Genomic DNA, 67,167 nt, shown 5'->3' on the forward strand with positions numbered 1-67,167 from the left:
CTTCAGAAAAAAGGGAGACAGAAGTTAGATTTGTTTCATATGTCTGCCATTTCCTTAGCAACACTGGATGATAAGTGGATTTCTTTCATTGTGGATGTTATTCGTAACTGAGTGGAATTAAGTCCTGAGCAGGGAGGGAATTGTGTTTGCAGTTGCCTCCTCCAACTGGCAAACAGCTGCCAATCTTGAGACCTTTCTGAAATCCTTGAGTTTGGTCCTTGCAACACTTAAATAGGGACTGCAGATGGGTTGATCTGACAAGCACAAGGTGGATTTATGTGCTCAGAACAGTTGAAAAGCATGGAGAGACAGCATGCCTTCTCCTTCAACTTCCATTTAAACTCTAACGTTGACCTGTGCTTTATGACGCTTGATCGGTAATTTCCACATGTATCCGAAAACCTGTAGCATATTCTACAGTATATACCAGCAGTTACTAATAAATGTATTAAAGTCCTTCTATTTTTCAGTCTTTGCCTAGTTTGCAAAAGCACTAGAGTCTAGGAATGTAATTTTTGTCCCTAGCCTCCATTCTTCCACCCGTGAAGTTTGTGGGGCTGATACTTTGTCCAGCTTCCCTTCCACGTTCAGCATCTCCCATACCTGTTGACAACTTGTTAACGGTAGCTTTGTGCACTGCTGGGTCAGTGAAAGCATACTTGTATTCTTTGTTACTTAATGTGTCCCTGAGGAGCCTGGGCCTGTGCAGTATTAATGGAGTAAATTCATTATGGAAGGAAGCTCAACAGTTCTACGTAGGCATAAAATGACTTATTGAAGAAACTTCCCTGGATAACCTTTTTGTTCTCATGCTGCAGTTAGATAACTCAGTAAATGCTGTGTTGGGCTTTTTGACTCGGGGGGGGGGGGGGGGCTGTACAACACCAGGTATTGATGCAGTGTGAGCCCAGGTTACCAGGTAAAACCTCTTAAATGTTTGAGGGATCAGCTTTGTCTTGGCAGGCTTCCTTCTGCGTTGGGTGTAATCTAACCGTTAGCCTTAACCTTAAGACTGACTGTGTAGAGTTCATCTCCTGAAGCAGACAAGAATTTAGCATAGGCTCCATATTGTGTCCTGTGTTGTGCTGTGAAGAATATCCCCATAGAAAGAAGACAGAGTGCAAGAATCGCAGTGCAGCGTGTTGGTTCTGTAACACTATTCCTAATTGAAAAAGTAAGGAAGGTGAATCACATGTCAATATTGAATTTCATAACTTCTTCTAGTGTTGAAGTCTCCCAAAAATGCACATTTGAATACTTTTATTAATCAATGCGATACAGGGGGAAGATCTGTCAGCTTTCTCTCTGTCCACTGGCATTATTTATACACTGCCATGCTTTCTTAATTTGTAAGCTATAAATTGTTTTATTGGCTGAGCTATTTGGTTTTTAGGTGTACAAAAAGTTAAGCCCAAACTGTTCTCCACTTCGGCTCACTAGAGCAATAAGGAGGGATGTTTTCTAGTGACCTCACAGTCTCAGTCTTACTGATTGGAATTAGCATTTTCTCATCCAGGAGTTATCTTGGCAGTTAATGCTAGTGTCATGCTGTCTTGGTTAATAATAGCTGAAAACAGTGAGTGAGTTTGATTAGTCACTGTTAAATGATATACTTCTGGAAAACACAAGGTTAGCCTTGCCTTTTAATGTCTAATAGTTAAATCCTGTTAGATTTCATGCTCCAAGTTACAGGTGATGATTTTTCCTTGCGTACTTTTATAAGATAATGCTGTGAACATAGTTCTTCAAAAAGAAGGGTTCTCCTACCAGTACTTTGCAGTTAGAGGCAAATCTTGAATCTGTCTTTTTTTTTTTTTTTTTTTTTTTTTTTGCTGTAGAACTCAAAACACTTGAGTGTGCAAGTACAGGCTGCATGTGCTGGACAGCCTGACATTTTCACTTTACAAGAAATAAAATAAGCTAGTAGAATGTTTTTTCATAGACAGGCCCAGCTAATTCGGTTGCTCAGAAACTGGTAGCTGCTTTGTTAAAACAAAAAAAAACTAGGAAAATACTGCTCACTTAACTTGAAAAAATGTGGCTCTCATTAAGTGCTGGAGATGAATATCTTGTAGCTACAGCAAAATTCTGCCCTGGAAAATAGTCCAATTAATTGACAGCTGCAAATCCACAAAAACAAAGGGGCAGGGAATAAACTGACAGCTCAAATACTTACAGTTTTAAAATGGCTGGATTGTACCAGTGGGGGAATTGGAAGGTCTCTGCCAGAAGTCATTAGTTTTCTTTTGGGTTGTATTCTAAGAAAGTGTAATTCTCTTCCAGTGTCCACTCCAATAGTATGATACCAAAATTGAAAATGAAGCTGTAGGAAGCCAGTAAATAAGGAGGACTTGTGTAAGGACATTTGGGGGCAAATTTATGATTATTCAGTTTTTCTATGACCTTTTTTTTCCTCTTTAAATGAGGCCAGGGTCAGTAGCTGGCTGAAAGTAGCCTGTTTTCAAGGAGATAGGCAAGATGGGAATTAGGGAACAGAATGAGGCTCTGCTGGGGGGGAGCAGTCCCAGGTGGGATTCTTTTTGACCTTTGTTTTAGGAGGAAGCTTTGTGCTGACTCAACAGAGAGCTTGGTTAGGCAACTTCCCTGTGTTTACTTGTATGGGGTTGTATTAAGTGCTTCTGTGTAAAAAAGTATCCAGTCATTTCTATAGATCAGGACGTGCTTTGTATTCTTTTGGATAGCGAAGATTTAGTTAATTCAGTGCTGGGGAGATGCAGATGACTAGCAAGCTCCCGGTGTGCTGTGGTAGTAATGAGAAATGCTGAGGAAGGAGCTCAGCACAGAGTCTGGGGAAGGTGTTGTCTGGCAGCTATTTTACAAGGTTCAGACCCTGTAACAGTGCACAGCATGGCAAGTAGGAAGGCTTGCTCTGAACACAGCTGTCCTCCTTCTCTCTCAAAGCTTGTATTACTGTGCAGAAAACTGTCCCTAGAGAGACTAGGCTGTTTGTATAGAAGATGAAACAATGAGCGAAGATGAAGTTGTTTCATTTTTGCTTCTAATACTTAATGGAATTGTGTCCGGATTTATACAATGAAAGCTTCTTGACCATTGCTCTGAAATTCTACATATGTGCAACTCATAACAGGTAATCGGATTTATGGAGGTAAAACAGCACACCTTAGCTTTTTATGTTCATTCTGTAAGTATTTTGGATGCTTGACTCTGGCGGAATGGAAAGAAAAAAAAATACTCTTTTTGGTTTTTGTTTTGTTTTTGGTGGGTTTTTTTGAGTCTGTTCCTTTGACTGAGAAATATAGCAATGGCAAGACTACAAACTTTGCTGTCATCTGGCTAAAATAACTAGTTGTCCATACACATTAGTTAAACAGATCCAGAGTAAAGACGTGTGAAACACAATCATTTAATCTCTGCACAAATGTCACTATTCTTCTCACAAAGGAAAATGATACCAGGCTTTCTAGGAGTTTTGAGGATATTCTTCATTAGGAAGGGAAGCCAATGAAGAATACTGGGATTAAAACTGTAACAAGGAGAATGATGAATATTAAAACAAGAAGGAGAATGAACAGAATAATCATAATTCTGGACTATCTCCTCCACATCTTCCTGGAAATTCTTGTGGTTTTAGGAAAGTCTTAGCCAGAAAACAAATGTTGAAAATACAGTATTACTTTTTCAGGGACTAGCCTATGAAGCATTTTTGCACCTAAACCCATGTCCTAAACTGCTTCATAAGAAATATTTAGCTCCCTCAGCAGACTTGGGTTAATTGTGACTTTTTTCAGAGACGTACTCCAAAGGTAACTGTGCAAAACAGTAAGCCTACTGGCTTTTTTTTTCCCACACAGTGTAACTGGAGCAAGTGATAAACTGAAATGATTTGGGTTTTTAGTTTTTCAGGATTAAATTTCATCTACGTTTTGTAGTGGTCTCAGGATGGCATTTTAACCTTTTAAACGTACCCTGTAAAAGTGAAGGCATGACAGGCCTCCTAATGCATCTCATTTCCTTTGTCAAAAATGTTTGTATGAACAACTTCCATAACGTGCCCTCTCTACACAAGCTTATTTTATAGTTGGGCAAATAAGGTCCTGTCTTCAGGATCTGAGCAATAACTAGTAAGAGATCATCTTGATGATGCAACATTTTTTGGCTGTGAGCCCACAGTGGATGCCTGATAATCTGTAAGGTCCCAGGAGTACAGAGTTTGCCAAAGATTTCACTACATGCAGTCAAGTTAAATTCTTTTTTTTTAACCTCCTTACTTGTGTTGGTACCACCTTCCTAGACCTCTTAGGATGATTCTTATATGATTGCAAACAACCTGAAAAGATCCACTCTTACCTCTGACACCAGTAGTATGCTGTTGTTTAAGCATAACTACGAGTACAAAGATGTCTCAATAAAGTATTCTCACTGGATAGTTGATTCTGGGCAAAGGATGGACTGATCTACACTTGGAACTAGAAAGGCAATTGGAATTTAGACAAGTAGCTAAATCATGTGGGCAGTTAGGCAAAAAGCTATATGAATACACAGTGTAATAGAGAACAGAGACAAAAAACCCATGAGCTGAGAGAGAGCATCAGTACCACAGTTCGGAGGTTATCTAGGGCATCAAGCAGTTCACTGGGGTTTTCTTCTTTCCAAACTGTCATTTATGTGGGGGGTAAAACTGAATCCCCTCAATCAGAGCTTACAGGCTAGCAACTGTAGTATCATTTGGCTCCTTGTACTCACCTGCACAGGAGAAGAGAGCAAGTATTTTCCTAATAGCTACTGCTTCATCAGTTGCCTTTGAACTGCTGGCATGGGAGAGGGGTGCAGAAGCACAATACAAGCTCCCATAGTGAAGCTATACCAGCACTATATGTTCTTAAGACTGGGAGGGCTTAGCCCATGGTTTTGAAAAAAGATTCAGTACTTGTAGGCCATGTGTCCTTTGTCCCTTATCCTTAGCGTATTTAGGTGTCTAATGGATACCTGCGAAGGAGAAAAACAATCTGTGTACGTTTGTGATGCGGCTTTGATGCATTTAAAAGCAAAGACAACTCTTCCAGCTTGTGTATGTGGGGAGAAAGAAGGGGCAAACTCAAAAGGACAATCTAATAGTGTGACACAAAGCAGTGCTCATATCAGGCTTCTCCTTCGCCAAGACGCCTTGGAGCCCCCGCGGGTCTCCACAGGGGCCCCCCGGGGCCTCTCCTGCCCCAAAGAGGTGAGAGCTTGTGCCACCGCTCGGTGGCGCCCCGGAAACACTAGCGTCGTTATGGGAGCGGCGTCCCGGCAGCGCCTCCGGGGAAAGTCTCCCCTTGCGGAGCCTCCAAAAGGCGAAACTCTCCCTTTTGGCGCCTGCAACAGAGCCGCTTTTCCCCACTGCGCCCTGCCGGCGCCGGCGGAGCGGGGGGAAGGCGGTGGTCGATGGTGACCGGCCGCGCGCCGCCGCCCCTCCCCCCGCCCTCCGACTAACGGCCGTTTTCGACCGTTGGGGCGGCTCGCGCGGGCCGTTGGCGCCGAGCCGCTGACTGGGCTGTGGGGAAAGGGGTGCGTGTGTGGTCGTGGCCCCTTGTAGCGGCGTTCAGCACCACGGCACCGGGGCGGCAGCCGAGGCGGGAGCGCGGCGGCGAGGGCTGGCAGGCGGCGCTTGGCGGGGCCGCCGGAGCACCTGCATCGTAGGTCGGTGGCCTCGCCCCGAAGGCAAACGTTTGCGTTTAGCGCGTTTTTCTGATTTCCCCATTTGTTCTACAAAGGGTACAAAAGGGCGAGGAGTATCTTTTCCTTTTCTTCTCTCCCATTCCGCTAAATACGTTGTTTTCTACGTTATGAATGGAAGGGAGAGGAATCGGTTTGTATGGAGGTATTTTGTTAATTTAAGAGCCCTGCGGGCCTCTCTCTGCCTTTAGTGAGGACAAACTAGCGTCTGGTCCGCTCCCAGCCCTGGATATGGCTTTCCCCAGCGCCCAGGGGGAGTGGGAATGCAGGGCCGTTTTCCTTGTCAGCCTCTTCAGCATAACTCAGCTGTTAAGTCACCCGTGGAGTGATTTTGGTTTTAACAGATGGTAAGGGAATGGCCTTACTGTTTCGTTAAGGGCTGAGGCGATCATATCCCATTCCTGTTACTCTCGTTCCCTCAGTGCAAAGGATTGTCGCTGCAAAAGTGGGTTTTACAGGTGGGTGCAACTGGAGGGCTGGTAACTTGTGCGTGCGAAACTTGGTACCTGGGAGGCAGGAATATATGAATGGGAGAAACAACCAGGATCTCCCCGATGGTGACTGCGGAAAACCAGCTTTCCCTCTTGGTGACAAATCTGGTTCAGGAAGTTCCTGTGCACTCCCAATCAGTGTTTCTGCTTCTCCTTCGGGAAACGTTCGCTCCCAAATGCCAAAGCAATTATATGTGGAGCTACAATATAAACTAAGGAGTAGATGGAGAAGAGAAATTGTTTGGTTTTCCACTTTGGTTTTAAATTTTGGTTACTATTTGTGCTTGCAGTGCAAACTCCCAACGAGCTCCAGTCTTCTTAGGAATAAAAATGTTCCGCTAGTGCTGGGAGAATCTGTACATGGCTTTGCATTTTTTGGTAAAACTCAGGAAAAATAGGGCCTGTTGAGTCTCTTAATTTCTTAGGAATAGACTTACTGAAAATCAAAAGGTTTTAAACACTGCTAAATAGAACACAGGCAAACAAAAGAAAAAAGATATGTAAACTGAATATACTAATTACATAACAACTCTGGTCCTAGCTTAGTAGTACTGAAGGATATGATCTTTGAGTTTATTTTAAATCTTCATTTTTTTTTCTGTCTATTTGCAAAGTGGTGAATTCTGCAGAGCATTTCTTGAGCCAGCAAATCTGCCCCTGACATCTGTACTTAAATTTTCCAAGTTGGAAAGTGCTAGCTGTATTATGGAAAAAAGAATTACTGTGTTTCACTGCGCCTAGCAAACACTTTTGGTATTGGTACTCTGAGCTGCTTGGAGCAGAAGGTAGTAACTTTTTCTCTAAACCAAGTCAGATGTATTTATTTTGTTTTGAGTTGGATTTCTCTTTTGTATCCACTTAAACTTAGTACGTTGCTCTTCCTGTTGTAATAATTAAACAGACTGGTGTGAAGTCCCCCAGGGACTCAGGAACTCTTTTTTTTTTTTTTTTTTTGGAAACTTCTTTTTAATCAGACTTTTAGTTTCCTGTATCTTTCTGTCATTCCTGCTCCTGGAAATCTGTTGGTGAGGCAAACTGTTTCTGAATGACAGAATTGGTGGAACAGTTTAGAACCTGTTTATTGCAGCTGCTGTAGCTATATTGTCCAAGTTTTATTTTTATCCTTTTTGTTGAATTTTAAATTGTACTTTATATTCCTTGCTCCTCTTTAAAGTGTCTAAACATGCATTTCCAGCTGAAGCAAAGAGGCATATTTGTCTTTAATAGAGAGACCAGTGTATGGCATTGGATCATACCATACCATGCCTGTCTCTACCAGGGATTGATGAAATCTTGGCTTCATTCAAATGACTAGTAAAACTCTGATTGACAAGAGCAGTTGTTTTTTTTTTCTCAGTCTTTTCCATTTTTTTTCCCCCCATGTAAAGAGAATGGGGCCAGACCCTGGTCAGTGGTGTCCAGGGGCAGGATGAGAGGCAACAGGCACAAACTGAAACCCAGGAAGGTCCGTCTGAACATGAGAAAAAACTTCTTTACTGTGAGGGTGACTTGAGCACTGGGGCAGGTTACTCAGAGAGGTTGTGAAGTCTCCATCCTTGGAGATATTCAAAAACCATCTGGACACGGTCCTGGGCAATGTGCTCTAGGTGACCCTGCTTGAGCAAGGGGGGTTGGACTAGATGATCTCCAGAGGTCCCTTCCAACCTCAACCATTCTGTCATTCTGTGAAATGAAGGTCAAAAGATCTTATTGGTGAGTGTTAATGGTGGGGAAGGTAGGGCAAAGACCTATAAGATTCTCTTCTTCCCCCCCTTTCCAAGCTTTAATATGCCTATGCCTCATTTCTATTGGTAAATTATTGCAGAATGGTAATTTTTCTATTATGTCTTTATTGCTGCAAGCATGGGTCACTGTTTTTTAAATATATCACCTAAGTAATTATGGATTTTTTTTTCAATCATATAAATAGAAGTTTCACTATTCTTAGCCAATAACCATCCTGAGAGATGGAGGGTACTGTTAGATCTGATTAAGTTTGCTGGAAGTAGGAGGTGAAGAGACTCCTTGCTGCTGAGGATTTGATTCTAATGGCTGCGCTCTCCTCTCTGAGTCTGTTCCTCTCTGAGTCTGTACTGATCAGATGCTTCGATTTCTTCCTGGCAAGGGATGCGCTTCTTAGATTGGGGTCCTGATGGGAGCTGTCCAGAAAGGAACATGTTTGGTCCTAGAGAAATCTCAGCATTATGTTTTTGTTCCTGGTTGGACTAAAACTAGTTTCTGTACTGATTAAATTCCCCACTCTTCATCCTGGGTAAATTCCAAGAAATTTTGTTCAGAAAGCATACCTAAACATGGTGTTCCCGAGGCTTCAGAGACTGTTCCACCACACACACTCATGGTGGATATTTTGGGGCAGGCAGTCCCAGGTTAATTGTGGGGAGTTTGGAAAGGCTCAGAGCCTTTGCTCCAGCCGGTGTTGGAAAGTTTTCTAGGTTTTCTCAAGCAGAGGCTATCCCACACTAGTGAGAGCAGTGCGTAGAACAGCTGTCCTTGAATTCCTGGCAGACTTTTCCAGGACTTGGGGCTCCCTGAGATTGCACAGGAACTCCTGTTTCTGGTACGATAAAATGTATCAAACCCCAAGTGCTTCCAGTGAAACATTTGGAGTTTATTGCTAAAAGCTTAAAAGTCTTGTTTGTCAGAAAGTATCTATCCAAATATGCTGGCCTTTAGCATTCATCCAAGCAGGAACTTGCAAAACAGCTGATTTCCTATCTCTTATTTTCAAATAACGGGGTAATGTTGGCTTGTATGTTACTACCGTTGCTGTATTTGTCCTGGATCACCTGGGACAAGGAACCAGTGAAGAAGGGAAAGGTCTGCCTTGTGTGAGTGGCGAGCTGCATCATATGTGGAAATAAACAGGATGAAGGACTCGAGCTTGTGGATTTTGCTATTTTTCACTAGGGGGCAGCATTTATTTTCCTTTAAATTCCTTTTTTTAATGTTCTTAGTACACGTGTAATGGAGAACTTTTTTTAAATAGTTACACTTTGTATAGATGAATGTTCTGTTATTTTTTCATCTGCATTTTTAGCGTCATTAGAGCCAGATGCACCACAGATGTCACTTAATTGGCAGAGTTATCTTGCTTTGCTGGTTTCTGTTGAAAGAAAATTTTCATTTGGAAGTGCCGTAAGCTTGGAGAGAAATTCTGAAACTGGGATATTGTGTACCCTTGGTGTAGTTTTCAGGACATTTCTTTATTTTTCTTTAAGTATGCGTATGCACATAAAAGGCCATTAACTACTCCATTTCTTGTTTGATGCACTATTTTCTATGTAAATGTTAGGAATGTTTAAAGGACACTGGAATAGAGGGGATTTTCCTAGTCATTGAATCCAAATGTGTTTGGTATGAAAGCTACTATAATAATGATGATTTAATAATTTTATTCTATCGACATAGATGAGCCCATGAAATTCATCTCCTTGCTTAGGATTGCATTGAGTTCTGTCTTAGCTTTGTGATTCTGTAACTGGCTGCAGAGCACTTTTTGGAGGTTTGTTCCTTTTCTTAACCTCTCTGCATATTTACAGAGGTAGCATAGGCTTGTGGAAAGAGCATTTTTAGCTGGATAACCTTAGAAAAATCACTTTCCTTTGTAACTCAGTCTAATTTTATAATAAGGAAAAATTAGCCCTTCTTTTGTCTACTAGTGAGAAATTATACAGGAATCTGATGCACTTGTTTTATGTTTTAAACAGATCTGCATATGATTTTTTTTCTTGACATTATATTCAAAAGCATTTACAGTAGACCTAAAACTGTTCCTACTTAAGCCAGTGGAGGAGAAGTCTAACTTCACTAGTAATTGAGTTAACCAAGTACTGAAAAAAACCCTACCCTTAGGCTCTCAGAAGCAGACAATATGGCTGAGATTCAATTATTAAATGTGTCTAATAATTTTCTGGTGTCGTTTTAGTTTTTTAGGACATCCCACTTAGCCCTTAACTGCTGCCCAAGAAGGGCTTGGGTTTCCTGTAAATCCTGTGTCATATGTGCCAGTACCCTGCAACTATTTTGGATACGTGTGAAGTTGCAAATGTCACGAGATGGGCAGCTGAACTGAGCTCTGTCTCTTCATCTCTGTTTGAAGAGCATCTGTCAAAGCAAGGCTTGGATCCTGTCGCAAGCTTTAGGGCTGCTGCATGGTAACTGTCTACATGCATAATCTTGCCTTCTGGTAAACATGAAGAAATTCAAGGTAGTTTGTTTTCCTCTGTGAAAGAAGGAAAATCTGTTTTGCATTGACTTTGAAATCAGAGCTTTTCTGGGGATAGTTTTTATGGAGTAGCTGCTATGCTGTAAATATATGCCTGTGCTCGCTCTGTGTTACACCACAGTGTGCATTGCTTCCCTAAGCCTAAGCAAGGAGACATAAATACAGCTAGAATACATGAAGTAAAAATGAAGTGATTGTGAATGGTGAAGTCAGTGATTAAGTTTATCCAGTCAGTAGTAGAGGGAAATATGCAATTGGTATCAATTCCTTTATCTGGAAGTTTTGACTTTTAATTATATTTAAAGTTTAAGACTTGACTACATATCACATATTGAACAATCACTGAAGAGCGAGGTAACACTCAGGTATAGTCAAGTAGGAGAAGAGAGTAAGCAAGTTCCCTGCCTGGATCAGCTGAGGTAAAGATTTTGTAAGCTCTAGGCATAAAAGTGTGTGAACTCTTAGAAACACCTGTTGTTATCTGGTCCAGCCCAAAACAGGAAGATGAATTGCATGTTCTGGAGACTTTCTCTGCTCCTGTGTAGGGGAAGAAAGCAAACTCTGTTTCTCAGTGTTCTGGGCTAATACAACCCTTAAAAGAAAGAGGTTTTAAGAAAAAAAGGATTGGTTCTGAATTCTGAAAGAAAAGGGTGTAACTGGAACAGGGCACTTCACAGCCTTTTCCCAAACAGGTCACCACTGCAGCCCCTGGCTGCCTGAACCCTGCAGTTTTTAACCAACACAGCATTCGTGTGTGTACTAAATAGATGCTCATGCATGAACTGATTGGGCATATGTAAAACGACTGGTGCCCATGCATAAATTAATCGGGTGCTCATGCATGAGGTGTTTGGCCACTCAAACATAAATTAGCTGGACACTGATGTGTGAGCTATTTAGGCGCTCGTGCTTAAATTTATTTGGGTCTCGTGTGAAATAATTGGATGCTCCTGCATAATTTGATTGGGTGCTCATGGATGAAATAATTGGGTGCTCGTGCATGAAGTAATTGGGTGCTCATGCGTAAATTGGTTGGGCACACATGCATGAACTGGCTGCATGTTTGTGTGTGAATGCAGTTAACCCAGCCCAGCATAGGAAGTCACACTGTTACGCAGATCACTGCTTTCTGCTAGCTGCCAGTTTGGGACACACAAGTGTCTCCATTCACACGTCTCCTGTCTCGAGTTATGGCTGGCAAGCAAGGACAGAGCAGTATTTCCTGAAAGAATTGGCCCAGAGCAAATCCAGGAGAGTTCAGCTGTTTTCATGGACCAGCTTGAGCTTCTGGCTAGTCAGAGCCTGGTGGTGAGGCTGCTCTGCTGTGAACAGGGGCCTCACTGTAATGCGAGAGGGAGCTGGCCCTGGTCTCCAGCTTTGCTTGCCTGGACTGAAGGATCAGTCACCCTCCCTCCTCATTGCTTCTGGCAAAATTCTTTGGGCAAAGACTGCAGCCCTCCCTGACTGCCTCAGGCTCTCCCTCATCTCCCAGGAGCTACCGCCCCGGGTGGCTCCTTTGTGCCTGGAGCTGTGATGCCCTCATGACCATGTTCCTGTGAAGATGACCCGTTCCTGAGAAACGCATCCCCTGTTGTCAGTTCCCAAACAGCACCATCCACAGCCTTGGTATTGCTGAGTGCTTGAGGAGCTGCTGCTCGCTGTGCACATCCACTGCTTGTCTCCTACTGAGTACAGAGCCTGCAGTCACCATTGCACAGGGACCGTCTCTTTGTTTTGCATTTGTTCAGCAGCAAGCACAGTGATACCCTGTTCTGTTGGAAGAGCCCCCAGACTATAGAAATGTAACTAATAAGAGTATGATGATGTTGCGTAGCATCCGACACTAGATTTTATTCTGCTACATCAGAATGAATCAGTGCTACTACATTTGAAAAGATGTTGATGTTCTTGGCTGGCTGTAGAAATAGAGTAAAAATTTGCAGCCGGTGTTAAGTAAAAGCCTATGACTGGATCCAGTTAGGCCATGTCAGCATGGATTTTATAGTCAGCTAAATAAATTGACTATTTGCATTAGTGACTATATGCCCATACCCTAATAATTTCTAATTTGCAGGGTCTGTTTTCTGTTGAAATTTTCCCCTGTCCAGTAAAGGGGAGCTTAAATTTTCCTTTAAAATATGAACTGATATGAACTTTCCTTTAAGATATGAACTGTCTCTCTCCTTCACCTGACGACCTGTTCTTATGGCATGTTTAAGACTGTAACAGGTTTGAGGTATCCAATTTTTAGTTCAACTTTGTTCTCCTTGGAGAAGGGATGCAAAACTTCATGGAGGAAGCAGAGGGAATGACACAGACAAGCATGGACACAGGTGACAAGCCTGCAGAAGCCTCCTTTTTGGAGAAAGTCAGGCGAAAAGGCAGAGGAAAGAAAAGGCCAAACCAGCCCCCTTGAGAGCAGGTCGCCTCTGGCTCTGGGGTCAGGACCCAGACCTGGGAGGGGCTGGGAGCCGCTGCTCAGGCCAAGTCGGTGACCAGACCCCTTCAAGAAAACTCAGGAGATTGGAGTGATTGAGGGAAATGGGGAAATCTGGCTTTGGGGCACTTTGGAGTCCTTTGCCTGCTGCCCTACCCGGTCCCCTGCCCTGAGTGGGCGTGGCCCTGGAGCACAGCCCTTATTGGCTGGCAGGTCTTTGTGACGTGCACGGGCGGGTCCCAGGGCGAGCCTTAATTGGCCAGCAGCCTTCTGTGATGCGCAGGGGCGTGTCCCCAAACAGGCCCTCATTGGCTGGAAGCCCTCTGTGATGCAGGCGGGCGTGTCTGGGGCAGGCCCTCATTGGCCGCAGCGCTCTGCGGCGGTGAAGGTGGCGCGTATGAGCGGGTCCCCACGGTCCCGCTCTGTTCTCACGCAGGGCTGGCGCAGCAGCGCTGTCCCTGGCCCAGCGCCATGCGGAGACTCCGGGCACTCCGAGGTGAGGGGCTGGGGCCGGGGCCAGGGCCGGGGCTGGGGCCGGGCCAGGGCCAGGCTGCAGGAGATCCCGAGCACGAACCCTCAGCACCACTGAGCAGGGCTGGCCATTTCTGATGCTGCGGGAACTCCCCTGGACCCTACAAGTGCACCGGCTCCTCAGGAGAAAACCTCCTCCTCGCTCCCATGCAGCTCCCTCCAGGCCCTCGTTTCATGCACTTTCCACCCAAGGAGCTAATGTGCCCCGACCGTGAGGGAGATGGCAAATGGAGCAAACCGTGGAGAGCTGTTGGTCTGCTTTGCACTTCCACACAGCAGTGCAGGGGACTTAGAGGCTGCCTCATGAGGAGTCAGGCCTGATGGGCTTGGTGGCTCTGATAACATCCACCTTGTTTCGGTAGCAGAGGCCCCCTGCTTCCAAACCCAGCAGGCTCTGGGCGTTATGCTCGCACGATAACCAAGGGGGGATGGGATGTCTGTGCACTGGAGTCTAACCTGCCGCTCAAAGCAGGACCCACAGGGCCTTGTCCGGTCACGCTGTGAATATCTCTGAGGATGGAGATCCCACAGCCTCCCTGGGTGCCTGTTCCAGTGTTTGACCACCTTCACAGAATCACAGAACAGTTGAGGTTGGAAGGGACCTCTGCAGATCATCTAGTCCAACCCTGCTGCTCAAGCAGGGTCACCTAGAGCACATGGCCCAGCATTGTTTCCAGACTGCTTTGGAATATCTCCAAGGCTGGAGGCTCCATAACCTCGCTGGGCAACCTGTTGCAGTGCTCTGTTACCCTTGCAGTGAAAAAGGTCTCCTTATGTTCAGATGGACCTTCCTGTGTTTCAGTTGGTGCCCGTCACCTCTCATCCTGTCCCTGGGCACCACTGAGAAGAGGCTGGCCCCAGCCTCTTGACACCTTCCCTTCAGATACTTATACACATTGAGAAGATCCCCCCTCAGGCATCTCTTCTCCAGGCCAAACAGGCCCAGCTCTCAGCCTTTCCTCATAGGAGAGATGCTCCAGTCCCTTCGGCATCTTAGTAACCCTCTGCTGGACTTGCTGGAGTAGCTCTTCTTTTGGGGAGCCCAGAACTGGACACAGTCCCCCAGATACAGCCTCACCAGGGCTGAGCAGAGGGGGAGGATCATCTCCCTCGACCTGCTGGCAATGCTCTGCCTAATGCAGCCCAGGATACCATTGGCCTTCTTGGCCACAAGGGCACGTTGCTGCCTCATGGTCAACTTGTCCACCAGGACCCTCAGGTCCTTCTCCGCAGAGCTGCTTTCCAGCAGCTCAGCCCCAAACCTTCATGGGAAATAGTTTTTGTCTAATATTTCATCAGAATTGCTCATGTTCCAACTTGTTCCTGTTGCCTCTCATCCTGTCCAGGTACATTTCTGAGAAGAGTTTTGCCCCATCTTCTCTGTATCCCCCGTTAGGTAGTTGCAGGCAGCAATACACTGTTCTCCCTTCCCCTTCTCCAGGCTGACCAAAGCCAGCTCTCTCAGCCTGCCCTCGCATATCATGTGCTCCAGCCCCCAGCCACCTTGAGGACTCTGTTCTGGGCCCACTCCATTAGATCATACCATTATATCATCTCTATCTTTTAGTAAGGAGCCTGGACTGCACCAGTAGCCAGGGTGGTCTCACTGGTGCTGAAGAGAGGGGAGGAATCCCTCCCCTGGCCCTGCCGGCTGCCTGCCTGCTGATACAGCCCTGGCTGCAGAGTTAGCGCTGAGGGAAAGGATTTCTCTCCAGGCTGGGGAGCCGTTTGCCCCGAAACAGTGCAGGCAGCTGAGGCCAGCAGAGCTGACGCTCATCCTCTCCTCCTCTCTTTTCAGAGAGTCTCTTCTCTTGCGGAGGTTGCTGGTCCCGACCTCCCGTTCCCGAGGATGGAGGCAGGGCGACAGAGTCCGTCCCTGCAGCCGTGCCCACCTTGGCTGACCGGGTGACTTCTCTGTCAAACCGCCTGCAAGACGAGGAGGTGAGGCGGGGGCGTTGTGCTGTGCTGCGCGTGGGTTTGCAGGGGCCCAGCAGGGTCCCCGGTTTCCCAAGGGCGCCGCTGCCCTCCTGCGAACCGCACGTGCTGCGGATGTTGCCGCTGGCGGGGCCCGTGTCCCCAGCTCTGGGGCTCCCTGGCGATAAGGAGAAGCAAGGCCAAGCTCTTCCCTTCTGGGCTGTGTCCCCAGGGTGACAGAGTGGAGACGTACCGAGAGCTGGAGAGAGTCTTGCAGGGCGACGACGGCCGCTTGCAGAGCGCTGTCCTGAGCAGGGTGATCGCAGCGGCTTCGAAGGACATGAGAGCGGCCCAGGTGAGCTGCTCCTCTCCGAAGGCAGCCAGGGGCGGCTGGCTAGAGCGCGGTTTTGTAAACTGTAGGAGGGCTCTGAGGACCTGTGTCTAGCACTGAGACCCGTCAGAGGGTCCCAGACGCCCTGTGACAGCTCCTTCCCCGTGGATGCGGCTGCGCGCGAGAAAAGGCCGTATCCAGCCCCGCTGCAGAGGGCCCCGGCGCATTCAGCCTGTCCGGCTGCCTCGGCCTTTCTCCCGCTGAGGGGGGATTCGTTGCTATCGCCAGGGGGTGACGGAGGACGTGCGGACGGCTGCCAGCGACGTCCTGGTGGCCCTGGCCCGCTCCCACTTCGACAGCGTCATGTACGAGCTGCAGCGCCACATGCGGGCCCTGGGAGAGATCTCGGAGGACTTTGTGTTTGTCACCCTGGGCAAGCTGGCCAGCAGCTACGGTAGGGCCCTCGGCCTCCGGCTCGGGGCTATGCTCTGTGGTAACCGGCAGAAGGGATCCTGCCCGCTCCTCCCAAAATGCTCCGTGCTCAGCCGGAGGCTGCAAGGTTTCGGTGCCCCTTGCTGGCTGCCGGGGCCGGCCGGGGCCCGGCCATAGCCCCCATCCCAGTGAGCTACGGACGGCAGCAGCAGGAGAGCCAACGCGGCGGGCTCTGCCCCCGCCGCCCTCCCAGGCCCCCGAAGGGCTGCCCCGCTGCCCACTTGGGGCAGGCACCAGCACCCCGTCAAGCCCCCTCCCACGAGCCCTCCCCACGCCAGCGCCTGCCCCAGCCCCTCGGGCAGCTCTGGCGCCCCCCGACCTCGCCGCGCGTCCCCGGGGTGTCCCCGCACGCTGCCCCGGCTCCCTCTGACGGCGGCCGCGCTCTGTGCCTCTGCCCTGCCCTCTCTGCAGCCCTGCGGTGCGTCCCCTTCGTGGGAATGACGCTCTTCGCCCTGCAGACGATGCTGAGCCAGGTGGGGAGCAGGCGGACCCTGCGCGCTGTCTGCGGTGGTGAGTGTCGGACCCGCGGGGAGGGGAAGGGCCGGGGCGGCAGAGCGAGGTCTCCTCCCCGCCGCAGGCTCCTGACCCTCCTTCGCTCCTCTCGCTGCAGTGCTGGAGCAGTGGGCGAAGGCCGCAAACACCTACCTGCGCCACTGGGAGAAATGCCCCTTCCCGCGCATGAGGGAGGCACAGTTCTGCAGCAGCGTTTCCCCGCTCTTCTGCCACGTGGTCGGTAGCTGGCTGGGCTGCGAGGAGGAGGAGGAGGAGGTGAGAACGGCTGCCATCCCAGCCCCGCGGCGGCAGCAGCGCTGTCGCGGTCTGTCCGTCTTTCCGTGTGAGGGCCGTGTGGGAGGAGAGGCGCCCGGGGAGGGTGCAGGGTGTCTGATGCAGCGCCCAAAGCCAGACCCTGCCGATGCGGTGGCAGTGTGGACGGTGGCAGGCGACAGGCAGCGTGCGGGACTGCAGCTTCAGGCGCTGCCCGTGCCCAGGAGCAGGGGGCCGGGGCCTCCCTGCCGGGAACCAGGTGAATCCGGGGGCCGTTGGGCAGGGCCGGGGGGCCAGGGCTGGGGACGTGCCCTGTGCTCAGGAGCAAGCCCTTCTCCTGCAGGGGAAGCAGGGAAATGCCTCTCTGTGGGGGGGCAGACCGTGTCGGGGTGGCAGGACCTTGGGCCCCGATGAAGAGCGTCTCGCTGCCCTCCCTGCAGGTCAAGCAGGCCGTCCTGGGGGCGATGGCTGCCATGATGGGCCTCCTCCTGCATGAGGAGAAGCACCGCGGGCGCGTGTGGGAGCAGCTGCCCTGGCTCCTGGGCCAGTATCAGCAGGTCCAGGACACTTCCCGGGTGACCAAGGTGAGGCGTTATGTGGGGCACGGTGGGGCCGTGGGGTGTGTGCACGTGCTGCGAGGTGTCGGGGGGCTGTGGGGTGCCTGGAGGAGCCGGGACCCCTTGAGAAGAAAGGGAGAGAGCAGGGGAGGCTTGAGGCCTCCTGGGCTTCTCGGGCAGCACCAGAGCAGCCCAGGTGGGGCCGAGAGGGAGCTGAGCGTCCCCGAGGCCCGACCTCCTCGGGAAGGGAGGCCTCGAGCCCCGTCCCTGGGGCATCGTGCGCGCGAGAGGCTCTGCTCTAACGCCCGGGCGCCGTCCAGCCCCGTCTGGCGGGGAGGGGAGGTGTGAGGGGTGTGAAGTGCCGGGAAAGGTCATCAGACGGGCTCCGTCCAGAGGAGAGGCCCTCTAAGGCTGCTGCTGGGAGGGAAGGACACCCGAGAAGCCCCGTGCAGGAGGGCTGGGTTTTTTTCCTGGGGGCTGGAGTTAAGGACTTCCTCACAGAAATGCTGGGTTTCCTTTCTTAAGACGTTGCTTTAGGTGACAGCCCCACTCTTCTTCCCCCGTTCCCTTGCAGGGTCTCAGTTATTTTCTTGAGATTCTGGGGGAAGTGAAGATCCCCATCGGCAAGGAGAAGGTTCAGGCCATCAGCACCGCTGTGCACAGCCAGGTAAGGGCAGCGTGACCCTGCACCGCTTGCGCTGGGTGCCGCAGACCTGATTCACGCTGAGGGGAAAGTCCTGCTGGGCATGCGGGCAGAGCGTCCTTCCAGCGGGACCTGCCTTAAGGGCAGGTCTCTGCAGATACTTGGAGTCCTCTCCCATTCTGGGGTCTCGGGGCTGTTGTAGAGCTGATTGTGGCTGCTGTGCGCAGGCTCAGGGGAGAGCCCAGCTCAGCCAGCAACGTCCCTTTCAGCCACGTTGCAGCACTCTGGAGCCCAGAGACCCCGAGCGCAGCCTTTGAACCTGCTCAGCTCGCAGCCCCTGGGCAGCGCGGCCGCCCCAAACCTCTGGAGGTGGCCAGCACCTCAGTGGGGTGGGGTGGGTTTTGGCTGTGGGTCCCATCCCAGGGCTCGGACTGCCTAGGGAGAGATGGAGGGGGAAGGCTAAACACTAGGCACCTAGTTGTAAAGCGCGCCTTGTTCCCACAGCTCAGTGATGAAAGCAAGCAGCCCAGCGAGGAGCACCGGTCAGAGCTGTCCTACTGCGTGCTGCTGCTGGGTGAGGGCAGGAGACTGCGCGGGACACCGCTGCGCCCTTGCTGCTCTCTCCCAAACCTCTGAAGTGGGGGAAGACCTGGGCGGCTAACGCAGAGCACGACTTTTCCCTCGCAGCCCGAGTTTGCCCTGAGCACACGGTGGCATTTCTGCACTCGCAGCTGGGGAGCAGGAGCGAGGCCGCTCGCGTGGTGTCCCTGGATCTGCTCAGAGCCCTGGTGCGCTCTGCAGGTCAGTGGTGCGGGGCGCAGCGAGGCTGGCCAGGGGTTTGGGCTGCCGGGCTGGGGACAGACACGACTGCAAGTGATGTACAAACACCCGAAACAAGCTGCCAAGCACCTGTTCCCCAGCCGAGCTGCTATGTGGCTGTGGGGACAGGGATGTGAGGGGGCAGCTGTAAACGGCGATGCTCCAGTGACGGTGCTCAGCGCTCAGTGACAGGGCAGGGACCCATCGCATTTCTGCAGTGCTCTGTGTTGTTATAACAGACGGTCCCGTCACACAGCTGTGTCTGTAAACGGAGTCACTGGGGGACTCTGCTGCTTCCTCGGCCGTCACAGTCTTGTGCCCGGTTTTCTGGGCCGCTCGTGTGTGGACGAGCTGGGAGCTTTGGCAGGTCCCTGCGGAAGCGAGGGCTCTGCCTCAGCGCACGCCTCTGCCCATCTTCTCCAGCAGCGGAGGGAGGCCAGAGCCTGCCGCTGCTTGCGCAGGCGGTGCGGACTGTGCTGCGAGACCCCAGCAGGAAGGTGAGCTGGCTGGCGAGGGGCGGCAGCGCGGTGGGCGTCAGAGAAACCTGTGGCTCGGGGCAGAGCCTGGCCAGCCCCCAGCGGGGCTGCTGCTGGGGGTCGAGCCTAGACGAGCGTTTCCCCGTGGAAATTCTCCTGCATGGCAGCGACGGCGGGAGCAGAGGGGTCTCCTGCACCCGCATGGTCTCCCACAGGGCACACGGGCTGGATCGGTGCGAAGGCGGGTGCCCCCGGGCTTTTGAGCAGAGGGGGTAACTGCAACCTCCTCCGTGGCAGGTGGCGAGGGCAGTTCTGCGCTTCACCAAGGAGCTGCTCAGCTGCAGCGTGCAGAGCTGCTCGGCCTGGGATCTGGTGGCCCACGTCTTCGCCAGGTTCAGCCAGGCCTCCGTCAGACTGGTGAGGGCAGAGTGTGACGCTTGGGCTTTGCTCTGTGCCCAGGGTGTCCTGGGAGCCCCTGCGGGCGCCCTGGGAATGGGGAGCCCCCCACAGCAGGGCTGCAGTCAGCGGTGCAGAGGGCTGAGCGGCGTCCCCATTGCCGTTGCTCGGGGGGATCTTGGAGGATGCCGGGGAGTGCTCTGGCCTCCCACCAGCACGTAACAAATCCGACTGCAGTGCTGACTGTTTGCCCCGAGATGAGCGGTGCTCACCAACTCGTATTCCCAACACCCCAACTAAGGACGCTGGCGACCGCCGCGACGAGCAGCGGGTCTCCCTGGTCGCAGCCTGTTTAGTCCTTGCTTCACCTGGGACCTGGCCCCTTGTGTGGGACTTTCTCCTCTCTCCTGCCTCCCGAGAGGGGTGCTCCCGGGGGAGCATCACGGGAGCGCTGGGTGGTTGGTGCTTCAGCCTCCCATCTCAGGGACAGGGACTGATGCTGGTGTTGCCCAAACTGTGTCTTGCAGGCACAAGGGAACCTTTCCGTGGCAGAAGTGCAGGAAGAAGCAGATCTTCAAGCCCTGTGCTTGGACATCCTGCGCTCTCTGGATGTCTCCGTCAGGGGGATGACCAAAGTAAGTCATCCGGCGCCCTGCTGCTGCCTCCCTGCCCCGCTCTCCCCAAACTGCTCCCCAAGCAGGCCCTTACGCGCACAAGGCGAGTGGAAATGCAGAGCGTCGTCTCCATCTCGGAGCTAAAATGAGCTCTGGAGCCGGCCCTGAGGTGGGAGCCCCGAGGTGCTGAATTGCCTCCTTCTTCCCTGCAGCTCTTGTGGCCGCGGCTCCTCCAGTACGTGGTGCCAGCCCAGTACACGGGCACGCTGGTGCCACTCTCCCGATGCCTCCGAGAGCTGGCGGAGAGACGGGAGAGAGCAGGCCATGAGGACGGAGAGGAGGAGCCCGGTGTTGTGGCGTTCCGGGAGCGAGGTAGGAAGGCGAAACTCTTGCCGTGTGCTGTGCCGGGCTGTGCCAGGGGCCGGGGCAGCCCGTGTCACTCTGCTGCCCAGTGTTTCCCGGCCGTGCTGGAGCTGCCTGCGCCTCCGTCTGCTGAGCCCTCGGGAACCCCTGGGACAGGGCTGCGGCAGCGCAGCCGGTCACCAGCCCATGGGCCGCACGGGGGCTGCGCGACCCGGAAAGGGGCAGGGTATGGCGGGTGGCGCGGCTCTCAGCGGCCTTTCTTTCTCCTCGCAGCCAAGCTGCCGACGCCGCAGGCCCTGCTGGCTCGCCTGCTGGTGAGTAGGGGCCGCGGGGAGACGCTTTGGGGGCCTCGAGGGGACGGGAGAGGCCGGGGCCGAGCGACCGCCCTCCCTGCTGGGAGAAGCCGCGGCTCCTCCGGCCGCCCCGAGCCCAGGTCTCGCCTGCCCTCTGCCAGGTGGTGGCGGCGGCTCCTCACGCCGGCGGCGGCTGCGGCGTCGCTGCCCTGCGGCTGCTGCAGGCCCTGTGTGGAGAGATCCACGGCGCCGTGGGGACGGTGTGGGCCGTGAAGATCCCCTTCCTGCTGCAGTACCTGGAAGGTAAAGTGCCGTTGTCGTTGTCGGGGAGGAAGAGGCTGGAGAGGCCGCAGGGGAGGCAGGAAAAGGCAGCGTGCAGAGGGGTGAGGGAGGGCAATTGGCCCTGGGTTTCTCAGCGCTCGCTCTGCAGGAGACTGGCGGGTCTGTGGCCGACCTGAGTCAGCGACGCTGGCCCCCGTCCCCAGGGTCCATCAGGTGTCTGGGGCCTGGCAAAGAGTTGGGCACTGGGGCTGGAGCCTCCCGGCTTCGGCCCCTTCTGGCGTGGGACCTGGCGGGTGTTTGAGTGCAGAGGAGACCCCTGGGCTCTTCTCTGGTGCTAAGTGACACGGAGCGTTTTCTTGCTCCGGCGTTGCAGGGAAAAGCGAGAGCTGCCTGGACTCTGCCGAGTGGGAGCGCCTGCTGCTTAAGGTAGAGCGCTGCTGCGAGGGCAGCAAATGCCGGTGGGAAAGAGGGGGAAGGTGTGGGTGGAAACTTAACGAGGAGCAGGGGCAACCTGAGAAGGAAAATGCCAGTTCTGTTTGGAGAACAGGAAACACACGAAAGACAGCGGGCCGGTCGCTCGGGCTCCCTGTTTGGAGGGAGGGAGAGAGCAGGAGCGCCGGGCGCTTGCCGAGCAGCCCTGGCCCAAGGGGCCGGGGAGAGGCTGCTGCAACTGGTGTTTCCCCTAGTTCCTGAGGTCGTCGCTGGAGACCGTCAAGAGCCAGGCCTGGACCATGGGCCTGAGCTTCGAGCTGAGCCAGCAGATGGGCAGCTACCCCCGGCTGTCCCGGGAGCAGGTGGGTCCCTGCCGAGGCCTCGTTCCTGCTCCCGTTCCCGGTGGGCGCTGGCGGGAGAGCCCGGGACGCTGCCCGGGGCTGTGCCTGCAGCTCTTGCCCTCTGCGGACAGGCCGGGCTCCCCGGCTCCCCGGGCCTTCCCCAGACAGGCTTTGCTCTCCGCGCCGCTGGGCAGCGGGGCTGGGCTGAACGGCCGGGCGCCGCGGCCAGCTCAGCTGTGCCTGGTGCGGGCTGGTGCGTCACGGCCCGGCTCTGTGCCGCCACCTTGTGCGTGACCACGTCTGCGGTGGCCTCTTCTCTTCCAGGCCTTCCTGTATAAGGCCATCGGGATGTCGCTGGCAGCGTGTCAGCACGTGCCCTACGTCCGCGGGGAACTGAAGAAATATCTATTAAGGACCAATTATTTGGAGGAGTCGGAGAGAGAGGTGAGTTTCCTCTTGTCCCCTTGCTTTGCCCAGAGCCCCTCCGTGTTTCCAGGGAGCAGTGATGTCTCCCAGCAGAGCGCTCCAGGCTCTTCCGATGTCCTTGTCGCTGCTGTGTCTGTGGGACGATATCGCAAGTGTCGCTCGGAGCTTGCTGCGACCGAGTGTGGGCCAGAGGCCGACTCACCCTTCCTCTTGTGTTGCAGGGAATGATTTCTGTTGTAGCCGGCGCTGCCGAGAGCCACTTCCACCTTGCCTTGGAGGTGGTGCAGGAGTTTGGGGCCTGCATGGAGGAAAGGCCAGTGTCTGGGGCTTTCAATCGCCTGAAGGTAAAGGATGCCGGGGGTCTTGGCTTGCCTTTCATCTGCCTTATTTTCACTTCTAAGCCAGCAGCAGCGTAGTGGTGGCTGCTGCGTGGAAAGCGGGGTGTGACGGAGGTGCTGGGCTGACGTCTTGTGGCTTCTCCCACGGCGCAGGAATACCAGGAGGGGAAGAGAGCGGGGATGCACACGGCGCTCGTGCTGGCCTACAGCCGGATCGCGCTCTGCGCCCCCCGGGAGCAGCTGCCGGCCCGCGTGGAGAGAGACATCGTGGGGCACATCCTGCAGCACTACCGCGCCAGCTGCCAGGTGGGTGCGCGGGCGCAGGGCCGGCCACACGGACGTGCCGCCTGCCCCAGCCCGGCTCCGAGCTGGAGCTCATCGCGACGGGCCGTCACTTAGGAAAGAGCCCCGAGGAGGGGTCTGTGCTGAAGGCCGAGTCGCAAACCCAGCCCGTATCCCTCTGCATGTCCCTGTCCCCGCGTTGCGGCTGCTCTGGGCGTTTTCTGGGTCTGAAACCCTGAAACTCCTGCGAGCCCCGAGTCCCCCCAGTGCCCCAGGGGCAACTGTGCCCTGCCTGTGCTGGTGGAGGGCGACGCAGCAGTGCTGGTCCGTCTCTGCTGTCCTGCAGCGCCTGTGCGCTCTGGGGCCGTTGCTGCGTGTCCTGCGTCTGTGCACCGCGCTTCCTTGCCTCTCACTCTGTGCCCTTTCCCCTTGCAGGTGCTGGGCTTCGCCTTCTCCACCAAGGTAAGTCCTGCCCCGTGGGGCCTTGCTTCCTGCCCTTCCCGCACGCCTTTCCCATCGCAGGCGTGCTGGAGCGGCTCTCCCGCTCCCCAGGCCAGAGGTGGGGGGTCTCCTTGCGGTAGGTAGCGAGGAAAGCTCGTGCCTCCCCAGGGGGAGCTTCTTCCCAGGAGGGAAGAGGAGGCTTCCTTCCTCCGAGCCGTGTGCCGAGCCCAGGTCCCGGAGGCTCCTGGAAGCCGCAGTCGCCCTTCGGCGCTGTGCTCCGGGGCTGGACTCCCCGCCGTGCGCCTCTTTCCGCCTTTGGCGCTGTGAGGAGTTCCTCATCGGTGCCGCTGTGTTTCTCTCTGCCGGGCCGCAGGACGTGCAGCTCAAGCTGAGCCTGATCCGGAGCGTCGCCGAGGTCAGCCGGGCCGTGCAGGGGGCGGGGGGCTCCCGCCGCGGGGAGCTCTGCTACAAACGGGAGCTGCTGGGCACCGTGCTGGTGAGTGCCGGGCCGGGACTGTGCCGCCGGGGAGGTTGGGGCTGAGCCCCGAGGCCGGGCGCCCCGAGGGGCGATGCTCTGCCTTGGCCGCGTGCGACCTCTCGAGCGCCCTGAGCCTCGTCCCCGGGTGGCGGGGCCCTTGGGTGCTGGTGCCCGGTGGCCGTCGCTGGGCAGAGCAGCGGGTCTGTCCGCGGTGGGGCGGCTGCCTGGCCCCGGTGCCACTGTCGGAGCCGTGCGGGCGCCCAGCGCCTGTGCCTGGGGCCGGGCGAGCAGAAGAGCCTGTTGGCAGCGGGAGGGCTCTCGGTGGCTGCCCGCTGCCCACCGTGCGCGTGTCTCTGTGACCTCCAGGGCTTCGTGAAGGCAGAGCCCCGGGATTGCCTGGCGTCCCCGGTGCGGCAGGAGGCGTTTGTGGCCGTGGGGCACTTGAGGTAGGGTCTTTCCGCCGGGGCTGTGGGGGGGGTGTCGTGTGACCCGCTCTGGGGAGTGGTAGGAAGACTCTTTTCTGGTCTCCTTTTTCTCTGTCAGCAAACTGAAGCCGTCGCTGACCCGGGAGGAAAACCGCGACCTCCTGGATCAGTGTTTGCAGAGCGTGATGCCTCTGCCTGCCCTGGAGCCCGCGGAAGAGGAAGGGGCGACAGCAGCAAACACTCTGCCCGTGCAGGTACCTGGCGGCCCTTCTCTCCCAGCCTCTCCGGGGGATCCCCCCAGCAGCCCGCGCTGCGCTCTGCCCCCTCCGGCAGAGCCGGGCGTCTCCGTGTGCGGCCCAACGCCCGTCCTTCTCTCCCGCTCGCAGTGTCCGCACGCGCAGACCATGGGGGCTCTCGGCGAGCTGCTGACAGCCCTGCTGGAGGAAGAGCTCACCTCCAGCTGGCTCACGGAGATGCTGCACGTGAGTATCCGTGGGGGGACGGGGAAGGCGTCCCCAGGGTCGGGCGAAGGGTGTGCGGGAGAGCTGGGCCGTGGAGTCGGCAGGGTCGGTGCGAGGTGGCCGTGGGGCACGTCTGCGCCGGGGCCCTCCATGAGCGGCTGCCGGGGATGGGAAGGGGCCGCGCCGCCGGCTGCAGAGGCACCAGCTCCTCGGCGGGACTCTGCGCGGGAGGGAGAGGTTTGGGGTGGCGCTGGGCAGGCCGGGCTCGCCGGGGCCGCCTGTTGTGAGACAGGTCTGCTCTTGCGCAGGTGCTGGAGTACTGGCTCACCTCGGCCAAGGAGTGGGAGCGGGAGAGGGCCCTGCAGGCCTGCGCCCAGCTGCTGGGCGCTTACGAGGAGCGATTCGAGCTCTCGGTGAGAAGAGACCCCCTGCGTGCTGTGTCCCCCCTCCCCGCTGGCTGCGGCCCGGCAGGGAGCTCTGCCCTGGGCCGGGCGCTGGGTTTTGGGTCTCCCGGGCTGTGGGGCTGCACCGCTGCCTGCCCCGATGCCCTGCCAGGGCTCAGGCGGCAGCACAGCCGGGAGAGGGAGATCGGCCGCCGGGGCCGCCTGCGACCTTCTCGTCGGCCTTCTGTCTCCGCAGGGAGAAAACTCCTTTGGGCCCTTTGGCTCCATGGTGGGACTGCTGGCGCCTTTGGTCTGCGACTCGCTGGCCACGTCCCGCCAGCGGGCAGGGGCCTGCCTCGGCCACCTCCTCCGCATACGAGGTGAGGGCAGCCCCCTGCCAGTCTTGGCCAGCCGGGCCCCTGCTGCCCCCGTGCCCCACGACTGCGCGGGGCTGGGCTCCGTTCTTGCTTCCTCACAGCCCGTGGGCTGAGGTGGGGTCTCCGTGCCCCTCACTGCCCTTCCTTTCCTCCTGGTGCTCGCTGCAGGCAAGACGCTGGAGACGGGGGCCGAGGAGGACGAGGTGCAGCCTTTGTGCCAGCGGCTGGGAGCCCCAGACGCCGAGGCTCTGCTCCAGGCCTCCTCCAGACTCGCAAAGGTACCTGGCGCCGCCAGCGCAGGCAGGGTCCAGGCTCTGTGTAGAAGCAAACAGCCCGCGGGGAGACACTTGCAGAGCTCTCGGCCCCCAGAATACACCAGGCCCTGCCTGCGCCGCTGCACTGTAAAGCACTCGCACCCTGCAGGCCTAGCGAACTGCCCCACTGCCCGGGCGCTCGAGCTTCCTCTCCTTTGTGAAGAGCCGGAGCAGACCTGTGATGTGCTCTCTCCTGGTTGTGATTTCTGCCCAGATCGTCTGCAAACACATCCCCCCAGCGCAGGCCACGGATTTCCTTTCTGCCGCCCTGGACGGGATGCTGTCGGTCAGGCCCGCGTGTGCTCAGGCAGCTGGCGAGTGGCTGCTCACCTTCCTGGAGACGTGTGGGGGACAGCTATTCACCGAGGTGAGAGAGGCGCCTTTTCCCTGCGGCTTTGGCCTTCCCGCCTCAGCCGTTGCCGTGCGCCTCGTGCAGGTGCCGGGGGCTACAGAGCCACCCCTTGTGCGCAGCACCGACAGCTCTATCGAATCCGAGTGCCGGCAGCCTGATCCCGGAGCCTCTGCTCGGGCTCTGCTGCGCTCGGGTTTGGCTCTGGGGCCACAGGCCCAGGGTGGGAGGCTGTGCGGGAGGACGAGGGAAGGCTGCAGAGGACGGCTCTTTTGGTCTGCGTTCAGGTGCCAGAAATCCTCAGCATCATTTACATCCGGATGCCGACCATGCAGCAGGACACCCTGCGACGCGTCCTCTTCGAGGCGGTGTCCCTGCTGGCCCGCTACCACACCGGCTCCATCATCGACAGCCTCCTGCAGAAGCGGCTGCCCATGGACAGGTACGTGCACTGGCCCAGCCCTGGGGGCAGGCAGGACCCACCGCTGACGGGGCCAGGAGGAGCCAGCGGAGAAGGTGATCGTGCTGCTGCGGGGGGAGAAAGGCTGAGCGTGGCAAGAGCCGGTGCCCAGAGCCTGGCCCCCGCCAGCCCCTTCGAGGCCAGGAGAGCGTTTGGCCGCTGCCAAGGGCATCGCAGGTAGCAGAGCCTGCGGGCTCACGGGGCAACTTCTGCTGCCTTGCAGTGACACCGTGGAGCTGTGGAGGGTCCTGGGGAGGAAATTCTTTGTGAACCAGCTCCTGAGGGTTTTGATGGAAAAACTGAAGCACTCAGGAAACGACCAAGCCAGGACCAGCTCTGCCAAGCCTGAGGCCGACGACGATGAGGCTGCGCTGGAGCCTCTCAAGGTACGTGCACTGGCAGACACATTGCTGCAGCTTCGCACCTGACGTCCTAAATAACCCTTCGGCCTGAGGGACGCTGTGCGCTGTGCACACTGTGAACACCCCTGAACCGCGCGGGGTGCCGTGCTGGGCCCTGGGCAGCGCTGGCAGCGGGGCAGCCGAGACCCTTTGCTGCTGCCAGGCAGCCTGCAGGGCTGCTGCCGAAAGCCAAACTGCAGACGGTAAAGGTGCCCGAGGCGGGCAGGGGAGAGGTGGGAAAAGGCCTTGTTTTCACAGGCCACTTGTGGTTGAATTTCTCTGCAGATCACACGTGCCATCTTTGAGGTGGTGTCAACGCTGCAGACCTCAGAGGCTGTGCAGCGCTTGCTCCCGGAGCTGCTCCCGGTGCTCCTGAAGCAGATCAGCACCACGCTGGGAAAGGAGATGCCGTTTCCCCAAGACAGCAGCCAGCGAAAGCTGTTCCTGAAGGGACACACGAGCGATGACAATCCTTGCAGGTAGGAGGCAGCAGGACAGAGACGCAGGGGCTGGGCTTTGGTCCCCGTAACCAGGCCATGTTCGCTCATGGCCCCAAGGCAGCGCTTTGTCCTGCCCCGTCTCCGAGGTGGGGAAACCAGTTCTGGTTGTTTTTGCTTCCATTTTTCTCCTGGAGGAACTTTGATTCCCAGGGAGGAAGGTGTGAGCGTAAAGTCTAGAAACTTGGTTTTTTCTAGTGCTGTCAGTGAGTTTGGGGCATCAGGAAGGGTGAAAAGGCCAGTTTTCGTGCAGCTTGGCAGACCTCAGGGTTGCGAGATGTCATTTCAGGGGTATTTGCAGCTCCCTCGGCGAGGCTGAGCCCGAGTGAACGAAGGCCTCGCAGGCGGCGGCGGCGGCGGCGTTTCCCTTGCACTGCCCGAGATGCCTGTTGCCGAGGTTCAGGCCTGGCTGCTCTTCTCTCCCCCAGGCTTTCCCTGGAGACCTTAGAGGCGGTGCTGCGCACGTGCCTCGACGGGAAATGGCTGTGGCTGCTGAGGAAGCAGGGAGCCTGGGCTGCCCTGGAAGACCCCCGGGCTCACCCCGATGGCGTCGGTCTCCTGACCGGGTGAGAGCCCCAGGAGGCGCCTCGCTGCTCTGGGGTGGCTGCGACCCCATTGGAGCTGGCGGGACCCTTCCCCTTGGCCTGGGCGTCTCTGAGTTGCCCACCAGAGCCTGCACGGGAGCAGGTGAATTTTGGGGGCCAAGGCCAGGTGCCTGCCTGCGTAATTGTGTGTCGCCTGCCTGTGCTTTGTGCGCAGGGTGCTGCTCCGCGCCGGGACCATCTCGCTGCCCGTCGTGCTGGTGCTGACCCAGTGGCTGGACGCCCCCTCGGCCAACCTGCGGCTCATGGCTGCGGCTTTCTTTGCGGAGGTGAGCGAGAAGGTGGGAGAGGGAGGTTTGGGAGGGGTTTTCTCCTGACGCTGCTCTTTGGGAAGGTGCTGGCGGAAAGTGTCGCAGTGGAGGCGGGAGCGGATCCCCCCTTGCAGGAGGCCTCCCGGGAGCTGCCCTTCCCTGCCCCCTTCCCTGTCCTTCCCCTGTGCTATTGCCAGGGATGCTATTGCCCCTCCAAACCGCTCAGTCCTGGTCCTCGTCACTGCTGCTGGTGGCGGAGGAAATACAGATGGGCTTTCTATCAGTGACCCCCTTTCCAGGGCCTCCCCCAACCCCAGCCAGGACGTGCTTCCAGGTTCGATTGATCTCAGCAGCTCTGCTGAGCGACCCCCGGGACCCAATGCAAATCCTCTCCAGAGGCCAACTCCCCCCAAACACGGGCACAAGGCCTCCCCCGGGCACGGGGCAGTGCTGCCCCCAGCAGCTCGCCATCCCTGAAGCCACAGCCTGGGCCGGGCCCAAAGGAAAGCTGCTGGGTACCGGGGCAGTTAGCCCGGGCTTGTGGGGCTTCCTCGTGTCGAGCCCGGGGTGGTTGTTGTTCCCGGACCTGGTCTGCATCCGTCTCCGATGCTGACGGCCGGGTTGCTGTGCTGCAGCTGATGAAGGAGCCAGCGCTGCAGGAATGGAGGTGCTTTCAGCCGATCTTGGGGGCCTTGGCAGAGAAAACGCAGGACCCGAGCAGCACCGTGCGGCAGATGGCGGCGCGCGGCCTGGGCAATCTGGTCAGCGGAGCACCGGAGAAGGTGAGAGGGGCTTTCCTCCACGTGAAACGCAGCCCCTGCATGACCGGAGAGATGCAGGTGGAGAGCGCGGAGGGGTTAGAGAGAGTGGGCAGAGCAGCAGAGGCAAGTGTGAGTCTTTGCCCCGAAGGCGCTCTGTTCTCGGGCATCATCCGGGTTGCAAAGGGGACTGAGGTGCCAATGGGACCCTTGGGCTGCGATCTGCTCGGGGGCTGTTTCTGAAAGCTTCAGCCCCAGAGGCAACGGGAAAGATGAGCAGTCAGAGGCAGGAATAGCGAGAGGTGCGTGTGTGTGTTACGCTTCACAGCTGCGCAAGCACAAGGTAGCCGTCCTGGAGGCGCTGCGGAGGGGCCTGGAGGACGTGACCTCGGCGGAGGTGGTGGCAGAGAGCCTGCTGGCACTGGCGAAGGTGGTGGACGAGCTGAAGGGGAAGGCTGTCGGCTCCACCTTCAAAGACCTCGCCAAGGCCACAAGGACCTTCTTTGATGCTGTAAGTGAGCGGTGTTGTCTAACGCCTGCTCGAAGGCTCCCTCGCGGGCTCGTCCAAGAGGGGTGGTGTGGGCAAGGGCAGCTCTGCACCGGGAGGGTTCAGGGAAGACACTTCTCTCTGGGGAAGACGGAGGAGGTGCTATTTGTGACCCCCTCTGGGGGTCCTTTCTCAGGACGTTGCGCTCGACTGGCAGTGCTCGGGTGTTACAGAAACAGTTGTCCGAGGTGTCCCAGTTGCCCACCTGACAGCTGGGGTTTCTCGGTTGCAGGAGCAGGCGTCGCTGCGCTCGGCGGCCTTCACCCTGTACGGGGTGCTGGCCGCCTCTGCCACGAGGAGGTGGAGGTCTTTCTTCACCCAAGACCTGGACAACACGTGGGCCAGCCTCGTCCTCCACCTGCGGGACCCAGACCCGGGAGCCTCCACGGTCAGAGCCACAGCAACTTGCAATGCAGAAAGCGAAGCCGCACGGCGCCCGCGGGGACATTTCTGCCGTTCCTGCCTGCTCGGCAGCTGCAGGGTCTCTGCAGAGCATCCCCGAGAGTGACCCAGCAAGGTTGCCCCTGCGATGCCCAGGGCAGCCACCCCAGCACCCTCGCGGTCCCGTCGCAGACCTCTGCCTCCCTTCCCTGGCCTGTCCCTGGCACCCGTCCCTGCCCCAGGTCCCTGCTCCCCCTCAGGGACGGGCGTTCGCAGCGGTCTCATGGGCGCAGTGGTGCTGTTTGCAGGGTGCTGCGGAAAAGGCCGGGGAAGTCTCCCTCCTGCCGGGACACCACCCCCAGGGCGCCCCCTCTGCGGGCCCAGGGCCAGCACCAGCCGAGCGTGGCAGGACGAGCTCCCTGGGAAGGGCTGGGAAGGGCCTGGCCATCCCAGGGCAGCCACGACAGGCTCCGCTCTCTTTGGCAGGCGTGCCAGGGTGCGCTGAGGCTGTGCGCCCCGTTTCTGGGGCTGAGGAGGGTGCGGCAGGGCATCGCCGTCAACACCCGGCTGAGCGCGGCCGAGCTGCAGGACGACATCTGCAGCCAGCTGGTGAGGAGCTGTGCGCCCGGGCACGACGGGGCTGCGGGGCCCTTCCCGGCCCCGAGGGAGGCAGCGGGCGACACACCGAGGGCGGCAGGGCGCCGTCGCGGGGCTGGCGCCGGGTCCGGCCGTGCTTCCCGGCCCTGCTCCGGCTCCTCGGCGCCCCGCGATCCGTGCGCCCTGCTTGCCGCGGGTCAGCGGGGGCGTTTTTGGGCAGAGAAGGACAGTGTGTCCCCGTGTTGCCCCAGGCCCAGGAGAGCCCCGAGCACCAGCAGGCGCTGTACATCGCCACCCGGCGCTGCTTCCTGCGGAGCTGCGTGGATCTGCAGGCTGCGGCCCTCGACGTCGCCGGTGAGCCCGAGCGGGCGTCTCTGCGGCTGCTGCCTCCCGCGTCGCCACTCTGCCCGTCTGCCCGGGGCCGGGGCTGCGTGGGGGCGGCCGGAGCGGGGTGCGGGGGCTGCAGGGGGTGGGAAACGCGGAGCAGGCGCTCAGGGCAGGATGTGGCCGGGCTGGGAGGGAGAGAGCGCCCTGATGCCGGGTGTTGCCCTGTGCGCGCAGGGGTCCTCGTGGAGCACGCGGGCACCGAGTGGCTGACGGGGGAGGAGGCGATGCTGTTCTCGGCAGGTAGGTGACGGGGCCGCGGCGCCCCGGGGGCTCGCAGCAGTTGGGGCCCAGCACCGCGGCGCTCGCTGAGCCAGCAAGCGGCTGCGGGGCAGCGGCGGGGCCGCGTCGCCCTCGCGGGGAGGCCGGGACTGGGGCCGGGGCTGGTGCCGGTGCCAGCACCAACGCCGCGGCCGGTGCCGTTGCAGCTCTGCGGGTGCTGCGGGGCGACGGGGACCCGCGGGTGCAGCAGGCGGCCGCTCGGCTCCTCCGCGCCACCGGCCTCGAGCAGCCTCCGAGGCGTCGCTGAAATAAACCTTGCTGGAGCCTCACGCAGCAGCGGGGGTGTTTCTGTGCCGGGGCCCCGCGAGTCACTTCGCCCCCGCCGCCGCCGTTTGCGCCCGGGTCCCCGCGGCTCTGGGCTGCGACCGTTGTCCCGGGGGCGGAGCCGGAGTCGGGGGCGGGGCAGGAGGGGTGGGGTGGTGCCGGAGGTGCGGGTGGGGCGGGGCCGGGGCGGGGCTGGGGCGGGAGCCGAGGACGATGTGGGGCGGGAGCACGTGGTGGGGCGGGGCTGGGGCAGGGGAGGGCCGGGGGCGGAGCCTGGGGCGGGGCGGTCCCGGGGCGGCCCCTTCCTGGCGCCTGCGCGGTATCTCCGGCCCCCAGAGTCGCGGCGGGGCGGGGGGCGGGCGGTGGCGGCGGCGCTCGGTGTGCGGGGCACCCGGGCCGGGCCGGCGCGGGGCTGCCGCTTCCCGGCTGGCGGCGGCAGCGATCGCTGCCCCGGCGGGGCCGCCCGGCCGCAGGTAAGCGGTGGGGAAGCGGCCGGGGCTGCCCGTACCGGGCCGGGGTGTCTGGACAGGGCCAGTGCCTGTGCCGGTGCCGGTGGGGGGGCGGGCGGTGCGGGGTCTGTGGGCGGCCGGGAGAGGCGGCTGCGAGGCGAGCGCAGGGCGGGAGGCAGCTGCGGGCCCCGGCGCGGTGGCGGCGCGTCTGTGCTGCCGCCGGGTGCTGCCCGGTGCCGGGAGCGGCGGGGCGCGGAGCAGCGGCGCTGGGGCGGGGTTGGGGCTGCGGGGCGGCGGCTGGCGGCGGAGTGAGCTAAAGGCGGAGGGGCCGGAGCCCAGCGGCCGCCCGGCCCGCCGGGGCTGCGCAGCGCCGCGGGGCTGTGCCCTCCGTGCAGGGAGGGTCCCCCCGGCGCAGTTCCCAAGCACGGCCCGACCCGCGCAGGGCTCCCCCCCAGCCCCAAAAAAACCCTTGCCCCGGGGCCGGGAGGGGAGGGCTGGTGCCTGGGGGCTGGGGAAGGGGCTGAGGGCGCTGTGGTGGGGCTCGGACACGGGGTGGTGCAGCCCTGGGAGGGGGGTGAAAGGAGGGTGAAGCAGAGGGCTGAGCCTCTGTGCCCAAGTGCTGCGGGTTTGGTGCTGCCAAAGAGGCTCCGGGGGCTGGTTTGGGGGCTCAGAAACGGAGGCCGAGTCCTGCGTTCCTGGTGCTCAAACGCGGGTTCCTGCGACTGGTGTGAGAGCTCAGAAAGGGGGGCTGAGTCCTATTTTTTGGGGGGTTCAAAAACAGGTTCAGTGGGCTGTTTTGGGGGCTTGAGAAAGAGGATCAGGGTCTGCTCTGGGGCTTCGAAAGGGAAGCTAAACGCTGTGCTTTTGGGGCTGAAAGAGAGGCCCAGTGGGCTGCTTTGGGGGCTCATAATCCATTTCTGAGCCCCCAGAAGAGCCCCCAGACCTGTGTTTGAGCTGCAAGAATGCAGGGTTTCGCTTCCCTTTCGCAGTCCCGCATTTTGGGGCCTCAAAAGCATGTTGATGGGGCTGTTTTGGGGCTCAAAAACAGAGGCTAAGTCCGCGTTTTGGGGGCTTGAAAACTGGTTCAGTGGGCTGTTTTGGGGCTGTCTCCTTTTCTGAGCCCCCAAAACAGCCCCCTGGACCTGTTTCTGAGTCCCCAAGCTGCAGGATCTGGCCTCCATTGACAAGTGCTGTGTTTCTGGGCCTCAAAACACATGCTCATTGGGCACTTTGGGGGCTCAGAAAGGGAGGCTAAGTCCTGTGTTTTTGGAGACTGAAAACAGGTTCCTTAGGCTATTTTGGGGTTTCAAAAACAGAGGCCAAGTCCTGCATTTTTGAGCTCAGAAAGGGAGGCCAAGTCCTGTGTTTTCGGGCTCAAAACCAGAGGCAAGTGCTGTGTTTTTGGGGCTTGAAAACAGAGACTAAGTCATCTGTTTTCAGCCCCAAAATCAGAGGCCAAGGGGGCCCTTTTTGTGGGTGGTGGGAGGGCAAGAGGGGTGGGAGGGGGCCGCAGACCCTCACTGGAGGTGGGGGCTCATCGGCATGCGCCCTGACAGCAGGGAGGCTGGCATGCACCAGGCCAAACTTGGCGTCTGAGAGAGTTTCTGGCGCAGAAGGCCCTTTTGGGGGAGGAAACGCGAGCAGACACCGTCTTCCAGTTCCACTGTTTATTCACCCTTTGTACAAGACACAGAATATTTATTCAATGTGTGGACACTGTTCATAAACTAGTTGTGCAATGTGTGTGCAATATTAAAGATGATATTAATACGCAAGTTGTGACAGTGATTGATTTACGACCTTGTCAGTCCCCAAGATTGCTGTGAGGAGCCCGAGCTGGAGCTGAGCTGTCCCAAGCTGGCGCTGTACTCCCATCCCAGCAGGGTTTCTGCGGAGGCCGAGAGCCAGGCGGGCGCAGGCAGGTCGTCCCCAGCCAGGAGCGGGACCGCGCGCAGGGCAGGAGGGAGGCGAGTGGAGTTGTGCTGCTGGGAGCAGGGAGCCAGGCGCCTTCTGCCAGGGACGAACTAAACCTCACGTTGTCTCTCTGCATCGCGGCTCTGCTGGTTCCCTTTCCCAGCGCAGAAAGGAGGTGCGAGAACATCGCACGGTATCGGCACCCCTGGACGTGACGCAGAGGCAGGCAGTGAGGCTGGAGCTGTTCCTCAGCAGTGACACAAGCCCTGCAGGCGATTTAGGGAGAAGGCAGCAGGGGAAAATGCCCCTGGGCTCCCCAGGAAGTGCCTCCGAGGTCCCAACGTCCCCGTGCGGGTGAGAGGGGCAGGGACGCAGCCCCTCCTGCCGGACACGCTGTCCCAGGCTCTGCACGCAGGCGGCAGTGTCGGAGATCCAGTGCTGGGGAATGCTGGGGCACTTGCACCGGCTGTCTCTGATGGCACTGCTGGGGCTTCTCTCTGCCTGTAAAAGCAACCCAACAAAAACCCGAGCAAGCCAACAAAAACCCAAGCAAACCTGAAGGGTCTTTCAGGAGAGGCCCAGCACCACAAGGAGCAACCCCAGGCTTGGCCGTGCCCACCCCGCTGGGTGCCCCACGGCCCCCCCACACTCAGCGCTGGGGCTGTGGGCACAGAAACTGCGGCCCTGCCCGCAGCCTCCCCAGGCAGAGCTGCCCCGCGGGGCTCGGCCTGAGCCTGGGCACAGCCTCAGCGAAGGGAGACGCTGCTCCGCGTGGGCGCGCACCCCGGCTGCATTTAGTGCCAGGGAGCCCAGTGGCACCCACGCACCGACACCCGCCGTCCCCTGTCCCTCAAACTGCCCCGTGCACACCACAAAAGCCAGGCGCCACAAGCCCAAAAGGCTTTTTCCTCACCAGCAGCCGGGCACGGGCTCCTCAGCCCCAGCCTGCTGCTGCCTCTGCCCTGTCTCGGCCCCTGCCAGGTGCCCCCAGGCGCAGCCCTCCCTGCCACCACCTGCGTGGTGCAGCACCCTGCTCCCTCGCAGAGCCCCCCTGCTCCCAGCGCTTCGGGGACCCTTCGGTTCCCGCGGGGCCCCGCCAGCAGCGACAGCTCCCCGCAGCCCCCGTGTGCTGGGCACGGCCGGCCCGGGGACGGGGCGCTCAGCCCCAGAGCCGGGGCGCGTCTCGGCGCTGCTCGGGCGCCGCTTCGGGCACTCACCGCACGCTGCCTTCCGCGTCGGCCTCCCCCGGCGCCCCGGCTCCGAGCCCTGCTCCTGCCGGTCTCCCCCAGGGAGGGCTCCGGCCCGGCCGCCGCCGCCCCCAGGGCTCCCCCCGCCGCGCCGGGGCCGGGGGCCGGGAGGAAGGGGGGCAGGGGCTCCCCGCACTCACCGCGCCGGGCCCGAGGCCGCCGCCGCCGCCGCCCGCAGCACCAGCAGCCGCCGCCGCCGCCGCCGCCGCAGCGGGGCCGGGCGGGGCGGGCGCGGGGCCCCGGCGCGGCGGCGCCGCCTGGCGGCCGTCGGGGCGGCAGCGCCGCCTGCGCGCTGCGCAGCGACCTCGGCGCCCGGGTGGCTGCAGTCGCGCGGGAAGGGGCGGCGGGGGGACAGCGGGGACACCCGCCCGTGGGGCAGGGCCGTGGTGCTCGATGCCATTACCCTGCAGATCCTGAGCTCTGGCGGCTCCACAGAGCGCTCTGCGCTGAAGGAAGCAGTGCCCGCGCTGAAAAGAGGAAAGGCACCATCCGAGCTGAGGGAGACTTGCTCCTCCAAGCAGATCCAGTTCAGGATACTCCTTGCTCTAAACCCAGACTCTTTCCTTGCTCCCGATTGCTTGGCCAGCCCTGCAGTGGAAACAGCACAGCCACAGTATTTCCTTTTGGAGAGAATTTGACTCCAAATTCCCTGCCTTGAATGCTGCAACTCCTTGGTTGCAAATTCTGCTCTCCCACAGGCTTCCCCCTTGTCCTTTACATGACTGTATTAATTACATTCATCAACTATGTTGCTGTTACTCCTTCGACAAATTAGATCATCCTGGGCTGCAAAACCCTTTAAGACACAGCTTTATAGCTGAGAGGAGCAGAACTTTCTAAAGAATCCACGCACTTACTTAAGAATCTCCTGCACCTACAACAAGAGGCCTTGAAGAAAAATTGCAGTATAACCAGACCTTTTAACTCTATATTTTCAGGACAGAATCTGATTCTTCTCTGAAACACAACTCTCAAATATGGCTGAGCAAAAATGACAAGACGTACAGAAATGCACAAAAATTTTTTGTCCACACTTCTCCCACACTTCTGGCTTGTTGATAATGGATAGTGTGTACCACATGGGAAAGTCCTTTCCCACATTTCCCAATTAAGCCAGCAGACTTTTTTTCAGGACCCTGTAATGTGTTGCATAATGAGACCAAAAACTGGAAGGATTTGTTGAAATGGTTCTCTGTCTTTTAGCCCAAGGAAAGAAGAGGTGTCACCTAGGACAGCTGTAGTCTTACAATGAACAACCAAAAAATGATTAATGAAAACCAGCATCTTAACAGCTGTTAAATGCAAGTTTTTCTTTCTGTGGCTGAGGGGATAGGACGAGAACTTTGACCGCACCTGGGCACATCCGAAGTTTCCGTCCTGTGCTGACTTAAAATCTTTTGCACACCAGAGTGAGAGACAAATAGGCTGGATTATTAGTGGTTTGTGGTTTGGCTTGGGTTTTTTGGCCTTTGGTTTGGATGACCGTTCATGTGATTCTATTAAGGCAAATCTGTTTTTCATTAACATTGTAAAGTTATCTTGAAACATAATCGTTCAGTTTGAGTCACTCAAAATATGAACCTTTGATGCCCATCACAAAGCTGAAAAATATCCCCAAACCTGAAATCCATTTTAAGTGTATTAAGGACAGACACCGTTTATAGTATATCCAGTTATACTCCAGCACCATTTCCTTCTTTGACTTAACTGCTCTGATTTATTTTTACGTATTAGAGTCAAAGGATGTTCAACCTCTGATTTCTGTGGCAGCTGTGTCAGGCTACAAGTACAATGTTGTGAGATATTTGTGGGATGACAGCAGCAGTCTTTGTCTTGCTTAGGCCAGGCTTCTCAGTGAGTTCTGCTTAAATAAAAATCCTCAAGTCGAGGATTTTTCTAGTCTTTGTCTGCAGGTACCACAATAGCGAGTGATTTCCCATCCCACGTGACTCTACAATGAAAGCTAAAAGAAGAACAGGCCAATACGTGAGTTATAGCTGAACATTTTCACACTGATGGTAAGCATAATGTTAAACGATGATCAAGTCTGTACATCAGTTTCTGCACAGCAATGTTCTTTTCTCCTGCCCTTTAGCAAAACCACTGGATGGCCAGATCTTCCGTTGGTAGAAATCTGCTTACCGCCAGTGCTTTCCGTAGAGGGGTGCGCATCTGCAGCTTCTGAGGCTCTGGACCTGGAGGAAAGATACAACCCGGAATAAATAAAACAGAGAGTGGAAAGAGAAAAGCCCACAATACAAGACTTTCAGTTGGCATTTCAAAATATTTTTAATCACAGCATCACTAAAAGAACATGTCTTGTAACTGAGCCAATTAAACTCAAGTTGAATTGGAGGGCCCCTCTAATGATGGTATAGTAAAGCTACACAGTCAGAAATTACTTTAAACTCCTTTCGATTGACTGGATTTCAATTAATTTTAGGTATCGCACCTGCCCCAGGCCAATCTTTGTGGTTTAAGAACTATGTTCTCCTCCTTTATAAAACACTTTTCTTTCCTTTGCTGCGGTATGAAATGCCCACGCAAGCAAGGGAAAGCAAGTCCTGCACAGGGAAAACAGCTGGTCGCTGACTGCCATCAGACTGAAAAACCAGCAGTAACATTAAGGCTCACTTGTAACCATGACTTTAAAAACATTGCGGTAGAAGACGATGAGGGGGTGGCTTTGGGCGTTTTGCTATACCTCCAGGAATAAAATTCAAGCAGCTGCATCCCCTAGGTTTTTGGCACAAGGAGCTTGAAAGGGGCTAAGCTACGGTTTAGGAAGGCTGGGCCCAACGCTGCAAACCTTCTGCTAAGGCAAATGGTCAGCAGAAAAGCTGGACAATGTATGTGCAAGTCAAACAGACTGACAAATGGGAAGAAAAAACCCTATGCTTTTCTTCTGACTGAAATGAAAGACAGTTGCAGACAACAAAGAGCTGTTCACTGCCCAGGACTCAGGAGACTGCTGTGCTGCCGGGTGTCTTGGTAATGAAAACAGCCTGTCTCTGTGGGGCTGAGCTGTGTGAGCTCCTGTCGTGACTTTACAGACAGTCCCAAGCTGACGTACACCAGGCTGCCTGGGTTGCAGGGCTCACCTTGTCACCTTCTCGCCGTCGGCCCGCTCCTTGGCCTGCTATCGCTAGGACACTCGGAGGTTGCCACAGGCTAAGCTGGAGGCAGGCTTGGACGACCGGGGGCAGCAGGCCCTGCGAGCAAAAGCAGGTGCTGGTTTCTGAGAGTTCTCTGCTGTAATAGCTGTAAAGATAAATACATTCCTTATACAATTAAGCGTGACAATGGCTGCTAGTAAAAGAAAAAAAAAGCAAACTCAAACAACAGAGCTAACCAAATCGAATCTTCCCTTTGCAGAGAACTTGTCACAAAAGAGAATTCAAACAGCTTTACAAGGCAACCTTGGCTACATGACCACGCTTCCCATTTCTTTCTTCAGGGTGAAGTGGCTGGCGCTGAGTAACACTTTCTCGCCAAGATCACTTCCCTTGCAGTATTTTCGATGTCCAGTACAAGGCTAAATGCTCTCAAGGTAGACACCCCCTTGTCCTCAGCAGAAGGGTGGGAGCTGCTCAGCAATACTTCATTCAGGGCTGGATTGCTCCCCACATCGCCTTGCGTTAGGGTTACGACGTGTTCCCTTTACAGAGCAGCAAAAGCCTACATCCTCCCAAAGGCAGCGCGGAACAGAAAGTACCTGGCAACTTTCAAACTCCCCGCAGGAGGCTGCAGAGTCACCACACTGCAACGACGCTGCTCCCTAGGAGAAGGGCAGCCCATCCCCAGGAAACCGGCCGAGGGACCCAGCTTCCCGCAAGGCGAGGGGGCACAGGCCCCGGCGTCCTGCGTCCTGTGTCCTGGCAGGGAGCTGGAGCCGCTGGGCCCTTGGGCAGAAGGTCGGGACTGTGCCCAGCTCCGCTCAGTCTGCGCACAGTGCCTGGCACAAGTGGTGGAATGCAACTTTCTTTCTCTTGAATGTTTTCTGTTTAGCCAGACAGTGCGTAAGACAATCTACCTGGGGATGGACTTTCCTTCCCTAGTGAGTAACGAGATTATTAAGCAGCTGTGCCTCCCGCTATTAGCCCAATAATTTAATTGGAATATTCATTCTGTCTCTTGACGTTGCTAGCCTGCAGCTCAGTATATCAGAAGTTGCCGTAATCAAACACTTGTGAGTTCTGCAAAAGGATGCACTTCAGGACTCAGGTCAATCTTGCCGATGTCTTGCGGCTACCCCCAAAATAGCAGCAGTGACAGCAGTCTAATATTAGTATGGCAAGCAACGAATCATGGGTTCTGAAGAAAATAATTACCCACCCTTCTTGCAGCTGCTGTGCAAGGCAACTTACTCAGAAACCGTAATTCATTCTGAGCCACATGATTTTGCGTGCCATGTACAGAACCAGGCATCACCTCTAGCCCCTGGTTACAAGAGGAAGACAGGGGAGGGGACTGACTCCCGAGGGGAGCAGATGCTTTTGACTGCTCGAGCATTCCCGGCTGGTCCTATCCACCAAGCAGCTTGCACACGTAAGGTTCAAGGAAGACCAGCTGCGACTGTCCACGATTCTGGGTGCTAGTGCTCACGACATCAGCCTGAACGAGCGTCTGCCTCGGGCACGGTGATCCCACCAGTCCTTCGCCCCTTTCTCGACCGATCTTCTGCTCTTCAAATAAAGAGGTACTCAATGCCTTGAGGATTAGTGCTTGAGCCTGAGCTTTACACATGCACTTTCCTCTTGTGCAGCTCGGGGAGCCGCTCAAAGAGCACCCCAGGCTTACCTTGGGTTTTGATCCCTGCCTCTTAGAGGGATGTTACTTATTTATTAGCAAAGAGGCTTCAAGCTCCTGGTCAAATTGAACTCCAGAACGTTCCCTTAGCTGTGATCTAGCCACCGCTACACAAAACAACAGGAAAGCATGTTTACATGTACGAGTGCCCGAACATGGAGCTGCTCACTAGTAATCTTTCGGAAATCAAACTTTCCATATAAAAATATTAACTCTCTCCTCTAGAGCAAAGCTCAGTTTTTATCTGCTTGTTTTCAAGAGGGACAACCATTGCCCATAAAACTTAAATTTAGATCTTACCTCATATGGGAGGGACACACGTGTGTTTCAAAGGCTGCAGAGGAATAGGACTTGCATGTATGAAACCTGCATCAAAACCACTTTTCTTCTTGCCACGTGGAATTTTCATACGGTCTTAGGAAAAGATGCTTCCCTCCTTTCAGCTTCATATTTCACTTTGAGGGTCTTTTGCTGTAACACAGATCAGAGAATCCCATTCTCATAAATGAGGTTTTTTAGCAAGCAGCAGGTTATAGGGAACTGGGAACATGATAGTGAGCAGAGCCTGCTGGATCCAATTTAGAATCACCTTTTTTTTTTAAGCTTTCTACAAGGTTAGATTTTTGTCATTAATTCCACCTCTTCGTGTGTACCCTCTATATAACTTCCTCCTTGCTTTCCGCCCATGAGAATAATTATCTCATTTTACCCGCGCAGCATTCGACTTCTTTAGCACTGCCTCCCCTTTCTCCCTAAAATTGCACCACTCACAAAATATGCTAATCATAATGTGCTGTAAATACATTTTCATTGGCCTTTCATCCCCAGAGATCTTACACACTTGAAGAGCACCATAAGCACTGAAATCCTTTACCTGAGCATGGACAGAGAGCCACTTCAGCAGTGAGAAATGGAACGTGTGAACAGGCATATTTAGGTGTGCGTATATGCATCTCTTGATTTGCTCCTGCTTGTTCAGCCTTAGGTCAAGAAGTACAGAATTCAAACAAAAATGCTAGAACACATGCCAGGGAGCAAAATAACTCTGCTACAGCATTCAGCCATCAAGAACTCGGATACAAAGTTTGCCATTGCTGCACTGCCTTGCAAAGAATGAGAAGGAAGGATGGATTTATGGGAGCATGCTGCAACGCATTGAGATGACTGGCTTTAATTCTTTCTTCTTCTCCACACTTTCTGCATAGTCTCAGGTAAATCAAATTGTCAGTCTGCCACAGGTGACTAAACCCAAAGCTACAAACAGCTCTTCAGAGGGACTTTGAAAGTCACCAAGTTGCTCAAATCCCTCAGGACCTCAGCTCCCACTTTGTCAAAGAAGGATAACAATACTCCTCCCCACTCCACCGCAAGGTCCTGGGGGACCACGGCAGGGGAAGCCGTGTCTGTTCATAGATAACTTGTTGAGTAGTGGGAGGAGAGAAGAATCTCAGCTGCTTTTTGTGGCAACTCAGACCTGTCAAATAGTCAGCTACTTCTGGATGTTGCTGGCAGGACTTATGGACGCATAGGCCCATCCTTTTTTTTTTTTCCAGGGTGGAGGCCTGACCTTGGTCTTGAAAGCTGGCGGCCAATGTGGCACAAGGAAGATGATGTTTCCTGAAGCTCCCCCACCATCCAGGCAAAGATCACAGAGAAGGGGTTGCCACCTGAAATCCAATCACACTTCATCTGCTGCAGAATACAGCTGCCCACCCTCTCGGTGCTGCTTTCCCTGCCTGAAAGCAAGTTGCACCCGCATGCCAGCAGCTCCACTAGCTTCCAATGCACTGCTGCTGCTCCTGCCTGCGCCTCTCTCCTAACTGCTTACCTACATCTCCGGTCTGCTGCAAGAGTTCAGGAAAGGCGCTTCTGTGCACCGAGCGCAGGCTGACCACTCCTTGGCTCTGTCCTCAGGAAGAATCGCCAGCCCTCCTGCCTCCTGAGGCACGTTCTCTAGTGGCGGAAGTAGAGCAAAAAAGGCAGAGCTAGTGTTGGGTTTCTCAGGGAGCCACAGAATAAAAGCAAAGCCAACAAGTCAGAAAGGCAAAACGGGGGATAAGAACACTGAAGAGAGAACTCATACAGCAGTAACTAAAACATTCACAGGACACCCCAAAAAGTCGGTCAAACTCAATCTGCTACTAACCTCAAATAGAAAACAAGAGCACAGCTGGCAACAAGAAGCACACTCTGACCATCATCTTAATTGTTCCTTTCAAATTTCCCACAATCTCCAGCACTCTGAAATCACCTAGGTCTGAACCCCTCATTTCCTTCCTGCTTTGTTACAGTGTAACACTGTTGGTTCTGAGTTCACCACTAAAGTGTATCCAGCCATTAAACAGAGTTTGGGTTAGTTCAAGGAATGGTTAGGCTGTATTGTATCAGCTTCTGCATTTATTTTTGGAAATCTTCAGTCCTCTGCATACAGTCCAGAAATAAAATGACTCCTGTGTACATGCAGCCTACATAATAGGGAAAGATGTCAGAAAACATTCATGGGGAAAAGCACAGCTTGACTGGGGGGCCATCCAGGCAATACACTGCGCTGCAAGGAAGAACATCATGCCTCTGTCCCCATGTTAGCCTCTTCTGTCTTGGTCTCTTCTGCATCATGTGCACAAGTGCAATTCAGGACTCAGAATCTGCACTGCTGTATGGAATACCATTGTGAAAAGCCCCTTGCGCTGTAAGTTTATTTGTATACAATTCAGGTTAAGGAACACAATTGCTTTATAAACAACAGACACTCTACAGATGCACACATCTAATTGCTGATTGCATGAAATGTGTCCTACTGCTACTTCTGCCTTTAAATATACATAAATATTTATAAATAAAATGGAAAACATTCAAAACCATTTTACAAAAAAAGGAACAAGCTGCTTTTGATTAGGATCGCATATGAAACACACACACACACACACACACACACACACACAAATATATATAATGCTCAGTGCTCATCTGAACCATGGAAAGAAAAATCTACTCTTTGATATTGCTAAATGGTAGTTATTAGCTGCAAGTGTACAGTCTGGAACACAAGCTTTTGCTCCACAATCTGCTCTCTCTTTTCACTCTCTATGGCCATCATCATTTTGCACAGGCTTTACTGGCTGCAAGTTTCCAAAAGAGTTTACAAGCAGGCAGGGAAACAAAACCAGCAAAACATGCTAGTGTCTTCCTCAAAGGGCTCAGTCCGGTTGTCATTCAATTCAATGGAAAATCTTCTACTGCCTTTACTGGACTGAATGTCGTACAAAATATTGAAATTGATTTGCAGTCAAAGTGATGGCCATTCAGCAGTAAAAAATAACTGTAAACATGGAACAAATCAATTAGTCCACACAGGGTATCAAATCAGTTAAAGAATCTCCTTAGCTTGCTCCTTAGGATTATCTTATGGGAACATATTGTCAGTCTTCTGCCAGAAAATGCATCAAATTACTCTTTTACTGCAGCATATTCAGAGGCTTATCAAACACAGGTTATTTCAATGTGGAACAAATTCAAAAAAAAAAAAAGAAAAGAAAAAAAGGCAGCAGGCCTCCCTTGCTGTTCATGAAGGGAGTCCAGGCTGAGGGCCCAGGGCCGCCTCATTAAAGGCAAAGTGAGGCTTGGCACTGACCTCAGCGAGCAAAGGATCAAGTTCCTTCTCTCACCAGAACTGGGGAAAGAGCCACTCCCTAAGGCAGTCCATCCCTAGCCCAGCTGGGATGAGGCATGGCCAGCACCTTACCAGGCTCGCGGCAGGCGTGGGTATCCAAACCCTGAGCACACATTACAAGCTTCCCGGAAGGCTTCCCATCCAGCACGTGAAATGCAGTGTGCTTCAGTAGCTAAAGGATTTTTAGATCAGAGCTTATCTTAGTGAGAGCTGAAACAAGTCCTAGCAGGGGTTATAGATGCATTGAGCCCATGAGCCCAGCATGTCCATCAGAGACAGACTGGCAGTTCAGATGCCCGGGGCTATCTGAGGTAGCTAAGCAGGTATGGCACAAAACCTACAAGAGGCATAGCTCTTTACAGAGCGCCGGATGAAGGCCCTGTGCGATGATACTTCTAGGACATCTTAGTAGAATACTAGAGGCCTGTGCTTTGGTAACTGAACTGGACTGTAAGGCTCCACTGACTACGTCAGGAGCTGAGCCATCCACATCTATCTGAACCTAGGTATCTTAACCTGGTAAGTAAGTTAACTGTTAGAGAATATTGGACTGAAGCTGTCTAGAATTAATTGCTTAGCATAACTTGCTTAGCATTAGTAGCTAAATTTGCTGAAGCCTTAGGCCTCAGGCTGTGAACTTGCTGTGAACTTTTACTTAGATAAGTAAAAGGGGGGCCCCAGAGCAGGTTCAAGCTGGAGGAATAAAGAAGTTACACTGACAGCAGGAGTAGCCAACCTTGAAGATAAGCAGCAGCCTGCCTAGAGACAATGAAGGGGCCCAAGGAAGAAGGGGAAGAACCCAGACCTAACTATTACTATTGGTCCAAACTATCACTTAAGGGGTGGGGAATTTAGATTGTAAGGGTATAATTGCCCAGGGATTTCTTTGTTTGGGGTCCCTCTTTGGAGGCACCCAGCTCGAGCTGTAATTACCGCACGTGTATCATTAAATTTTATTTTTCTTCAGTCTGACTTCGAACTTCTGCCTCAGCAGGAACCTAGGGTCGGACCCTGTTATGGAGGCCAGCGAGCCTGATTTTCCATAACATTAACCATGAACCCGACAATGTAGTCACCAATGTGTACTATTTCACTCTCCAGTTTTACTGCACTGTTCCTCTCCTACGGCTGATCCAGCAGACGTGACAACATACACAAACCAGTTTACAAGGGTTCTCTAGGTTCTGCAAGTCACACTCTGTATGTCTTGCCAACCTGGGGAGAAAGACTTGGCATGGACAAAATCGGCTTCTTTGCTGGCCTTGGACCATTAGAGCTGCTTACTCAGGGCAAACAATGAGAATATTTCAGTCAAGATTCTCGCTGAGAGACCCGTCAGTAGGGAAGAAAGCCAGGCAAACTGATACCAAAAGGATGCTCTGTGTCAGGCTTCAGGTCATAAAGTTGCATAAAAGCTGCATTCCTGGCACAGTACTTTTAAACTGCTTGTGCAGTTGGGTTGTCTGGAGATCAGACCAGTGAAGAATAAGGGGGGAAAAAAGGAAGAGTTGCATTTCAGTTAGCTTCATCATGATTTGGATTGCATTTTCAGTGCAGAGTGCTATACAGACTTTTTTGAAATGCTTTATTCTTAGTCTGCTACTTTGAGTTAGGTTTAAAAAAAAAAATCACAAAAAACCTCCTCAAGAACCATGCAAAGGAGAATGAATGACTATTTATCCTTCTCAGAATAACCAGTTCCTTCAGGAGTCCAGGTGTCCACATCACCTGGGCATCTGGCACAGCACAGAGCAGAAGCTTTGAAACTGCCTTTAATAAAAATTGAAAACCAAATCCAAGTAACACTGCGTGCTTCTTCTCCTGGGAGCTGCTGAGTCTTGTGTAGTATGAATGACACAAAGAAAATGCCAGAAGAGTTAGCATTTCTGCTACTTTATCCGCATCTATACCAGCACAACCATAAGAAAGTGTCCTGAACTGAGCATGAGAGGGGAAGCTGGGATTGCTGCGCTCTGCTGCGTAGCGCTGGAGGAGAGACCCCTCCGATCCCCGAGAGCCCTGGGCACGGTTGGCTCAAGCGCTGTCTGGCACAGCATGCTGCTGCCGTAACCTGCTCATGCTGCCCTGTGACCTTCAAAGACAGGAGGAAGTCAGTCCCACTGAAGACGCGATTTGCCCTTCCAAATGCATCTCCTTTCCTTATGCCTCTCAATGGAAGTGTAATTGCACTTACTTAATGGGTGTAATCCCAAGCACATCTCTGCTTTTCTGCTTTTTCTGTCAAGCTGTGCAAGTTAGTTAGTTAGTTTTTCTGTCAAGTTAGGCAAATATTGCCCTCTAGTGACGAAAACGAAAAATAAATCAGGAGATAGTGGTGTGGGGGGTGGGACATTCATAGGAGGAAATCTGTGTGTTTGGCAGTGTTAGCACTAATATTCAGCTGCTCTTTGAGGGCATGTGGCAGACCTGCCTGGACGTGCACGGGAAGGACGGTGTTTCCCCATCAGTTCACCATCGGAGGAGCTGGCCTCCTTGGCCTGCCTGGGCAGCCGCGTCTCCTCCGCCCAGGAGCGCTGGCACGGTCCCTCCTCGGCCCTCTGTGGAACAAGCAGCTTCGAGGCTCTTTGAGGAACTGTGGAAGCCACCGCCGTGACCTGCACGTGCCCCCTCGCGGCGGTGGCGCCAGCCGCGATGCAGCCGGCGCTGTCAGGAGGCAGGGGCGCCGGGCAGGAGGCGGCCGGAGCGGCGCTTGAGGGGGGAGCCCGGCCCCGGCCCCGGCCCCGGCCCCGGCCCCGGCCCCTCACAGGCGGCCGTTGGGCGCGGCGAGAATGCGGGAGAGCAGCCTCGTGCGCGGCCGTTGCGCCCAGCAGGGGGCGGTGTCGCGCGCGGCCGTTGGGCGGGGCTGGGGGCGGTGTCGCGCGCGGCCGTTGGGGTGGGCGGGGCGGCGGGCGCGCGGCCGCCGTTGTACAGCGGCGCTGGGGCGGGGCGGCGTGTGTGAGGGCTGGGCGTGAGGTGGCGGCGCTTGGTGAGGAGCCCGTGCGGCCGCGGAGGCTGGAGGGCGGCGCCCGGGGGTGTCTGGGCAGTGTGCTGTGCCCTGCTGGCAGGGCCGCGCTCTGCCCTAGCTGCCGCGGCTGATGGCGTGTGCGAGGGGGTGCGGAGGGCAGCGGCGGCGGAGCGGGGAGGGAGGGTGTTTGGTGTGCAGCAAGGCGCCCAGTAGTCCGCCCTGGCTGGGTGCCCGTGGCCGTGTGCTCAGCAGCGCTGAGAGCTGTGCCCGGCGCCTTCAGGCCTCGGAGGTGCCCCGAGGCCTTGCGGTGCCCGAGCCTCGGCTGTCGCAGCCGCCTGAGGGAGCGGCACCAGCGGGGCCTGAAGACTGCCCGCGGGTGAGCGTGGGCTTTAGGGTGGGGGGTCCGGCTTCTGCCCGTGGGGTGTGGGGAGGCTGGGGGGGCTGCTCCCCACCTCACCCAAATAATAACTGTGCATGGCAGGGCAGCTCTTTGTTCCTCTGGAGCGTGGTGGGGAGCAGCTAGGAGAACAGGTGGGCTTCGGCCTGCAGAAGCTGGAGCTGACAGTGTTTTACCTGGGCTCTGCAAAGGCTGTGACATTTTAGGCAGCAGGCTCCCTATGGCTGCCGCTTGGCGGAGGAGCATGCTGCGCACAGCGATGCAGGTAACCATGAGGTGGCTGCCAGTGGGCTGTGGTGCCATTGGAGAAGCATTGGTGAGGAATAATTCTCTTTCCCAAGCTGGTGACAAATGGAGTTCTCTCCCTGATCGGTTTTCAGCTTAGGGTGCTTCTGGCTACTTGAAAACCTCCCAGTGAGATGTGCTTTGTGTGGAGAGATGGCAGATCTCTGCTCAAGAAGATCTCAAGAATAAAACATTTTTGGGAGTGTGCTGCCCCAGAAACTGTCTCCCCACCTTGTTGTGTCATGCTGTGTTACCTGCTGGCCCTTCAGCTGACTGTGGCAAATGGTTCACTCCAGTGTGTTCTGAGACATGATTTTAGAAAGTCCATGTGTTTAGGAATGGAGAGATTTGTACAAGGTTTGAGAGTGCCTTTTGCCTTAGTGGTATTGACACCTATCTGGCCTAGGCCTGTTGTGTTTGAAAGGCCTTCCCTGGTGCGTGGTTGGGTCTGTATAGCAAATGCTTTAGCTCCTGCTGTCTTTTGCCAGCACTGTGACTTCCTTCCTAGGTCATATGACCATTTCTGTTTGCCCATTTAAATCTGTCCCAATAGTTTTTGTGGGAGAGTGAAGCGTGTGAATCTGGAGAGAAGGCGGCCGGAGGGGAAAGCAAGAGGTGGTCCGTATGCTGCAGCTTTTTGGAAACGATCTTTCTGTCTTTGTGTCACTGCAGAACGTGTGGCTGGGACCCATGATGTGGTGTAACTCTTGAAGGCTTTCAGGAATGAATTTTCCCTTTGAGCAGTATATCTTATCCCTTCTTATGCCGAGTTTCTTCGACTACCCACGGAAACATCTTGTCCCGGTTTGTCTTGATTGGGGTGCGGTTAGGTCAGATGACCCTAGCCTTCTTTGTGCAAGAGTTGTTAACGTTTGCCCTCAGAAGGAGCTGTGGTTCTTCCAAGCCCCACGTGCGGTTCTTGGGACAGGCTGGGAATAGGGTGTTGTCAGCGAGGCTGCTGGGAGGGGAGGGGAGGAGTGTCCAGCTAGAAGAGCAGTGGAGCCCAACCAGCTGGTCCAGAATGGGCTGCTTCCTTTGAGGCCCTTTGCCTCTAGAAGTTCCAGTGGTGAGAAGAGGTGTATGTGCTCCCTGGGGTGGGGGAAAGCCCTCTCTGCAGCCAAGCTGCTGAGGCAGCCTCTCCTGCCCTGTTATGGGTGGTGTCTGAGCTGCTGGGACACCAATGGAGGCTCTGGAGCTGGCAGTTGCTGTACTGCCAGGACAGGGAGGCGGCAGAGCGTTTCTCTGCAGCCCTGTATCTTGGGGGGAAGGTGGTGGTGGGGTGCTCATGTCTGCAAGGAGCAGGCTGCTCTGTCAGAGGGGAGGTCACCTCTGTGAGAGCAGGGGGGTGAGGAATGCCTCCAGGCAAATGAAGAGCTACACTGGCATGAAGTGAAAAGCTGACTCCATCCAAAGCAGCCAGGCTCCCAAAGGCAGCTGGCTTCAGTTTGTGTTAGTGTCAGTAGCCACCAAGTTACAGAGCCCTTCAGTTTTTATGGGTTCTGGCTCAGGTTATGCCCCTTTAGGTAGCTGGTCTGATGAATGTAAAAAATATATATATATATATATAAATTTCCAGAGTTACTTGCGTGGCCCAAGCAGAACAGTGCCCAGTTGGTGTAAATGTGTGTGTGCTTTTTGTTGTGAGACCGTTAGTGAAAAGACATGAACTGCCCCAGCGCTGGTCGGCTGCTTGTAACTCGCTCATTAATGAGTGGCTCTAAAGAGTGTATTGTGGCCAAGAGGAAAATGAAAGCATGGCCCAGGCCTGCACATGCAGTTCCAGAACCAGTGCAGAGGTCCAGGACTTCCCTGCAGAGCTCAGACTAGATTAAGCAACTGAGAGGTGGCACACCACCAGAGAATGAGAGAGGCTTCAGGCTTGCCCAGAGATGGGGGTATAATGCTGGGGTGGGGGGGCTGGAGGCCACGGTGGTTAGCCAGGGACCTGCTCAGTGCCCTCTGCAAGCCTGAGCCTTCGTCTCCTGCCATGCACTGGATTAGCCTGCACACTGTCCCCTTCCTCACTGGGGACATGCTGCTGATCAGCACAGAGGGGCCCTGGACCACATCAAGGCTGCTATCACAGTAGAGAACCATCATGGAGTGTATCTGAAGGGTGGTGTGTTTTTTCCAGTGCAATGTGGAGACAAAAGTGGTCAGATGAGAATTTCCTTAGTTTGAGTGGAAAACTGAAAACATCAGTAATGGCAATAGCCAAGGATAATTCTCCACAGGCATAAGTGTTCCAAAAGGCTGTTGTTTTCACAAGCAGTCCTAGCTCGCAGGTATGCCATGTCCTATGAGTGGGTCAGGAGAAGGTCTGCTTTGTCTTAGATGGCACTGTGGAGGCAAATGCGACTGTGTGATGATGCCAGTGCTAACAACTTGGAATCCTCTCCCAGTTTTCCTATGAGCATTTTGCAGTGCTGAAGGTCTTCCTGCCTAGGATGTCTCTAATTCCATTTCACAAGCTCAACGCCTTCGTTCAGCTATGCCATGCGCTGCCCAAGAATCTGCAGTGGAAATGCCAACTGCTATGGAAGGCCTGTGGAATGGAGCTGAAGGGTGTTTTGAGGGCTAAAGTAAGGTGAGAGAGTTGGTCATTTGGACAGGCAGCTGGTTAAAGAGGTGATGGGTGATAACAAAAAGAAGGCAAAAGGGAGCTCAGGTGAGAGGAAGGAATAGCAGGAGGGTTCTGGAGCTGGGTGAAGGTGGCAGTGCCTGCAGAGCAGGCTGAAAGACCTAAGCTGTTGCAGCAAAGGGTTTGTAGTGTGTGAATTAGCAACCCAGTTACAGGGCAACTGTCCAGTGTGAGGGGTCTTTTGGCTGTTGCCAGCTCTGTCTGGTAGCAGACCCTGGCAGTATTAAAGGCTCAGAGTTTTAAATGTACAAGGATATCATAAAGCCAGGGATTAGACCATGGTTCTGGTGTCTGCACGTGCTGAGAGTTAATAGGGAATGAAAAGTTAAGGCTGTGCCAAATTTGTAGCGTTTGCACTAGCCCTTGGTGAGGCAGAAGCTGCTCATCGGGCCAGACTCCTGCACAGGAAGCCAGATATCAGTGAGGTGGGAGAGATGCACTGGCCTTGTGGGGACAGGGAAAGGCAGGGTAAAAGCAGAAACGTCACCGCAGAGATGTGTGAAATGCAACTCTGTATCTACAGTGGAAGTTATTTAGCATCAGACTTAGCCGTGTGGTGTGACCCTTGTGCCCCTAGTCACAGCCTGTGCTTTCCAAATACAGTTCTCATACTGTGTGTTCTTGTAAAGGGTCACCTCACCTTCTTGCCCGCCCTTATTTTGGCCCAGTGTCTCAGTGCCCCTCAACCTGTGGAAGAGCGATAGAGGAAGAAGTGTGCAAAAGCTTGTTCCAGGCTTTTCAGATTGTGTGGCTCTAAGTCTAGATCCAAATGTTCTTGTCTGATCCTCTTCTGAGATCAAATAAGATGCCCTGTTGCATGCTACTTAAAAAACAACAGAAGGAGGTGACTTGTTTTATTTCCTGATTTGAGGGGAAAAAAACAGAGACAAAATACTGGGAAGACAAGAGCAAGGTTTGTAATATTCTTGACATAATCAGGAAGCCAAAGCACTTGTAATGAGTGCAAGTATTTTCAGGGGAATCCCAATCCAGTTTTGCCAACCCAGGTGCTTGTCATGGTGAATATAAACATGTAGATCAGAATTTGGGTTTGTGAGCCTTTGAAATTCATTAGTCAGGAGGCAGCTTTTTGGCTAGTGTTGCTTCTGGGAATTCTGGAGAGCCTTCTGACTGTTTCTTGGTTTGATTTCGCCACCCCAGCTCTGTTCCCATGACTTAATAGTTCAGGAGAGGGTGGTTTATTCCTCTTGCTACCAACTGTGAAGTTCAAATGTACATCTGAGCGTCGGGGGCCTTTGGCCAGTTTTCATCTTCTAATAGGCATGCAAGCACTTCTGACACTTAATCAGAAGATTCCCATATTAAATGACACTTGTGTATTAACCAAAGTGTGCAACGTTCCCTGTGGTAGGAAAGAAGGAAGTGCTGCCCAATTCCAGAGCACTAGCCCTGTATACGCAGGAAATGGCTGGCTTACTATTTTCAAGATCTTTGGCGACTTGTTGGTCACTTCTGGTGGTAATTTTTGTTCTTAAAATGGCCAAGGGCTTAGGGTGAAAAATGGCATTCCCACATGTTTGGAGGAAATGGAAGAGCCTGAAACCACTTCTGGTAAATGTGTAAGCATGTGAGCATGCATGAAGCTCATTGCTGTAACATTCTGGTACCAATCATGAATATTTTTGAGCTATTTAAAAGGCATGTCTGTTTTTCCTGTAAGGAAACTATGATGGTATTTGCTACAGTATCTGATTGCTGATTTGTCATGTAGTTGAATTCCACTTCCCTTTTTCACTTTTTTCTAGATGGATGATGGGACTTGTCTTCAGAGCAAGAGAAGGTCACAGTCTCCAGTGCTGGTGCTGCTTTACTGCTTACCTGTGGTAAGTCACTTAAATGCTGCCACGCACTTCTTGAGTCGGATCCAGTACTGCGTGTGGCTGCTGTCGGGGTGGGGGGGCAGGTGAAGGGCAGGACTTCACGGAATGTTGGCCTCGGTTTACTCCTCTGTACAAAAGGGCCAGTTTTGCAAGATAGTGAGAACCGAGTTGAAAAGTCTGAGTGTCTCTGATCACAGGCCGAAGGGGGCTGCAGCCAGTGCGCACAGGAGCAAAGCAGAAGTCCTGGGAAACTTTGTTCCTACCCCAAAAAAGAACAAAGCAACCCCTTAGCTGCTTTCCTGTGCAGAGTACACCTTGTGAATGCTCCTCCCCTCCTTTGCTCTGCAATGGTTAGAACTACTCCCAGGAAAACTTTCTTTCCAGTTCCCATTTTAAGGCCCCTGGAGCAAACCTCTAGACCTGAGTATAAAACTCTGCAGTCAAATAAAAACAGTAGCAAACAGCAGGATCACTGAGGCAACAGCTTTTGGGGCCTCATCCAAGGAATTGTCATTAGATCCTGCTTCCAAAAATATTTTGTTGAACCAAGACAACACCCGGCCTCTTTCAAATACAGGGTAGCTCCTGGAAGGCATCTCTTTGCATTGGTGGAGTATTGACTCTGTCACACAGCCCTTGCATGCACAGACTCACTGACTGCTCATACAGGTAGGGTAATGGGGTGCTGGGCCTAAGGAAGCAGGGATTTGGTTGTATTTGATCGTTGTTTCATCCGTGTAATTTGCAATGCTCATTTTATTTGAGGTACTGGATGTTCTTGATGGATAAGTGCTGGACTGAAGCTTAGGAGATGTGTGCTTAAAATATGATTTCACTTAAATGATATAATATATATTTATTACACAATTTCCTTTTTATAAAAAAATTAAAATTATATAATGTGTATTAGTATACATCATCTCTAATATGATCTGACTGAAATCGTAATGACTTGGTCAAGTCATTCAGTTCCGCCATGATGTTATTATAAAATGAAGAGTATATTCCCAGTCTCCTAGCAGCTGTCCGGATTGTGTGCTCCTCTGGGAAGGGGCTGCCTGTTACTGCGACTGTGCCTCACATAGGCCTTGTAGGGAGATGGGAACTGGTTGTGCTGGGCACGTGCAAGCTGGGTGCATCTAAGTCCTGCAGGAGCAGTGCTGAGTTGGGATGAGGCAGAGTGCCTGTTGGGGAGGATATCGTTATGTTAGTATGAAGCTCATGTCCTCAGGGAGGTTCTGAGGTTAGAGTTAGTCGTGCAGCGGTGCTGCTTGCAAAAGCGGTTGAGGTGGCTCAGCTCTGGCAGGGCTGACGTGCGGTGTGCTGCGCTGCACCTCGCAGAGGCACCCCGAGAGCAGCGGCGCAGCCTGCCGCCTGTGTGCCCTCTGCAACTCAGGGCAGCCGCCCCAGGCCGCAGAACAGCATCGTTCTGCCCCGGGTCTCTGTGGGGTGCTGCTGCTCTCTTGCACTCCAGCCTTGTGCAGCTTGTGCTTCATATTTGTTAGCCCAGCTGTTGGATAGGTGCTGAGGCTCTTCCACGGTGCCTGCGCTGGGGAGTGTCTTCCCAGGCAGCCATGGGGCTTTTAAGGCCTCTAGGTGAGATTCTGCCTCTGATCCCAAAGGGGGACATTTGCTTAGCATGTAGACATGCTCCTGTTCCCAATAGGAGCATGTACTTTGGGTACGAGTAGATACACTTCTATATTGGTTTGTGTGTGTATGTGTATTATTTTTAATGTATCCACTGTGTATGTAATAAGCAGTTGAAATGTGACCACTTGTCGTCCCCCCCCAAGATGATCAAATGTGTAAAACTGCTGTTGCCTGGGAAGTGGATTAACTGCTGTTGAGGAGAGAGAAGCAGCATTGCCATGAAGTTGATATTTAAGTTAAAAATAGCTTTTTCTACTATGTCATTGTTTCCTACAGGAGTCATTATTTTTAAGGGTATTCTGTATATGTTCTGTACTCACTTTTGCCATTTCTTGTGTCTTGCCTTGACCAGATCATGGCTTCTTTTAAAAGAGTTGATTGAAAAATAAATACCCAGTTATATTGCTAAAGGAGAAAAGCACTTCACTTTGATGTTCCAAATGTTCAAAGGAATAGATCCAAATTTTCTAAAGGATCTGTCCAGCTTGATTGTATTTTGGAAAAAAACAAAGAAAAATATGGCAGTGCCTTGATATCCTTCTGCATTTCTAGGAATTGAGCACAAGGTAAATTTGAGACAACACATATCCTTTGCACGCTCAGGCCTTGTATTGCTCATCCAGTTTATTTAGACGTACAGCTGTGAGGGTATTCTTCCCCATGGCGATATGTCCAAAAGCTGTGTACCTCTGAGAACTGAATTACCTGTCCTAGGATTAATGTTATTAGTAATGGTTGTCATATTAAGCTTCCTACAAGTGCACTATGCAGGACTTTGTTCTAGTTCTGGTAACTTATTCCCAATATTATTGTATGTATTTGTCCCTGAGATTCTTGATTGCCAGAAAACCTGGAGGCATCAGGGAAGTTAATGTTCAGTCTGACCATAGGTGAATGTAGGGTAGATGACACTGATGGAAATGATGACACATGAACAGAATGGGAAAGGCCTTGAAATGTTTCCTGAATTGAATAGCAGCACAGATGTCTTCTGAAGCGACCCCTGAATCAGATGAGTGCACCAAGTGGAGGCCTGTGGAGGCTTTCCAGAGTTGAGGTAGCCTTTGAGCCTTTCAAGTCACCTTTTTTGCCTCTTGCTGTCTATCCTATTACCTCTGGCCACAGACTAGGTGCAGTGTCAGAGAGCACTGGAGAACAAGTAGCTCATTTGAAGATGAGTGTGGCAAGTGAAGACTTAATAGTCAAAGCCAAATTTTCCTGAGCCCAGAGTAGTATATTGCTGAAATGAATGGGAAACAGAGCTGTCGTTACCGTATGAAAGTGCAGGGAAGTCGGACTGTAGTTGTGAAAAAGTCCAGTCTCCAGACAGATGTTTAGTGCTATAAATGTGCTTGTTGAGAAGGGGAGAGACAACGGCAGTACCTGAGAGTTTTCTGAAAAATGTACTTTCCCTTGTTTTCTGACTTGGATTCTAAAATAGGACTCAAATTATCCCACATCTTGATATCTCACCCAGCTGATGAAAATAGTCATTGTGCAGAAAGGCCCTCCTGATTTCTGTCTAAGGAGTGTTAGTGTTAACTAGGAAATGTAATTCTGTTCCAGGGAAGGGGATTCTGAGGACGCTTATGTGACAGGAGCTGTGCTGTGGCTGCAAGGTTCAGGATTCATCCTTTTGTTTGCATGAGGTCTTCAGCCCAAACCAAACCATCTTATGCATGGTTATAAGTGAGCATTGGGTACAGAGATGTTCCCCAAGTCCTTCAGATTAAAAATCTTTGAAACAGATACATGTAAACAACAGATTTGCAAGAAACTTCTAGTAAAACAAAGGTATCACGCACAGCTGTGAAACATGTGCAGCCAATTTTCTCCTCCCTGAAGCATATGGGAAGTGGTCTCTGCCTTTCCCAGTGTACATCAGAGCCTGCACAGAAATGGGTGCAGAGCCTGAGCTTCTCCCTGCTTCCTGAAGTTAGTGGCAAAGCTCTCCAAGTGACTTCCACAGTGGGGGACCAGAGGCTGATGTGGAAGGATATTGGGAAAGATTGTTTACTTGAGGAGAAGTCTATACACAGCTGATGGCATCCCTCTCTTACTCCTGTCTAATCACTCTGACCTGCTTAATGTCACAGGTGCCATTTCTCAGCCCAGATTTTTGTGCAGTGTGACTATTTGTCAATGAAGCAGCAGATAATGTAGGTAGCAGTAATTGAAATCAGTTTGGGGTTAATGTTATGTCTTGCAGGATGCTCTGTTATGATGTTTTCAGGGTAAATTTACTGAAAAAAGAAAGTTATATCTAGAAGAGGGCAGGACCTGAAACCTTGATAGAAAATGCACAAAACTGCTGCAAACCATATATAGGTGTTAATCCACTCCTAATCCCCAATTTTCATAATACTCAGCCATTGTAGCATTGATGCTGTATAGCAGAAACATGAACTGAGGGGCAAATGCAAAAAATAGTAGTTTAACAACTAGCCAGACCCATTTCAGAGCACAGATGTGGGTTGTCAAGGCAGAAATTGCTGCCTTTGTCTGCCAGTGCAGAATGTAAGACTCAAGCATTTGCAAAATGCATCTGTGAGCTGCTGGCGTCATGTGCTGCTTTTCAAATGGGGTGAAGCTGAGAGCACGACTGAATTATCTTCCACGTGCTAAACAGAGCGTGGCTGAAAAACAAAGCAAAACCAAGAAAAGCAAAAAGTTCATGCCATCTCTGGTAAAAAATCTACTTTGGTGTTTTTCGGTAGGTTACGATGCAGGTTGCTTCTGCAGTTTATGTTGTTTTCTTACGTGTCTGAGTGACACAACTTAACATTGGTGCTGAGGCAGTTTTCTCATTGCAAATGTCCTGTGCTGTCCATTGCTTGTGGGTTTTGCTGCACAGCTGTACTAGGAGTGCTGTGTGATGTGGGGAGAGTGGAACTTGCATTTCAGAAGAGCTGCTTTGTCCCTGAAGTGTTGGGGAGCATCTCTCCTCGGTTCAGGTAGTTCCTGGTGCTGGCGGTGTCGTCCTTCTCCTAAGGATAAGGAGAGAGTTTGACTTTCTAGGTTGTCTAAATAGCGCCTTCTGTCAACACTAAAGGATGCAAAAAATAAGTGAATATCTCTGCGAGAATGCATTCTAGCCTGCCTCGCTCTAGGAGAGCATGTGAGAAACCCCAGAAGAGTCTGCTGTGACTACAACGCTTGGAACTGGAACTAATGATGTCTTTAGTAGAGAACAGAGGGGTTCTTCTGAATGATCTCATACGCCCTCATGTAGGGCATGTTCTATGGCGCTTTTGTTGGGCTATTGAGAGTCCTTCTTGAAGCAGATATTAGAAAATGAAACCCTTTGCAGATAAACTGCATCCTGATTAGTTGTCATTGTGCTAAGGAAGTTGTCCTCTGTTCAAGTGGTGATGAGTAATGGGAATGAACAACTGTGGTCAATTTATTCCTGAGGAATTCCTTTGGTATTGCTGCTTTACTGTCTGCTCTGGACTCATCTGGCCACGTTCTGTCTGATCAAAAAGACAGGTATGTTTTTAAATGTTTGAAAATACTGTACTGTCATTACCCAGAATTGCTAGAAATACCTGTTACAGAGACTTCCTGACCAAGACAACAGTTAAGATGGTTTCAGCTGTCTCTGAACTTCCTAAGCCAGTGATAAAGGAATTGCTGAAAACAGAAACACAGAAGAACATGTATCGTGTCCCACTACCCAGGTGAGCTTTTGTTTTGGGTTTGTGAGTGTAAAACTGTTTCTCCAGAAGGTCAGTCAGGTGAGTGCCATGGAGAAGGCCTTCTTGGGAGTAGCTCTCCTACAGAATTGCTGTGTAGCAAAAAACGACAGCTTGATTGGTCGTTTAATGGGTTTTTCTTTCTACTCTGAGCACTCAACACTACAATGAAATGTCCTCTATTGATGCAGTCTGTCTGAGTGGTTTGGTAGGATTAGGAATATTACAAGGTTCTGTGTTTGTTTTTTCTTTTTCTGCTGTGTTATTGGCATCCTCCCACCCCCACCCCAGCTTCTCTTTTAATAGGCGAAGAATAAGTCAGCATGTTGCCTCTATAGCAGAGCCATTCTTCTTCCTTGTCAGGTGATTGCCTAGGTCTGCCTCAACATGCCTCCTGGAACGATGTGCTAAGGAGGGATAGGAATTCCAGAGCAACAGATTGCTGCAGACCCTAAAAGTGCCAGTGGTCACTGAAGATGCAGTAGAAATGATCATACTTTGGGAAGCGTGAATATCCCCTCTCTTCTTTCTGCTTTAGCAAGAACTGAAACCTATACTGGAATGCCCAAAAGGTATGCAAGAAAAGAAGAGGCAGGGGACTAGTGGCAGACTGAGGTGTCCCTGGAGGGTCACTTTGGGTGGAAGCAGTGCCTGCTGTGAACTCCTCCTGGCTGTGAGAAGGAGGAGTAAAATGCACCTTGCTGCACCGGGCAGGATTGATTGAAGCTGTTTGCTCTGCAGATCAAGTCCACAGTCCACAGGTTTGTGGTTTATATTTTTACGGCATCTTGCACAAGTGTGTTCTGATGCATGTCAAAGACTCCTACACATGTCACAAAGACCAACTAAAAAGTCAGAACTATGGAACAGCATGAAAACAAATCATCAGAGCCAAATCCTCAGTAGATGTCGCTGGAGGAGTTGCAGACTAGCAGAGGGACTTGCTTGCTTTGTGCAAGATAGGCTGTGCTTAGTGTGTTGAAGAGCAGCTTGCATCATGTTCTCCATGGTCAAATAAGTTCATTTCTCACCTGATATTTCAGTAAACTACACTATAGTGTGTAGGAGGGAACTAGTTGTTTGAATTCTTCCAAGTCAAGCAAGAAATTTTCAGGATTTTCAATCTGCTTCTGTCTTGCAGGACTTAAATAGAATTGTTTCCCTTCCATTTTTGAGTCAAGTTTTTCTGATACTTTAATTGCTATTCAAACTGAAATTGTATCCTAATTAAATAGATTCAGAATCCAGCATTTTTAATTTACCGGAAGCAATATGCACTTTCATTTAGTATAGTTTGCAAATTGTAAAGAAGCACTAAAGAATGCCATGGGAACTTGTCAAGGCTGGAGTATGTGAAAGCTTGCTAGCAGTGCTTTGTGAGAAATGATTTTTGTCTGTCCATATTCCACACAGGCCGAGTATACCTATGTAATGGCCTGTCAGTGGTTTCTTCCTTCTCTGTTGACTGGAGATCATGGAAACTGCATTTTGCAGTTCTCTGCTATTGCTCAAGTGATGGAGACAATCAGGATTATGGTATGCAGGAGTACTGCTTTGGCACATGTTGAGTATTGCCTAGATGATGTTCTGGGAACTCTGTAGATGTCTGTAGCTATATATGTACCATATCGATCTTTTCCTAAAGAAGGTTCACTCACACAACCGTGTAAGAGTGCCCTAGAGCTGTTGTAAGTACGCACACCTTAGCCCTGCTCTAACTCGTCTTGCTTGTTGCCTTCTCTCAGTTGAGACACGGTACTGCTCTTTGGCTGCTGCTGGTGCTGTGCAGTGTGTGATGGGAAACACTTGCTGGGCACCCCTGCAGGGGCCAATGGCCTCGCCCAGCTCTGTTATCCCTAGCTGGACCCCCACATGTTGTGTTGTGTAAGTAGCCATGTAGCTTCTTCTTAAATTAGTCGCTGGGTATCACTGAGGACCCTAATGCTATGGAAGACCAAAGGCAGAGGAATGAAATCTGGAAGTGAAAGGAGGGGAAATGAAAAGGCCAGATTCTGCCTCCTTTTTGGTAGTATTGCCCACTGAAATCTGGGACCATCTGTGGAATTAAGCATTGCTCGGGCTGAGTAGTGGTCTGAACACCTTGACCTCAAGGCACTAGCTGGAACACTGGGAACCTTAAAAGCTGGGAGTGGGGGGAGAGAAGAGGAGCTGCTGGGGAATAAGAGTGAGCACTGACTCCAGAAGCTAGTACCTGCCTCCTCTGCTTTGTAAAATGAGAGTGGCAGTGAGCTGACTGTGTTGGTTCCTGGGTCTAGTGGGCTTGGATGTCAGCCTTTGCACTGGAGTCTCTCATGCCGATGAAAGTGCATTGCAAGATGATATTAAGCAGTTTGGTTGAGTCCACTAGAACCGTGCTAGAGTTAAACTGATGTGAAACGAAACGTGCCACCTAGAGATGCATCTCAGTGCAGTCAGGAGAGGTATAGACTTCTTGGGAGCTGGAAAGCTCTACAGCTTATACATCTGTTGGGTGTTCAGTGTAAATAACACTAACAGTAGAATGCAAGAGACCTATTTACCTTCCCTCGAGTCAACATGAACTTTAGTTACCTCACTGAGTGCATATTTCATGGAGAATCAAGTGTGGTGTAGTGATACAATATGCTTTGTTAGCATAACCCAGAGACAGGACCTCATTTCTGTTGCTTTCCTAAACCAATGGGCAAAGCCAGGCAAGTCACTGGTGGTGAGGCTGAGTCCATTAGTCCTTCAAATATAGTCGTGCATCTTTAGCTAAAGCTGTATGTTGGCTGTGGGAATTATTTGCCTCCTATCAAGCCTTACCAAGTGGCATTTTGGATGGTGCTGAACATCCGGTGCTTACTATGCATCATTATGTGTTTGTGGTAGGTACCTAACATGCTATCAATGCAGTATGCTGGAAAGGCCTTCCTCAGCGGAGAAGAATTATTACTCACAGGACTGTTTAAACACATTCTTTGCAGCCTCCAAAGATATCAAATAAAGACTTGAAAAACTATTCAACAGTATTCTGTAGTCATGGTCCAGAATATCAGTGACATGAAAGTAACATTGCTGCAATGTTTTGAGTTGATTGTTGTGCTTGTGTTAGGAAAATGTTATGGGAAGGGTGATGGGCCACTAGAGGGACGTCCGGGATTCTTTTGGATTCCGGGGTTAACTACACTGAACTCGAGAGAGCCTCATTTGTCAAGTATAAGAATTTATTAGAGCTCAGCAGTTCTGCACATATGACAGACGCTGGACTCGGATAAACAATTGTGATATGTGCTAATTTGTTGCATCAAAGTGAGAAACAGCCTTGGGAACATCTGTGGGAACATCCTACAGCCTGTGGTGGGGGGCATGTACTCCGCCTGAGAAAATTGAGTTGAGCTAGCGAAGCGGCAATGTTAGTTTAGATAGCCTAATATGGCACACAATGCAGAGGAAGACTCCAGCCTTCATCCCCACGACCACCAGAGGGCTGAAGAAGACCCCCTAGCAACAGCCGGCGCAACCGCAGAAGTTACAGGAGGTGCCCCGTATACCCGGAACTGGAATCGCATATAAGGAGACTGTGAGGGGGGGTTGCGTGTGCCGTTGGTGGAGCAGGAGACTCCCCCCCGGCCGCCCAGCGCTGTTTTGCTTACTTGTGACTTGCTCAATTATTTTATAAATTGGAATTTATGCAACCCGGCCCGAGTGGTTGTCAATTTGTCGCATTTACCTATAACAATTTTGGTGCCGTGACTTGGATGCAGGCTTCCCTGGTTTCGGGACTCTGACTCAGGGGAGGCGCCCCATCCCGTCTTCGGATGGCCCCTGAGTGGGTAATTCCCCTACCAGAACCTGTATTTCCGAACCCTAAATCAGGACAAGTAAGCAAAAGAACTGCAGTACCCCGTAAACTTTGTGCACGAAGATCCGAACGAAGACTCAGGACTGAGTGAGTATATGTATGCGGTTCCGTTCGGTTGGGGTGGGATACCTGGAGCATGTGAGAAGTCCCCAGGGGAGTGCGGACCCTCCAGGAGAGGGGGTCCTTGTGTACGGAGTGAGTGCGGACCCTCCAGGAGAGGGGGTCCTTGTGTAGCGGGGGACCGAAAAGGGGCACCCGACGGCCGACTGGGCCGCCCACCGTGAAGGGACAACCGTCCTAGCAGTTAAAGACTCGGGTGGTGTGAGTGCGGTCCCCTGCGGAAAGAAAGAGAGTGACTGGGGTGGGTGCTTCGGAAGATGGGACAGAAAAAGAGCAAGTCTTCTGATCCCATAGAGGGCTTTACGGTACGGTTACCAGATATACCGCCTGATAGCCCTTTAGGATTAATGATTAAGTATTGGAATGACTGGCCCTCCAGAAAAGGCAAAAGCCGAGAAAAAATGGTATATTACTGTATGCAAGTATGGGGTGGGAAGCAGATTAGAAGAGACCACCTTTATTGGCCAGTATACGGGTCTTTTGAAAATTGGATATGTCAGGCTCTAACTACATATGTGAATTCGAAGGAGCCCTTTAGTTTAGAAGAAAGTGAGTATGCTAGTTTATGGATAAGACCAGATACTCGGACCATGATATTTACCCTGAAAGAGAAAGGTCCGAGGAAGAAAAGCAAAATACTGGAGGAACTTCTCGTTTCTCCTCCCCCCTGTATTCCCTCAGCTCCGGCTCAAAACCCAACACCAGCCCCTCCTCGTAGCCCCCCCCCAACGACCCCAGACCGGGATCTAGACCCTTCTAGTTCCCCAGAAGTAACCCGAAGGGTCACGAGGAGTCAAACGAGGGGAGGTGGGCGACCTGATCAGCTGTACCCCTTGCGAGAACTCCCCATGGGAGGACCGCAACCAGGGATGGGTTTTGTGTCCATGCCCCTGAGTTCAGGGGACGTACGGGATTTTAAGAAAGAAATGGGGAATTTATTAGAAGACCCTTTAGGGGTAGCTGAAAAATTAGATCAGTTTTTAGGTCCTAGCCTTTATACATGGGAGGAATTACAATCCATCTTAAGCATATTATTTACAGTGGAAGAAAGGGAAATGATCCGTAGGGCTGGGATGCGGATTTGGGATCAACAACACCAACAAGGTCCCGCAGCAGATATTAAATGGCCCACCCAACGGCCCGCTTGGGACAATCAGAATGCCGAACATCGGACACATATGTCCGATCTGAGAATCATAATAGTTCAGGGAATCAGGGAATCTGTTCCCAGGGGGCAAAATATTAATAAGGCCTTCATGGAACAACAAAAGAAGGATGAGACACCAACAGAATGGCTCGAAAGACTTAGGAAAAATCTGCAACTTTATTCCGGGGTAGACCCCAGTACCCCTGTGGGACAGGCCCTATTGAAAACACAGTTTGTAGCAAAGGCCTTTCCAGATATCAGAAGAAAGCTAGAGAAGTTAGATGATAGGCAGGATAGGGGGCTGGACGAATTGCTGAGGGAAGCTCAGAAAGTGTATGTGCGGAGGGAAGAGGAAACCCATCGGCGGCAGGCAAAGATTCTGGTGGCAGCAGTCCAAGAAGGACAGAGAGGAATTCAGGCACAACCCTCTAGGTCATATAACAGACCTAAAAGAAAGCCACTTCACCAAGAAGGACAACCCAGAGAAGTTGTGACGAGGGACTTGAGGCAGGTTGAGTGTTTTTATTGCCAGAAGAAAGGGCATCTGAAGAGGAATTGCAGGAAGCGAATGCAGGATGAGCAAATGTTCCAAGAAGAGTAGGGGGGGTCAGGGGCTCTATCTGCTGGGGACTCATAAAGGAACCGAGCCCTTGATAAAACTGAAATTGGGTCCCCAGCGACAAGAAGTAGAATTCCTTGTGGATTCTGGGGCAGAAAGATCTACTGTCCAAACGGTACCCTGGGGGTGTAAACCATCCCCAGAGAAATTACAAGTGATAGGAGCTAAGGGAGAACCCTTTAAGGTCCCAGTAATTAAAAATGTGGAAATAGAATCAGACTCTCGATTAAGTGTTGGATCCTTTTTATTAGTTCCTGAAGCTGAATATAATTTACTGGGCCGAGATATGATGGTTGAATTAGGAGCCAATTTAGAAGTGAAGAATCAAGAATTAGTTATAAAATTATGCACCCTTACTATTGAAGATGAGGCCAAAATCAACCCTGAAGTTTGGTATACCCCAGAATCAGTAGGGAAACTAGATATTGCTCCCTTTGAAGTGAGTATACGAAATCCAGAAATCCCTGTTAGAGACAAGCAATATCCAATGTCACAGGAAGGGAGGCAAGGACTCCGACCAGTAATCCAGAGGCTAATAAATCAAAGGTTACTGGAGCCTTGTATGTCTCCCCATAATACCCCCACCCCATACTCCGTGTGTTGGCTGAAGAGCCTGTCTGCCCCATGTGCGGCTCCAGGCACAGAGCGATGAGACAGCCCCCGCCCTGGCAAGGATCCCCCTTCCTGCATCAGCCCCTACACCGCCCTGGGAAAGCAGGATGAGACCCCGGCTGCTCCTGGGCTGAGCACCCTGCTTGGGGTCCCAGCAGGCGCTGCGAGAAGTGGGGTGCAGGCTTCCCCCTTCTCCTCGCTGGAGACGCTGCTGCCCTGGCCGGCGGTGGCAGCAGCCCCAGGCCCCCCCCCAGCAGGCAGGTAGTGGGGTGACGGTGCCTCCCCCAGCCCAGCACCGCCTGTGCTGCTCCGCGCGCCGAGGCGGCTCGCTGTCTTCCTCTGCTTTAGTCTGGTGCTTGGAGCCGGGGCCCCACCTCAGCTCTGCCAAACAGAGACCTCCACTAGATGTAGCCATTCACCGAGTTAACCCTGGAGACAAGGTTTTAATTAAAACCTGGAAAGACTCATCCTTGACTCCCCGCTGGGAGGGACCTTTTCTTGTCTTACTTACCACAGACACTGCTATTCGTACCGCAGAGCGAGGATGGACACATGCTAGCAGAATTAAAGGACCGATTTCAGAATCATCGTGGGAAGCCTTTGGAAATCCGGACAATTTAAAAGTAGCCTTTAAGAAGAAACCTGGAATCCTCGATAAGTGAGACCACATTTTGTAAAACCTCACATTGTATTTGTTATAACCCCACATTGTATTTGTTATCCCTTTGTGTGTTATGCATGTAGGGTTTGTAAAGGGAAGTAGTGGACTCATTGTTAGTACGGGTATCTCCTTAGCGGCATTTGCCGCCCTTGTTACGACAAAATTGACTTATTGGACATTAAAAGATCATAAGAAAAGATCGGTAGAATGGTGGGAAGCCTTTGTTAAAAGGCCAACATTAAAAACACCAATTGTAGGTGGACCGTGCCGTATGTTGGGTGTCTCTCTCGAAAAACTGGGAAGCCTTTCAAATCAGAAAGGCACATAAAGGAGGTTCCCCTGAAGAATACGGCTGCTGTCGAGAAGACAGGTACACCCTGCTGCTCTGAGCAAAAGAGTAGGCAGAGGAGACAGAGACGTATGGAAACTGTGGGGATCGAGGCCGACAAGCCACCTCCTAAGCAGGAATACCTAAAGTTATAAGACTCTTTAAAGTCCCAGAGACACCTGGCATCACGGATCGCCCCTCCAAGGCATTAAGGGTTTGTAAAGTATCCGTTAACCAAGCCATGGGTCCACTACTCCTCTGGAAGATGATTGTGCTGGGCTTATTAGGAAGACGAATCAAAGGGGAACATAACGTACACCAACCCTTTAAATGGTAGAAAAATCCATCACCGCCTTAGAAAAGTCGTTAACATCACTATCAGAAGTGGTGTTACAGAACAGAAGAGGGATGGACCTCTTATTTTTGCAACAGGGAGGATTGTGTGCTGCCCTAGGAGAAGAATGTTGTTTTTACGCGGATCATACAGGAGTTGTCAGGGATACTATGGCGAAACTGAGAGAAGGCCTTGAAAGGCGTAAAAAAGGAAAGAGAAGCCCAGCAAGGGTGGTATGAATCATGGTTCAGTCGTTCTCCCTGGCTAACAACCTTATTGTCTGCAATAGCGGGTCCATTAGCTTTACTACTGCTTGTGTTGACCTTTGGACCGTGTATAGTAAATAAAATTATTAACTTAGCAAAAAGCAGACTCGAAGCTGCCCACCTACTGTTGATAAAAAGTCAATATAAACAACTAAATGAAGATGAGAGTAAGCATAACCCTATGCTCTCCCTGGCACAGGAGGCTGTTACTCGATTTGATGAACAAATTAGAAGGGACCAAAACAAAAAGGGGGGATTGTGATATGTGCTAATTTGTTGCATCAAAGTGAGAAACAGCCTTGGGAACATCTTGTATTGTGGTATGTACTAATTTGTTACATCAGCGAGAAACAGCCTTGGGAACATCTGTGGGAACATCCTGTGGTGGGGGGGCATGTACCTCGCCTGAGAAAATTGAGTTGAGCTAGCGAAGCGGCAATGTTAGTTTAGATAGCCTAATATGGCACACAATGCAGAGGAAGACTCCAGCCTTCATCCCCACGACCACCAGAGGGCTGAAGAAGACCCCCTAGCAACAGCCGGCGCAACCGCAGAAGTTACAGGAGGTGCCCCGTATACCCAGAACTGGAATCGCATATAAGGAGACTGTGAGGGGGGGGTTGTGCGCGCCGTTGGTGGAGCAGGAGACTCCCCCCCAGCCGCCCAGCGCTGTTTTGCTTACTTGTGACTTGCTCAATTATTTTATAAATTGGAATTTATGCAACCCGGCCCGAGTGGTTGTCAATTTGTCGCATTTACCTATAACACAATTAACACCAGACGATCTACAAGTATAGCAAAGCTAGAAAGAGTAGTAAAGCTAGAAATAAAACAGAGCTAAAAACAGAATACACACATGAGAGTTCTGTGGTTAAGCCATGGATGCACAGTACAATGACCGTTCTTGCCTGTTCCTTGTCCTTATGTGTCACTGCTCCGGTGTATAGAGTAGTTGATGTGGATTATTCTCACAAGGCATGAGCCCTGCCAAGATGTTTCAGGTTCTCCCTGACAGTTGGTTTCGGGGGCATCCCCGCTGATAGGTGGGTGGTTGGGTTTGCAGGCCAGCTGACGATGAGTCTGAGTCCCCACCAGAGGTAGGTGGCTCACTCGCTTTTTATCCTTCCTGGGCTTAGTTCATTATCCAAACCAACAGTGCCAGACCATGGTTACACAAGAGAACCGGTGGCCTCAGCCGATAACAAGATGGTCAATAGGGTGGTCAACAGATACCAGTAGGGATGTTCACCAAATAACTCGGTGCAAAAGTTCCACAGTACCTAGGTGCTTAGGGTGTGAGTCTGCAGTGTCACTTCTCTTTTGCTGGCTAAGTTCACTCAGCGCTTCTGGGGTCAGCGGAGGGCTACGGCAACCGCACAGTGTGGTGACTCTGGCCATGGCGCACCCGAGGTTCCTAAACTCTTGGGGAGCACCCCACAGCCAAGCTCTCTTCTGTGGGCTGCACCATGCTGAGTCCCATGCTTGCCTGTGTGGTGCCTATCAGGAAGCAATAGTAAGACAAGAACTACTTTTATATTAGCAACCTATTGAACAGATGACACTGGAATAAACATGTATGACCTGCAAGTACTTTCTGTAGTCACTCGGCTTGGTCTAGTATTGCAAGTCAACGTCTCCTCCCTCTTGTTTGGTGCTTTCCTCAGCTTGGATTGCTGGACTTGTAGTCTGCGTTTAATGAATGGTTGTTGTTCTTGCTGCGTTCAGCAGTCCTGATGTGTTTCAGCTAAGGAGGCTGGCTACTAACTTGCTCTCCCTGTAGGCATCTATGCATGGATCTACATGGGTGTGTGCATGCATGTGCATGTGTGTATATTTTTTTAAAAAAGTCAAA

At 53.0% G+C, this 67,167-nt stretch overlaps 2 protein-coding genes and 1 long non-coding RNA gene across 3 annotated transcripts; all 3 read left to right on the forward strand.

The window, feature by feature from the left end:
* The first annotated feature begins 13,342 nt into the window (after nt 1-13,342).
* Nucleotides 13,343-27,738, forward strand: LOC136992138 (maestro heat-like repeat-containing protein family member 2B). The gene is made up of 33 exons (XM_067297001.1): nt 13,343-13,367; nt 15,201-15,343; nt 15,549-15,671; nt 15,936-16,101; nt 16,551-16,649; nt 16,750-16,907; nt 17,351-17,488; nt 18,036-18,128; nt 18,609-18,678; nt 18,792-18,905; nt 19,350-19,420; nt 19,697-19,816; nt 20,323-20,430; nt 20,622-20,781; nt 20,929-21,086; nt 21,227-21,368; nt 21,721-21,773; nt 22,034-22,141; nt 22,445-22,564; nt 22,768-22,890; nt 23,038-23,190; nt 23,602-23,628; nt 23,981-24,103; nt 24,452-24,531; nt 24,629-24,764; nt 24,897-24,992; nt 25,280-25,384; nt 25,611-25,734; nt 25,900-26,009; nt 26,260-26,412; nt 26,682-26,836; nt 27,078-27,240; nt 27,541-27,738. Exons 1-33 carry the CDS (start codon nt 13,343-13,345, stop codon nt 27,736-27,738), a joined length of 3,915 nt encoding a protein of 1,304 aa, XP_067153102.1.
* Nucleotides 27,739-28,298: 560 nt separating this feature from the next.
* LOC136992173 (uncharacterized) lies at nt 28,299-29,384 on the forward strand. Its single transcript, XR_010884237.1, has 3 exons — nt 28,299-28,318; nt 28,512-28,623; nt 29,241-29,384. It is a non-coding gene; the product is annotated as an uncharacterized lncRNA (long non-coding RNA).
* Nucleotides 29,385-29,438: 54 nt separating this feature from the next.
* On the forward strand, nt 29,439-31,590 carry LOC136992139 (protein maestro-like). Its single transcript, XM_067297002.1, has 6 exons — nt 29,439-29,495; nt 29,692-29,874; nt 30,143-30,298; nt 30,778-30,900; nt 31,140-31,242; nt 31,450-31,590. The coding sequence occupies exons 1-6, from the start codon at nt 29,439-29,441 to the stop codon at nt 31,521-31,523; spliced, it is 696 nt and encodes a 231-aa protein (XP_067153103.1). The 3' UTR covers nt 31,524-31,590.
* Nucleotides 31,591-67,167: the final 35,577 nt, after the last annotated feature.

This window comes from Apteryx mantelli, chromosome 5 (assembly GCF_036417845.1).
Source record: "Apteryx mantelli isolate bAptMan1 chromosome 5, bAptMan1.hap1, whole genome shotgun sequence".
NCBI classification, from domain to species: Eukaryota; Metazoa; Chordata; class Aves; order Apterygiformes; family Apterygidae; genus Apteryx; species Apteryx mantelli.

Excerpts from the sequence above, each read along its gene's own strand:
- LOC136992138 (XM_067297001.1), top strand. The coding sequence starts at position 13,343 with ATGCGGAGACTCCGGGCACTCCGAG. Across the intron at positions 19,421-19,696 it reads TGCGAGACCCCAGCAGGAAG|GTGGCGAGGGCAGTTCTGCG; the intron begins GTGAGCTGGCTG and ends CCTCCGTGGCAG. Across the intron at positions 21,369-21,720 it reads CCTGCTGCAGTACCTGGAAG|GGAAAAGCGAGAGCTGCCTG; the intron begins GTAAAGTGCCGT and ends CCGGCGTTGCAG.
- LOC136992139 (XM_067297002.1), top strand. The coding sequence starts at position 29,439 with ATGCAGGTGGAGAGCGCGGAGGGGTTAGAGAGAGTGGGCAGAGCAGCA. Across the intron at positions 30,299-30,777 it reads CAGACCCGGGAGCCTCCACG|GCGTGCCAGGGTGCGCTGAG; the intron begins GTCAGAGCCACA and ends TCTCTTTGGCAG. Across the intron at positions 31,243-31,449 it reads TGCGGCCCTCGACGTCGCCG|GGGTCCTCGTGGAGCACGCG; the intron begins GTGAGCCCGAGC and ends CTGTGCGCGCAG.